The sequence below is a fragment of the Enhydra lutris genome, unplaced genomic scaffold, assembly GCF_002288905.1.
Source record: "Enhydra lutris kenyoni isolate GAN:26980312 unplaced genomic scaffold, ASM228890v2 scaffoldscaffold108, whole genome shotgun sequence".
NCBI lineage: Eukaryota > Metazoa > Chordata > Mammalia > Carnivora > Mustelidae > Enhydra > Enhydra lutris.
This window is the reverse complement of record NW_019154192.1, coordinates 1,027,300-1,097,969: the sequence shown is the minus strand read 5'-3', so window position 1 is coordinate 1,097,969 and position 70,670 is coordinate 1,027,300. Positions and strand designations below refer to the sequence as shown.

The 70,670-nt window shown below is 39.8% G+C and overlaps 2 protein-coding genes across 9 annotated transcripts in view; both read right to left on the bottom strand.

Annotated features, from left to right (window-relative positions):
• Positions 1–25,566: 25,566 nt before the first annotated feature.
• LOC111139453 (ATP-dependent RNA helicase DDX3X-like) lies at positions 25,567–42,724 on the bottom strand. 5 transcript variants are annotated; one of them, XM_022491714.1, is made up of 17 exons: positions 41,900–42,724; positions 38,879–38,939; positions 36,795–36,842; positions 34,173–34,302; positions 32,946–33,104; positions 32,769–32,868; positions 32,274–32,409; positions 31,275–31,360; positions 30,753–30,851; positions 30,507–30,667; positions 29,997–30,141; positions 29,760–29,904; positions 29,395–29,576; positions 29,197–29,314; positions 28,808–28,961; positions 28,162–28,298; positions 25,567–28,012 (listed from the first exon to the last, which is right to left on the bottom strand). In XM_022491714.1, the coding sequence occupies exons 1-17, from the start codon at positions 41,942–41,944 to the stop codon at positions 27,933–27,935; spliced, it is 1,986 nt and encodes a 661-aa protein (XP_022347422.1). In that variant the 5' UTR covers positions 41,945–42,724; the 3' UTR covers positions 25,567–27,932. The 5 variants fall into 5 exon arrangements, with proteins under 5 accessions (XP_022347422.1, XP_022347426.1, XP_022347424.1 ...); XM_022491718.1 differs by having other exon boundaries at positions 28,162–28,295; positions 28,802–28,889; positions 41,900–42,035; XM_022491716.1 differs by having other exon boundaries at positions 28,162–28,295; positions 28,802–28,961; positions 41,900–42,034.
• A 22,485-nt stretch (positions 42,725–65,209) lies between these two features.
• The window catches only part of LOC111139452 (probable ubiquitin carboxyl-terminal hydrolase FAF-X), a 149,302-nt gene continuing 143,841 nt past the window's right edge, over positions 65,210–70,670 (bottom strand). For 3 of the 4 annotated variants that reach the window (XM_022491711.1, XM_022491712.1, XM_022491713.1), the window contains 4 exons: positions 69,032–69,188; positions 68,679–68,891; positions 68,002–68,097; positions 65,210–66,762 (listed from right to left, as the gene is read on the bottom strand). In XM_022491711.1, the coding sequence (XP_022347419.1) occupies positions 66,625–66,762; positions 68,002–68,097; positions 68,679–68,891; positions 69,032–69,188 (604 nt within the window). In that variant the 3' untranslated portion in view covers positions 65,210–66,624. Of the gene's footprint in view, positions 66,763–68,001; positions 68,098–68,630; positions 68,892–69,031; positions 69,189–70,670 lie in introns of all 4 variants that reach the window. The other variant, XM_022491710.1, reaches the window with a different exon arrangement.

The following is a 70,670-nucleotide window of genomic DNA, read 5'->3' as shown; positions in this document are numbered from 1 at the left end:
TCGGGCTCTCTGCTCGGCGGGGAGCCTGCTTCCTCCTCTCTCTCTTTAAAAAATCTCTTTAAAAAAATAAAAATAAAAAAAAATAAAATTCGTTCAGCTGATAATAAGGGGGCTGCAGTTTCCTTTGTTTATATTTTTATTTTTTATTTTTTATTTTTTTAAAGATTTTATTTATTTATTTGACAGAGAGAGATCACAAGCAGGCAGAGAGGCAGGCATAGAGGAGGGGGAAGCAGGCTCCTTGCGGAGCAGAGAGCCCGATGCGGGGCTCGATCCCAGGACCCTGGGAATCATAACCTGAGCCGAAGGCAGAAGCTTTAACCCACTGAGCCACCCAGGCCCCCCCACTCTGTTATATTTTAATGTGGTTCTTTTCCCTTCCCATAAATGGGTTTTCTCAGATATTAACTATCACAATCTCGTATAGATTCTCAGTACAATTCACAAAACTCTGATATCTCCATGTAGTTTTGGTCCTAATGGAGTTTTTAGCTCTCCACACTGAGTCTCCAGCAATTTGCTAATTACAGACCAATTTCCTGATTCACCATTGGTTCCTGCAGAGATTTCAGCTCAATAGTTTCTTCCCCACCATGTTGTGGTTCTTTGTTTTCAGTCCTGGTGCATAATTTAGAAATTTATTTTGTTTACATACCTGGACTTTTTATGTTATCTTTTTTTTTTTTTTTTTTTTTTTTAATAGTTATACTGTGGTCAGATAATATAGCTTAAATTATTTTTTTCATATAGCTTAGAAAATGGCCAATCTTCATAGATATTTTCATGTGAGCTCTAAGTGAATATATTGTCCTAAACTTGTGATAGAATATTTTATACACATCCATTAGAATAAACATTAAACTTAATTTGCCTGTGCAATTTTTTTGTCTCCTTAACCTATCATTAACTGAGAAGAGTGTGTTAAAATCTCCCACTGAGATGTGCCATTTTTTATTCTACAGTTTGAGGTTATACTATTCTGCATAGAAATTTAGAATTATTTAAAATTTAATAAGTTGATCCCTTTATAACTATTTAATAAGCCTTATTTCAATTAATTTGTGGGGTATAGTTAAAGTTTGTCCCATATTAATATATCAATTTAATTTTAGTTAGAATTTTCTTGTTAAAATTTTTATTTTTGGGGGGGCGCCAACCAAAATTTTTATTTTTGGGGGGTTGGCAGTCGTCCAACCAAGTGAGCCACCCAGGCGTCCCTATCCTTTTTTCATCCTAAACTATTTTCCGTCATTTTCCTTCTGCTTAAAATACATCATTTCTGAGAACCTGGGTGGCTCGGTGGGTTAGGCCTCTGCCTTCAGCTCAGGTCATGATTCCAGGGTCCTGGGATCGAGTCCCACGACGGGCTCTCTGCTCAGCGGGGAGCCTGCTTCCCCCTCTCTCTCTGCCTGCCTCTCTTGCCCACTTGTGATCTGTCTGTCAAATAAATAAAGAAAATCTTTAAAAACAAAACAAAACAAAACTATCATATCTTGCTTCCTGGACTTCCCGAATAAATACGTCATACATGGTGGCTCAGTTGGTTAGGCATGTAACTCTTCATTTCGACTCAGGTCATGATCTCAGGGTTGTGACAGTGAGCTCTGCTGGCTCCCTGTTTGGCTAGTCTGCTCGAGATTTCCTCCCCTTCTCCCTTTGCTTCTGTCCCTCCTCCCACTCATGTCTCTCTCTCTCACTCTAAAATAAATAAATAAATCAGTTGTTTTTAAGTTATTTCACACAGATTTCTAGTTTCTTTATCTCTGTTAGTTCTAGTTCTAGTTTCTTTATCTCTGCTTCCTTTATTTATTTACTTTTTAAAAAGATCACTTATTTATTTATATACTTATTTATTTATTTATTTGATAGAGAGAGAGAGAGAGCAATGCACAAGTAGGGGAAGAGGCGGGCAGAGGGAGAGGGAGAAGCAGGCTCTCTGCTGAGCAAAAAGCTGGATGCTGGAGTCTATCCCAGGACTCCGGAATCATGACCTGAGCCGAAGGCAGACATTCAACCGGCTGAGCCACCCAGATGAACCTCTCTGCTTCCTTTGGAGATATTATTCTTCTATTTTCTGGTGTCAATTTTTGCTGTTAAAGAGTAATGCATTTAGTCTTTCTTTTTTTTTTTGGTAGGTTTTGCTTTTTTTTCCTCTCTCTCTAAAGATTTTATTTATTTGAGGGATGCCTGGTGACTCAGTCAGTTAAGCATCGCCTTCAGGTCAGGTCATGATCCCAAGTCCGGGAATGGAGTCCCATATGGGGCTCCTTGCTCAGCAGGACGTTCTGCTTCTCCCTCTCTCTTTGCCTCTTCCCTACTTGTGCTCTCTCTGACAAATAAATAAATAAATAAAATCTTAAAAAAAAAAAAGATTTTTTTTTTTTCTTTGAGATAGAGTGAGAGCGAGAGCAAGAGAGAAAGAGAGAGCACAAGCAGGGGGAGCAGCAGGCAGAGTGAGAGGGAGAAGCAGACCCCCGCTGAGCAGGGAGCCCGATGTGGGACTCAATCCCAACACCCCAGGATCATAACCTGAGTTGAAGGCAGATGTCCAGCCACCCAGGCACCACTGCTTTGTTTCTTTTTCTTTTTTTGTTGTTTTTGTTTATTTTAGAATAACTATCAAGATCTTTTCTGTCCTTTGGTTTACTGTAGTTTCAGTATATAGTAATTTAGTAATTTGTTTGGAATTTGTTGGGCTTGAATTTCAATTATGGAGACTTTTTTTTTTTAAAGATTTTATTTATTTATTTGACAGACAGAGATCACAAGTAGGCAGAGAGATAGGCAGAGAGAGAGAGGGGGAACCAGGCTCCCTGCTGAGCAGGAGCGCTGGGCACTCCCCAAAGGAATTTTTAAATATTGAAGGAGATATACAGGATTCTGGGGATTGGACTAATGCCAAACTAAGCCTTTAGGAAAGACTTATCTGCCTATCCCAAGTACTTGTCAATGGGCTGTAAGTTATAAGGAAGTTCAGTTTTTTTTTTTTCTTTTACCTTTGCTCTCTGTATCATAGAGGAAAGTGTTATGATGGTCTAAGAAACAATGGATAAGAGTTTCCATAATTGGGGCGCCTGGGTGGCTCAGTGGGTTAAAGCCTCTGCCTTTGGCTCAGGTCATGATCCCAGGGTCCTGGGATTGAGCCCTGAATGAATCGGGCTCCCTGCTCAGCGGGGAGTCGGCGTCCCCCTCCCCCACTACCCCTGTTTGTGTGCCCTGTCTCGCTCTCTCTCTCTGTCAAATAAATAAAAATCTTAAAAAAGAAAAGAAAAGAAAAGAAAAAAATTGTGAGTGGGTACAAGGATTTTTTGGTTTTCTCCTTCTACTCAATGGTTTCTTTCTCTTTTATCTTTATGTTCATTTATGTTCAGGGTGTAGTTGTTAGCTTCCTAGTTTTAGAGCATTTTCCTTTGAGATATCATTGTCCACATAGTCACCTAAGTAGAATTAAAATTCTTCCTTATTCAGTAAACATTTTCATAGTAGAATTTAGCATTTAAGCTAACTTTCATTCACTTTTGCCTTTGGGATTAATTTGTTCATCCGTGCATTTTTCTTGAGAGGCACCTAGGTATCTCACTAGTTAAGCATCTGCCTTCAGCTTCGGTCATGATTCCAGAGTCCTGGGATTGAGCCTGTGTTGGGCTCCCTGCACAGTGGGGAACCTGCTTCTCCATCTGCCTGCTGCTCCCTCTGCTTGTGCCCTCTCTCTGTGTCAAGTAAGTAAATAAAAAAATCTTAAATAAATAAATAAATAAAATATTTCTTGAACTAATACTTTGTGCCAGGACCTGTGAAAAGTTCTCTTAGTATATCAAGGAACAAAAGGGTATCCTGGCACTAGAGGATCTTACAAATGAAAAAATAATCATGTATAATATACATGTAAGAAATTGATAAATTCTATAACAAAGAAAAAAATGGAGGCCCTTGGCTGACTCAATCCATAGACGATGCAACTTTTGATTTCAGGGCTAGGAATTTGAGCCCTATGTTGGGTGTAGAGCTTACGTTAAAAAATAAACAAAATTAAGAAAGAAAACTGGAAAAAAAAAAAAAGAAAGAAAACTGGACTAGTATATGAGAGAATTTGAAATATGGGGGAAATGAGCAGATTACAATTTCAATGAAGTGGGAACATAAGCCTATTTGAATAGATAGAAACTTAGCACAGATTTGGAGGTGATATGATGTCTGTATAGAAATTGGGGAAAAGGAAGAATTGTAAGGCAGGGATGTGCTTGGTGTGTTTAAGAAATAGTAACTAGGTGGGATGCCTGGGTGGCTCAGTCTTTTAAGCATCTGCCTTCAAGTTAGGTCATGGATCCCAAGGTCCTGGGTTAGAGAGTCATATCCATTCCTTTGCTCCACAGGGAGCCTGCTTCTCCCTCTTCCTCTGCCTCTTGCCTCTGCTTGTGCTCATGCTCATGCTCTGTCTCTCTCAAATGAATAAATAAAATCTTGAAAAAAAAAAAAAAAAAGACGGGTGTTGTGCCTGGGTGGCTGTCATTAAGCTCTACCTTCAGCTCAGGTGACGATCCCAGGATCCTAGGATTACACCCTGCATCTGGTTCCCTGCTCAGCAGGGAGACTGCTTCTCTCAAGCCCTCTGCCACTCTGTCTGCTTATGCTCTCTCTCTGTCAAATAAATAAATAGAATTAAAAAAAAGAAAGAAAGAGAGAAAGAAAGAAAGAAAAAAAGAAAGAACGAAAGAAAGAAAAAAGGAAAAGGAACCAAGACCCAAAACATCTGGCTGGCTCAGCAAACATGTGGCTCATGATTTTGGGTTGGAATTTTGAGCCCCATTTTGGGTGTAGAGATTACTTCAAAAAATTTTTAAAAAACCCCAGAACTCTTTAAGAAGCACCAATAAATCAAGATCCAGGCACTTCATGTGCTTGTTACTACTAGGATATTCTTTTTTTTTGTTCCCTCTCAGTTAATAGAAATGTATATACATATGAAAATTTAATTGTTACACATATATCTGTTATTATTCTTTATATGTTATCTCTATTAAGATAGCTTATTTATTTATTTTTAAAGATTTTATTTATGTATTTGACAGAGATCACAAGTAGGCAGAGAAGCAGGCAGAGAGAGAGGGGGAAGCAGGCTCCCTCTTGAGCAGAGAGTCCGATGCGGGGCTCGATCCCAGGACCCTGAGACCATAACCTGAGCTGAAGGCAGAGGCTTTAACCCATTGAGCCACCCAGGTGCCCCTATTAAGATAGTTTTTTTTTTTTTTAAGATTTTATTTATTTATTTGACAGAGATCACAAGTAGGCAGAGAGGCAGGCAGAGAGAGAAGAGGAAGCAGGCTCCCCGCCAAGCAGAGATCCCGATGTGGGGTTCGATCCCAGAACCCTGAGATCACAACCGAGCCAAAGGCAGAGGCTTAACCCACAGAGCCACCCAGGCGCCCCAAGATAGTTTTAAATTAAGCAAAACTTGGATTCATAATGATATTTGCAACGCTAGTCCATTATCATGTAAATCATTAAAACATCCTCCCTTTGCTTATCAGTGATCTCTCACTTGATTAGTGAGGACCTGAATATTCACCACCTATTTGTTTAATTGTTCAATTTTAACATACAAATATAGTGATTTTAAACTTGATAATCCTTATCCCCAGGAAATAACTTTATCAACTACAGTGTAGTGTTTCTAAGCTTTTTCTTTTCCCTTTGCTTTTATAAACCACATTCATTTCCAAAGTTACTTAAGTTAGCCTTCCCTCATCCCACCTCACTGAGGTTGTTTCATACTTTTCCAATATAGTTTGATTCTTTTGTGGTATTCTGAGTTTCTCGCAAGGCTCTTCTTTATGCTAATTGTGCTGCTTGCATTGGTATGTATATGTGTGAATGCATACAAGGTTCATGTTTTTTTTTTAATTTATATTATTTTATTTATTTTTTTAGTTTCAATTTTTTAGTTTTAGGGTTTTAAAATTTTTATTTCTTTCTTTATTTTCTTTTTTAACATGTTATGTATTATTTGCCCCAGGGGTACAGGTCTGTGAATCATCAGGCTTACACACAATCACAGCATTCTTCATAGCACATGCCCTCCCCAGTGTCCATCACCTAGCTACCCCATAAGGTTAATTTAAAAATTTTTTATTTATTTATTGCTTTGAGACAGAAAAAGGGACACACAAAACATGGGCAGGGAATGGGAGCAAAGGGGGAGGGAGAGAGACAATTTCAAGAAGGCTTGTCACTAAGAAGAGAGCCTGCCACGCGGTTTCATCTTATGAACCTGAGATAATGACCTGAGTCCAAACCAAGAGCTGGACACTTAACCAAGTAAGCCACCCAGGCGCCCCTCACTTTTGTGCTGTTAGAGTACGGAGTCGACCACCCCTCAATTAGACAGAGAACACTCTCGATAATGCAAGTCACACAGCGAGGTTTATTTCCAGCCAGCTGGGGCACAGAGGGTTTCAACAAGGTCCTTGTTTCAACAAGGACCCCGAGCACTCAAAGCCAAGGATTTATATAGCATTTTCAAGGCACTTCTTCATCTTCATAACTACATACATATCTTGCACCCCACTTTGACAGTTTAACTTTAACTCTTTTTGCCCCTTCCCCGCTCCTGTCTTGCAGGATTATGATCTCTGCAAGTTAACTATATTTTTTTTCTTTTAGGGCAGTCAGGAGTGGCTGAGGAATGTCACACATATGACCGAGGGGATCGGGTGGAGAGGGGTGCAAGGTGCCAGCTTTTGCTTTGTCCTCAGCCAGGCTTCTCCCCCTCATCAGTAAGGAAGTTTAATTTTTTCTATTGCCTTTGTTTTCCACATAACTTCCTATGAAATCATCTTGCTAATAGCGCCTCATGTCACTGACTTGCTATAATAGTCTCAATCCTGATCCCCATCTTCCTTTTTCCATAGAGGAAATTTCCCATGACTGAGTTTGATGGATTACCTGTTAACCTCTCCTGATGACTTGGAATAAATGCTCTTAATACAGATTATTACTGATTTACTGATGGCTCTTACTTTAGAAATAGAAATAGAAAATTCTGTGTTTGAGACAATTACAGCATGGCAAATGCATTTGACCTGTGCTTCCTTTAACCCACAACTGATAAAAGGGGATGTAGTTCAGTTTTGCAAAGATCTGATTAAATCCATTGGAAATAGTCAGGCTGTTATAGTGATGCTGGAAACAAAGGCAAAAAAATTAAATTTCCCTACTGCCCATTACCAATTGTTTGAAACAGGTACAATGACTTTAATCTGGGAGCTCAGCTGTTCCAATGTTGACACATTCCTTTTACCTTTCTTTTAAAGATTTTATTTATTTATTTATTTAACAGAGAGAGAGAAACAGCAAGAGATGGAACACAAGTGATGTGGGAAACAAAGGCAGAAGAAAAATTATTAAATTTCTTTATCCACTGATAACCCCTTAAAACAGAGTGACATTCCTCTAGGGACTCAACTACCCCCACCTTAAGGCTTTGCTAAGAGCAAAGGACAATCCTAGCTGGACCGACCCACTACCCCCAACCAGGATCCTCTGAGTCTACTTTAACAATTCTTTTGGAAACTTTATCTTTAAATCTCCAAGATAGTGTTGACAATCATTCCCAAGCATATGGCCTACTGATAGACATCTAACAGGTCTCATGGAAACGTTTTATTACTGGTAATGAATAATTGTTTTCCCAACAATAGTTGGCCCTCAAGGTCCTGGAAACTTTTCTTCCAAAATTCCTTAGAGAGTTATTTTATTCCCTAAGCCCCTCCCAACTTGCAAGCATATAATGAACCACTCCTCACAGCCCCGCGGCAGCAGCTCTTTCTGCCCACGGGTCCTATCCCTGTGCTTTAATAATCGACTATTTTGCACAAAAGACATCTCAAATTATCTTTCTTGTCTGTTGGCTCCAAACTCTGCATCATTGAATCTTATTTATATTCTAAGACTTCATCATTTGGCAACAACAAGGGGACTTTGAGTCTTTACATTTGGACTCTGAGTTCGGTGCAAAATTGGTGAGTACTTTCTCTCTTGTTTTAGTCTCATTTCAGGGGCTTTTCAAGGCATATGGTCTTATTGGAACACTTGTATGTCGATTGCTCAGGGTGTAATCCTCTAGCCTGTGGCTACTCTACGGGAAGGAGAATGTCTGCTTTTCTGGCCAGAATGGTAGTAAGACCCAGAAACTTGTTGCCCTCTATTTTTGTTCTTATATAAAGTTGTGTTGGGCATGGGACAGCCACCTAAGTCATCTGGACGGCTTCCGATCTTAAGACTCCCATGTGAGGTTTCCTCCTGATTGATCTAATGTGATCCCCTCCACATCCCTGGTCTAGCCACTTCTGGCCACAGGACCTCCTCTAGGAGCAGGCCAAAACCAGTACCCGATTGAATTAAAATGCAACCAGGGACCATTTCCTAGGGAAGTTGGCTGCAAGGACCACATGTGTTGGAATGTCGCATAGACCATGATGGATTTCAGTCTTTACTGTTTCTTGTCAGTGTCCTCTACTATTAGAGCTACAAAACTGGGTGATTTCCCCTTGGCAAACTTTTCTAGTATTTTTCATGGGTTAAAATGGCAAAATAGTATGCATCCTTCAGGACAAATGATGACATGGCGCGGCACGGTATTTTAGTCCATTCACCAGGCACCCATTGGCAGCCTCTGATTTGATGGGGAAGGGTAGGGGCACCAGCACCCCTCCAGGGCCTTTTATGGCAGGAATGTCTTCCAAGGGAAGGCAGGATCATGATCAATAGTGATGTCTTGTTGAGGGATGCCTCCTGTCGCTTTTGGCACAGGAGAACCTCTTTACATATCCTGCGTGGGATGCTACCCAGGCATCAGGGGGATTTGTAATGGACTTTCTTTACTTTTCTGGGAACATGCCTCAGTAGGCTTCTTCAGTTCCTAAGGACTCTGCCTTGGGATGCCTTTTAACCCACTGGAAATAATTTGGATTGCAAAACTTAGGAAAGGACTGAGCTCCTGTAACACTGCATGGCCTCAGTAGGATCTAACTATCTCCTCTGCAGGAAATAGGGCAAATGGACCTAGGATACCTTCATTGCTCATTCCTTGGCCTTCATTGCTCTACACCAGGACCTCAGCCTAAGGGCCTTTTGCAGAATGTATTTGCCTGAATGAGTCAGCTAGTAAACCTCCTCCTGACATTGGATGATAAATATGTAAATAAGCCTCTTAGTAAACCCAGGTTGCTGGAGGATACACAGGCCATCCCTAGCAAAGGGGACTCTGACTTTATCTCTCTGTGTTCCTCTTGTGTTCCTTCTCCCTCCCTCATTTCCCTTGTTAATCGCTGTAACTGGAGCCAACTGGGGTTAGTCTAGACTAACTTGAGATGGAGACTTTAAGGAATATTCACAAGCAGTTACCAAAACACCCTTTGTTTTGGAGAAATTCCCTGTCTTCTCTAGCCTGAGCTGGACTGCTTAACCCCTCCCCCATTGTTGGAGGGAAAACATCATGTATGCTCCTCTGTTGGGGCTGATGAGCTCTAAAACCGGGAATCCTTTCTCTGCCTTCTGGCAGTACTTGTTTCTTCTGTCTCCCCCTTCTCCTGTTTCTGCACCAAGGTGCGTGTGGCCTGCGTAACTGGCTTCTAGACTGTCCTCGTGCCTCCTGCGCAACGGCTCCTTCCCTGTTCACTGTCAAGGAGCAAGAAGAGCAGCCCCCCCGCCGCTTCCAGATTTCCCCACCCGTGTCTCAGGTAAACATTCAAACTTGAGTGGGTCCAGGTGAAACGTAAATCAGTATTTAAACCAAGTTAAGCTTGTTGGTTTAATTAAGATAAACGTGAAATTTCTATCCAAGTTCATTGAAGGTCAAATAAGCTCACGTTATCTCTTAAAATTTGTTAGCAAAGAGATGACTAAACTTATGGTTCATTGTCTGTCTCAAAGTTTTCATGGGTAATTGCTGAGATAACTTTCAAAGTCTCTGGTATCCTGAAAGTTTAAAGTTTTGCTTGGACGACAACTGGAATTTATTTGTTGGACATCTAGGGGCACCTGGGTGGCTCAGTGGGTTAAGCCTCTGCCTTTGGCTCAGATCATGATCTCAGGGTCCTGGGATCAAACCCCGCATTGTGCTCTCTGCTCAGTGGGGAGCCTGCTTCCCTTCCTCTCTCTCTGCCTGACTCTCTGCCTACTTGTGCCTACTTGTGATCTCTCTCTCTGTCAAATAAACAAATAAAATCTTAAAAAAAAATTTTTGTTAGACACCTAGGTCTTTTCCAAATAGGATAAAGTGCTAAAGCATTGATTACTGGACATAGGTTTGTGCTTTCGACTTACTGCAAAGACATGAAGGATATGTAAAACTGTTGGTAAACATGTTTTGTACCTAAGTGATTCATAAATTTGCCATCTAAAGAATTCTGTTACAACAGTTCACAAATGGTTAATATTTAGCCATCACTACAGATTAAGGTGCTTCGAAGAGTGCAAAATTCCTCTATATGAAGAGTGCAAAATTCCTAACTATAACTAAAATTGATGGAAATAAGGGAAACAACTCTATGTGGAAAAGTAGAAGACATGTAAAAAAGACATAATAAATGGGAATGCACTTTGTTGAAGGTAAAAGAAGGTAATTGTGTCCTAAATGAAGTGGTTGTTTGGAGGGAAATGGCTTGGGACAAAAAAATGAATGCAAAGGAAAGTTGTAGGTTTGTGAAGGGAAAACTTTGGAATGGAATTTTAGGTTAGGTCAGGATGGACTAAGATTGAAATGAATTTTAAAAAAGACACTAGTATAGAAAGTCTGCTTTCTTTGTTCAAAAAGACAAAGTTTTCTTAGATTAATTGATCTGCTGTTAAGAAGTTCTAAACAGGGGCGCCTGGGTGGCTCAGTGGGTTAAAGCCTCTGCCTTTGGCTCAGGTCATGATCCCAGGGTCCTGGGATCGAGCCCCACATCGGGCTCTCTGCTCGGCAGGGAACCTGCTTCCTTCTCTCTCTCTGCCTGCCTCGCTGCCTACCTGTGATCTCTGTCAAATAAATAAATAAAAAATCTTAAAAAAAAAAAAAAAGTTCTAAACAGTTTTCACTTTGCCTGCCCAGAAAAAAACAAAACAAAACCAGTTTCTATGTTTTGTTTTATTGGATCTTTAACATCCCTAATCCTATTTAGGCATGTGTTTTAAAAGGTTTTAACAAACTTCCCCAAGATTTAAATCTTGAACAACATCTTGACTAATTAGGCTTCTTTGTTTGGCATGGTACATTCTGTTTCTGGCTGTTAAAGTGTTAAGTGTCACAGGCGCCTGGGTGACTAGTGGGTTAATCCTCTGCTCAGGTCATGATCCCAGGGTCCTCACTGGGGTCTCTGCCCAGTGGGAGTGGGGAGCCTGCTTCCTCCTCTCTCTCTGCCTGCCTCTCTGCCTACTTGTGATCTCTCTGTCAAATATATAAAATCTTTAACAAAGAAAGTGTAATGTGGCAATGTGTCACGGGATAACTGAGTTTCCTTATCTATAGTATCATAGTGAGCTCTCAGATCATTAACAATATCCATTTCTGAGTTTTTTGTCATCTATAATTGTTCTAATTCTCTTGTAATATGAGTTTTATCTTCAAGGAGACTCATATAAAGGACTTTCAGGACAAATATAGGTATTCAATATATTGAAAATCCTAAAGCTGAAATGGGTAAGAATTTCCAATCCTGACTAAAGCTGCATTCAAACTAAACCAGAATTAGTAACGTGGGACTATATGAGCTAAAAGATTATAGTGTTGTTTCTCTTATTTTAAACATTGCTCATTCTCTTATGTTTGCTCTTCCAGACTAAGGACACTTTTTCTTTCTTTCTTTCTTTCTTTTTTTTTTTTTAAAGATTTTATTATTATTATTTTTTTTATTTGACAGAGAGAGATCACAAGTAGAGAGGCAGGCAGAGAGAGAGGGGAGAGCAGGCTCCCTGCTGAGCAGAGAGAACCCAATGCGGGGCTCGATCCCAGGACCCTGAGACCATGACCTGAGCAGAGGCGTTATCTCAGCGTCTGGGAGTGTCCTGGGATCAAGACTCACATTGGGCTCTCTGCTTGGCAGGGAGCCTACCTCCCCCTCTCTCTGTGCCAACCTCTCTGCCTACTTGTGATTAAAAAAAAGATATCTGTGACTTACAGAAATGTTAAAATACTCATTTGTAAACAAATCAAAGCATTCAACTTTTCTCTATACTTGAACCCTCTGAAACTCAAAAGGTCTCAGTAAGTATTCCTCCATGGCAATCAGTCATTTGCATGAGTTCAGTAAGAATCTGTTTTCCTTGCAACAGGACACTATTGGAAACACTGGTTATTTTACCAATGCTTTGACTGGAATGTCATATTTGAGAAAGACATATATGACCAGACAGCTTAAAAGAATGAAGGTTGACTTTATAAAACCTGGAGCTATTGAGTCCCCTGAAACTGTTGAGTTCCCAGCAGCCTTACCAGGTGAGTAAAGAATGTCACTTCCTGGCAAATGCAGGAACCTCAGGATACTTTGGGAACCTTGTGAAACAGAATATGCCCAAATCTACAGGTATTGCAGGCATGTCTGATGGCAAATATGTGGCTTGGCTTCTGGCCTGGAGAGGCTACTAAAAGTTCAATCTAGAGATTCCTTATATGAAGTTCCAGCAAAGCAGATTCTCAAAGATCTATATGATCACTTACTGTTCTTGCTGAGCTTATGTAAATAATTAAGTCAAGTTTGTTAAAACTGGAGTTGTTTTTCAAATAAATTAGTCCTGATTTGACTATCTCTGGAAATGAGGATTATTTTCAAGAAACAGTTCTGTTTTAATAACACACCATGTGGACATTAAATTCTAGATTTGATTGTCTTTAAATGTTGTTTACCTAAACTAGACAATTTGAGGTAAACTTCAGAGATGTTACACAGTAGCTCATTTAGACAATCTTCTTACTTTTATTCTGTGGGAATAATAACCCCATGGTGCATGATTAAACAACAGGAATATGGGATTGATTCCCCAACAATTGCATAACTTGTCACCCTGACCATTGTACTTCTATAGAACATAACTGTTCAGAAATCATTGATCTTGTCTATTCTAGCAGGCCAGATTTAAAAGACTCCCCTATTGAAAATGCAGATGATAATTGGTTTACTGATGGCAGTAGCTTCGTGGATAAGGGAGAAAAAATGCTGGATATGCTGCAGTTAGTCTAATTAAAACTATTGAGGCAAAACCCCTACCAATAAATACTTCTGCCCAAAAGGCTGAAATAGTAGCACTTACCTGTGCTCTTCAATTGTCAAAAGGTTTAAAAATCAATACTTTTACTGACTCCAAATATGCCTTCCTGGTACTACATGCCCGTGGAGCTATTTGGTTGGAAAGGGGATTATTACCAAGCCATAATTCCCCAATCAAATATGGGCCTAAAATCATGACCCTTCTTGAGGCTGTACACCTACATAAGGAGATAGCTGTAATTCACTTCAAAGGACGTCAAAGGATATGAACTTAGGAAGCAATGAAAGTAATATAGGGTTTACACCAGACCTCTGGTTTGAACCAAAAAGGCCATGGAGATGACAAAAACTTCGTGAAGAAAAATTGTCTGTAGGTTTGGACTCCCTTGGTCCCTACAAAATGAGAATGGACTGCCTTTTGTTACAAATTAAAGAGACGGCCCTCCAAAACTGAATAGCCCTTGATATCTTGACTGCAGTTGCAGAAACCCAAAATTTGAAGGATGGTCTCCTCTAACAGGACCCAATGTTATATGACTCTGACTCATGTTCATAGCTTCCCCCAGGCTGGATATGCCACTGTACTCTGGGTTTTGCCTGGAACCATGGATGCATTATTAAAACCATTACCAACTTGGCCAGCCTTCCAAAACTTAAAACAATGGTGAGCTTATTCTGTGTCTCATTGGTGAACAATTAACATCCATTTTTGTTCCCCCTTTATGAATGGAGGGTGTTTGACACATGAAAGGTCCTAACGAGTACGTGGCTAAAAACTTTGCTCAAAATAGCATTTCTCTATTAAATAACTGAAACACAAATGTGTAAAGCACTTTTACAAAATATAATGGACTTAGTTGTCCTAACAGAATCAGAGGGTGGTACATGTACAATCATCAAAAGAAAATGTTGTGGGCGCCTGGGTGGCTCAGCGGGTTAAAGCCTCTGCCTTCAGCTCAGGTCATGATCCCAGGGTCCTGGGATCGAGCCCCACATCGGGCTCTCTGCTCAGCAGGGAGCCTGCTTCCCTTCCTCTCTCTGCCTGCCTCTCTGCCTGCCTGTGATCTCTGTCTGTCAAATAAATGAATAAAATCTTTAAAAAAAAAAAAAAAGAAAGAAAATGTTGTGTGTAGATGCCAGATTATGACAAAAATGTCACTAGACTATAATACAAGATATGAATATCCAAATTGGAACTCTGCAAAATCCTTTTCACTCCCAGTGATTGGTTAAGTTACTGGTTTAAAGGAAGATTGTGGTCAACAATTAAAGATCTTTCTTGGACTTCTTGTTGTCTAGCCTTCCTAATCTTATTGTGTTACCTTGTTCAATATTTCTCTGCTTGGTGCGAGACTCCATTGCTGCAATGACTTCACCATGACAGATGATCCTTACGACACACAGAGACACTTCTTTACTGTCAGTGCTGGATTCAGCTGCCTCTGTCTTTCGTAACTCCCCTGCACATTCCTCAACTGACCAATATTGACCCTATCTATGGGTCATATCACATAGATATGACCCTATCTATGTCCCTCTATTCAGCAGGAAGAAGTTACAGAAGATGAGACCTTCCACCCTCAGCAATCTTAAAGATTTAAGGGTCAAAATTGTTCAGGGGGGAATGATGTGGGAAACAGAGGTAGAAGAAAATTTATTAAATTTCCTTACCCACTGACAAGCCCTTAAAACAGGCAGAGTGACATTCCTTTAGAGACTCAACTACTTGCACCTTAAGGCTTTGCTAAGTAAGTAAGCAAATGGCGATCCTAGCCTGATCAATCGCTATCCCCAACCAGGATCCTGTAAGTCTACTTTAACAATTCTTTGGAAACTTTATCTCTTTGGAAACTTATTTCCAAAGTTTCTTTGGAAACTTTATCCAAGATCGTACTGACAATCATTACCAAGCATCCCATTTCATACCAAAGACAGCTCAAGAGTTCTGTCTTGCCCGTGGGCTCCAAACTCTACATCATTGAACTTTATCTATATTTTAAGACTTCATCACAAGCAGGGGGAGTGGAAAAGGGAGAAGCAGACTCCCCACTAAGCAGGGAGCTGGACGGGGGACTCCATCCTAGTATCCTGGGATCAAGATCTGAGCTGAAGGCAGATGCTTAACAACTGAGCACCCCAGATGTCCCAATGTAGACACTTTCCTAAAGTCTTAGCCCAACCCTCAGGAACCGATAAGTCTTCTATAACATATAAAAATTGCTTTGGAAACTTCCTTTATCTCTTCCCGTGCCACCCCGGCCCCAGCCTATATGCTGGCAATCATCCCCCAAACATATGGCCCACTCATATACATCTGAGAGGCTCATGAATAAGGTTTTATTAGGCAGTAATAAATGACTGTTTCCCAACAGCTATCTCCCTCAAGCTCCTGGAAGGCTTGATTCCAAAATTCCTTAAAGAGTTATACTATCATTAACCCCCTGTTAACTAGAAAGGATATAAAGGGCCAGTCCTCATGACCCTGGTGCAGCTCTTTCTGCCCATGGGTCCTGTCCAGGCAGCTTAATAGAATCATCTTTTGCACCAAAGACATCTCAAGAATTCTTTCTAGGCTCCTGGCTCTGAACCTCAACATTTCTGTATCAGTAGGATTCTTCCTTTTGCATCCCAGTGCACTGGATTCCCAGTTCCTCCTTGTCTTTGAGTGGCAGGATCCCTCTACCTGGGTTACTCAACAGCTAACTTGGACAGTGTCTAAAGTCCTGAGTGCTCAGAGACAGTTTACATTTAAAGGAGAAGCTTAGGGTGCCTGGGTGGCTCAGAGAGTTAAAGCCTCTGCCTTCAGCTCAGGTCATGATCCTGGGGTCCTGGGATTGAGACACACATCTGGTTCTCTCCTTGGCGGGGAGCCTGCTTCCTCTTCTCTCTCTGCCTGCCTCTCTGCCTACTTGTGATCTCTGTCTGTCGAACAAATAAATAAAATCTTAAAAAAAAAAAATAAAAAATAAAGGAGAAGCTTACTTCAGTATGTTGATTTACTTATTTGCAGGCCCAAAGAGAACATTTCTTTTTTAAAAATATATATATTTGATTTATTTAATTGACAGAGAGACAGCAAGAGCAAATCAGCAGGAGAGCAGCAGAGGCAGAGGAGGAAATAGGCTCCCGACTGAGCAGAGAGCCTGATGTGGGCCTCGATCCCAGGACCCTAAGATCACAACTTGAAGCGAAGGCAGAGGCTTAACCCACTGAGCCACCCAGGAGCCCCTCAATGGAAATTTCTTAATAACTTACATCAAGCAACCCACCTCTGGGCTAAGGCCCTTGATGACCTAATTAGACCTCTTTTCATAAACAAGGACATTTCCCAAACATTATAAACTCTCTCCCAAGCACATTCCACCTGTAGCCACTATCAACCTGGAGAGGCCCCAGAAACCTACACCACTTCTTCAACTTTTCCATACATAAGGGACTCTTCCAGGGGAGAATTGGCACACACATTTTATGCATATGCCTACCTTCAAGGGGCTCAGGTATCTATTGGTTTTTGCAGACACTTCTTTGAGATGAACTGAAGCCTTTCCCACTAAAACAGGTGAGGTCTCATCTCAGGGTTGTGAGTTCAAGCCCCGCATTGTGCTCCACTTAAAAAAAAAAAAGATAAATATATAATACATACATTATATATTTATATATCAGAGAGGGCATCAGAGAGGGCTTCAGAAAGGGCTTCAGAGGTCACTATTATGCCTTAATCACAATCTTCCCCATTTTGGTTTTCCATCCTTCTTGCAGTCACAGAATGGCCCCCTTTCTCTGAAACAATACAAGGAGTTAAGGAAATCCTCCAGATAGAATACCATCAGCATGCAGCATGCCAATCACAGTCTGCAGAGATGGTAGAGAGGGCTAACCAAACTATAAAAATGCTTCTCACAAAACTTACACATGAAACTCAAAATGTTGGCTGACGCTCCCTTCCCCTTTTATTATTAAGGTCATGAATCACTCCAAAATCTACAACACATCTTACTTCATTCAAGCTTCTTCTTCTTTTTTTTTTTTTTTTAAAGATTTTATTTATTTATTTGACAGACAGAGATCACAAGTAGGCAGAGAGGCAGGCAGAGAGAGAGAGAGGAAGGGAAGCAGGCTCCCTGCTGAGCAGAGAGCCCAATGCAGGACTCGATCCCAGGACCCAGGGATCATGACCTGAGCCGAAGGCAGCGGCTTTAACCCACTGAGCCACCCAGGTGCCCCTTCATTCAAGCTTCTTAATGGGAGACCCGTTTTCCAGGCAGTTCTTTGTTAGGCGTCAAAAGCCACTGTCTCACACAGTATGTTATATCCCCAGGGCAAACTGTCTCTGTTGTTAATGACCATCAAAACCAGTACCATCAAAAAAAAAACCAGTACCATCCGGAGCACTTGGGTGGCTCAGTGGGTTAAGCCGTTGCCTTCGGCTGGGGTCATGATCTCAGGGTCCTGGGATCGAGTCCCACATCGGGCTCTCTGCTCAGCAGGGAGCCTGCTTCCCTCTCTCTCTCTGCCTGCCTCTCTGCCTGCTTGTGATCTCTGTCAAGTAAATAAATAAAATCTAAAAAAAACAAAAAAACAAAAAAACCCCCCAAAACCAGTACCATCCAAAACCTGACATAACATACATCCTAAAGGTACATCCCTAACACTCTTTCAGAGAACAAAAGCCACTCCAACTTGTCTGGACCAGTCCCCTGTCATTTCTCTTGACCACTCCAACAGCAGTAAAACTTCATAGCTTCTCCCCATGGATCCGTTACCAGAATCAAGAGTACTCCAACCCCAGATGAGGAGTCCTTTGACATGTTACAATGGAACTAAATCTATAAAGCTGTAAGCTGGTCGGAGATTTATTCCTGTTATTCAAACAAGAGTTAGGTAATACAAATCCAAAGGCTTAGTGGCCCATGAACTTGGCCAATCCCTCTCTTGCATTTGATAGTTCTATGATATTATCTCAGAAAAACTCCAAGAATAGTTTCTTCCCCAAACTCTCATAATTTCTTCTTCCCAATTTGAAGACTTTATTCTTCACCTTTTCCTTCAGGGTGACCTCTCTGAATTTACTATGTCAAAAATCATTACTTTCCTGGGGTGCCTGGGTAGCTTAGACAGTTAAACATCTGCTTTTGCTCAGGTCATGATCCCATAGTCCTGGGATCAAGTCCTGCATCGGACTCCCTGCTCAGTGGGAAATCTGTTTCTCCCTCTACCTCTCCCCCTGCTCATGCTCTCTCTGTCTCTCTCTGTCTCAAATGAATAAATTAAAAAAAAAAATCTTAAAAAAAAAAGAAAAGAAATCATAACTTTCCCGGAGCTGTTCCCCCACTGATGTCGGGCTCTCATAACATGATCATTGTGCCTTTGGGACTAATTTATGTCTTTCTCATCCTAATTTTCTTTTGCTTTCCTCTTTCTTGGACCATGCAACACAAGCACGGTTTTTATGGAATGAAACCAGTTCATGGATATCCTGGCTTCTTCCCTTCTTAGACCCCCTGGCCTCAATAGTCATACTTGTAATTATTGACCCCCTCTCTGTAATCTGTTAAATTTGTCTCTTCTAGAATCCAACAATTCTCTATAGTAATAATGGTTCAATGGGGATTCTAACCTATACCATCAGAAATTCCCTTCCCCCCTAGTTCTATGGGCCAGTCCATCAAGGAATTTTACTCAAATCACCTATCAGCGTATTAATATAAAATTAGGCTGTGGTATATAATTGCACAGAAGTCCTAATGGACTGACAAGTTTAGGTGGGGTTATCTCTACATCCCTCATTCAGCATAAGCAATTACATAAGATATGACCTTCTACCCTCAACAACCTTAAAGATTTACAGGTCAAATTGTTTAGGGAGTATGTAGAGGGCACTTTTAGCCAACAGGCTTGAGCAATGAAACTTGATTGAGGTAAGAGGGCCCATGCCCACACAGAACTGAATGAGGACAGACCACACAACACAGACAGACTCATTAAGGAACCCACCTCAGAATAGCCATAGGGCCTAACTAATCAGTGGGCTACTACTTACAACCAGGCACATTACCAAAAAAGGAAAAATTCCACATGTTCCCATACATCCTCACTCTGCCCTATAACTGTTCCCTCACACTGCCTTGCTGTAGTCTCCCCCTTGTCCTGCCTGCTGCTTCCTTTTTTTTTTTTTTTTAAAGACTTTATTTGACACACAGAAAGAGAGATTACAAGGAGGCAGAGAGGCAGGCAGGGAGAGAGGGAAGCAGGCTCTCTGCTAAGCAGGGAGCCCGATGCAGGACTCGATTCCAGGACCCTGAGGTCATGACCTGAGCCGAAGGCAGAGGCTTAACACACTGAGCCACCCTGCCTGCTGCTTCCTTAAGCTATATTCAGTAAATTTCTATCTTGTTTGTTCTGCCACAGGTGAATGCTTTCATAGCCCATGCCGCCGGCATCTACCTGATTGCCCCACATTGTGGGCCCTCATTTGATCCTGAGAGACACCACAATTGGTGGCCCATACAGAGAGACTTTGTAGTCTCCACATTGTTGGCTACCTGAAACCTTATACTTAGATAAGTTTAATAATGGGTATTCATTAACACAATGACAAATAACAAATAAACAGTGTCTATTTTGGCCTCCTATTACAAAAGAATTAAAGACTTGTGTTGCTGGCGCCTGGGTGGCTCAGTGGGTTAAGCCTCTGCCTTCGGCTCAGGTCATGATCTCAGCGTCCTGGGATTGAGCCCCACGTTGGGCTCTCTGCTCAGCAGGGAGCCTGCTTCCCTCTTTCTCTGCCCGCCTCTCTGCCTACTTGTGATCTCTGTCTGTCAAATAAATAAAATCTTTAAAAAAAATAGTTAAAAAAAAAAAAAAGACTTGTGTGGTGTTAGCAGACATGTCCAACATTTCTAGAACTGTATGCTTCCATGAATTATGAAATTGTATTCGTAAATTTGCCAAATAGTTCACAATTGCTTATTTCTTAATTTTCACCAGAAATTAAGGTTTTTGAGGCTAAAACTTCTAATATATGCAATTAAAGCTAATAGAAATAATGTGGGAAACATCTCTGTATGCAAGGGAAATAAGATATCTGTTTTTGCTAAGGAAAAGGTCTGAGAAATTGAGGTGCATTTGAAATAATAAGGAGTCTAAGTGAAATGAAAGTAATTTTCCTAAATAAGGATGGTTATTTTAGAACGGGGAAGAAGACAACAAAGAACTAAATGGATATAAAAAAGAAAGTTGTAGGGGCACTGGGTGGCTCAGTCAGTTGGGTGTGTCTGCCTTTGGCTTGGGACCAGAGGGAACCCATGTTGAGCTTCTTGCTCAGTGGAGAGCATGATTCTCCCTCTCCTTTGTCCCTTTTGTCCCTCCCTGCATGTGCTCTCTCTCCCCCTCTCTTTCTCAAATAAATAAAATCTTTAAAAAATAATAAAAGGATACAATTTTCTTAAGACTATTTGGTCTATTCTTGTTAATTTTCTGAAAAGTTTTTTTTTGTTTTTTTTTTTTGGTCTTATTTTTGTTTCTAATTTAGAAAGCAAAGTAACCTGCCTGGACACTAAAAATTTTGCATTTTACCAAAATAACTTACTGTACTTTATATTGTCCTTATCAGGAGTTTGATTAAGAAGATCCAGTCTTCTCTTTTAAGATTTTATTGGGGCGCCTGGGTGGCTCAGTTGTTAAACATCTGTCTTCAGCTCAGGTCATGAATTCAGGGTCCTGGGATTGAGCCCCATGTTAGGCTTCCTGCTTAGAGAGTCTGCTTCTCCCTCTCCCAACTCCTCCTGCTTGTGTTCCCTCTCTCTGTGTCATTCTCTGTAAAATAAATAAAATCTTAAAAAAAAATTGAGGTTTTGAGGAAAAGATTTTTAACAAATAAGATTTCATTTATTTATTTGAGAGAGAGAAAAAGATAGCAACAGACAGCCTGAACGAGACAAGTGAGCATAAGCTGAGAGGAGAGGGAGAAGCAGAATCCCTGCTGGGCATGGAGTCTGATGTGGAGCTCCATCTTGATCCCAGGACCCTGGGATCATGACCTGAACTGAGGGCAGTTGCTTAACTGAGCTACACAGGCATTCTTTGTTGGGTAACGTATAAAGTATGTATCTAATCAGAATGCTATGGGTAACAGGCCAGGGAGAATAAAGGAAGAACATAGCAAATATTTCCTAAGTACTTTTTTTTTTTTTTTTAAAGATTTTATTTATTTTATTTGACAGATAGAGATCACAAGTAGGCAGAGACAGGAAGAGAGAGAGAGAGAGAGAGGATGCAGCAGGCTCCCTGCCGAGCAGAGGCCTGTTGAGGGGCTCAATCCCAGGACTCTGGGATCATGACCTGAGCTGAAGGCAGAGGCTTTAACCCACTGAGCCACCCAGGCACCCCCCTAAATACTTTTTTTCTGAGTAATGTACTTCTCAAAGGTAGCAGGATAGCTTACTTGAGGTCAACCTGAAGCAGTCTGGGTATGGAGTGGTTTGCATTCTGAAGATGAAATTCCCAACTACTATGAAAGCAGAAAGACCCTAATGGTGGGTCATTTTAGGATCATGGCTGCAAAACTGTCAGTGCACAACAGGTTAGAACCAGGATAAAACAGGCAAAATAGAAGGGTATGAGATGTGCAGGAAAGGAAGGGTTTGTGGATGGAAATTGTGGCTTTATTAAGTGATCTTTTAGGCTGTACTGATTTATTAAGATGGAAAGAAGGTTTCTTCAATGTTTACCCATCTTCCCATAGCATGTATTAGATAAAACAAGCTATAGAGTCTGCAGTAATATAGTACCTCCTTTGCAATGTTTTCCATCTTTCTATTTCCAATGTTTAAGGCTACTGTGGGAAATAAGGATATAGGGTAGACTTTAAATAAGCCAAAGTAGGGATTGTTAAAAGTTGGTGATCAGTGGAGGCATGCCATTGGATTTACACTAATGATTTTGAGAAGGGCTAAGGAGTGGACTTCAGTTTTCAAGAGGGGTCAAAAATTGTATGGCAAGAAGATTCTTAGTCTGTTTTCTTAGATTACCTGTCTTGGAGCCAACATCTGTACTCATATAACAGTCTTTCCTACATTGTAGCATATTTATATCTGTCTTAAGCTTCTGATGATTGGTGTCCAACTGGACACAGGGGACAGTGTTGATAAATAAAAAAAAATCTTTTTACCCATTTTCTAATTTTTTTAAGTAGGCTCCATATGGGCCCACACTGGAACCTAACATAGGTTAGGTTCTCTCCACCCTGAGAGATTAAGACCAGAGCTGAGATCAAGAGTCCAACCCTTATCCAACTGAGCTACCTGGGTGCCCCTTTTTCAGACTTTTTTTTTTTTTTTTTTAAATAAGCTTTGTACCCCACATGGGGCTTGAATTCAAAACCCCAAGATCAAGAGTTGTACACTCATCCATGTGTGCCAGTCAGGGACCCCCAGTGTTCTAATTACTCTCAAGCAATTAGCATTAAGGTGGCACTTGGCAGAAATCAGCATGGAAGCCCATAGTAATAATTGGAATGTGCTGAATAAGAGAGATATAAATTGGGGGCACCTGGGTGGCTCAGTGGATTAAGCCTCTTTGGCTCAGGTCATGATCTCAGGGTCCTGGGATCGAGCCCCACATCGGGCTCTCTGCTCAATGATCGGGCTCTCTGCCTGCCTCTCCTCATACTTGTGACCTGTCAAATAAATAAAATCTTAAAAAAAAAAAAAAGATAAAATTTGCAAATTACCTATTACCTGGAAAATGATTTACAGCAAGACCAGATGAGTCATTTAGACGGTTTGTGTTCTATCAGTTGAGAAGTTCTGGTAACTGCTGTCCAGAGTGTGATTAAAACTCAAGCATCAGGGCGCCTGGGTGGCTCAGTGGGTTAAAGCCTCTGCCTTCAGCTCAGGTCATGGTCCCAGGGTCCTGGGATCGAGGCCCGCATCGGGCTCTCTGCTCAGCAGGGAGCCTGCTTCCTCCCCTTTCTCTCTCTGCCTGCCTCTCTGCCTACTTGTGATCTCTGTCAAATAAATAAATAAAATCTTAAAAAAAAAAAAAACCCTCAAGCATCAGTTTTCTCACTGTTACAAGGTTTTGCCCTCCTATCAAGGTAAGTTAGTCTGGTTCAAGTGGTTGCACATAAAAACCAGTGTTGATTTGCATCAGTAAACAGAAAACCCTGATGATAGAGAACCTAAATCTTTTATAATGGGTAGTAGGTAAACTCCAATTTTTGCCTAGAAATATGCATTATCTTTACATATGAACAGGAAAAGAAATATGCTCATCCCAGAGGGATGCTCTAGAAAAAGTATCACACACACAAAAATGTGCAAAAAATGTTAGAAATGGCCTTACTACCCAATATCCAGGGTTTCACTGAATATCAAGACCAGTTACAGGCTAACAATTAGTACTCTGGAGCTCAGTATGAAGCAACTGAACTGTTTTTGTTGCTTTTTCCAAACACGCTATTATCTCGTCTCTTTAGCTCTATCAACTTATGTTATGGATATGTCTCCTTCCTAGGCTTATCCTGAAGTTTCCCTAAGGTGTGGGTTAGAGATTTAGCTTTTCCTTTTAAGCTTGTTACTAAGCCCAAAGATTGAGAGCCAACATGGGTGTGTATATACTGAGAACAGCTAAAATTCGCAGAAAATTTTACTTTTGGGTAAGATCTATATAGATTCATTGAAAGTAACCATTCACATAGAAGAACTTAATTCTCAAATATCACAGGCCTTTTTTTCTTTTCAGAATTTTATTTCTTGGTCTCTGATGTGCATTCATTTTTGCATATTGAATGAAAACCTGGGTATGCATTTTTGCTTAACATTTTTTTTTTTTAAGATTTGAGACAGTGTGTGTGCTCAAGGTGGGAGAGGGGCAGATGGTGAGGAAGAAGCAGGCTCTCTGCCAAGCCCCCAACGTGGGGCTCCTTACCAAGACCTTAGGATCATGTCCTGAACCAAAGGCAGACATTTAACCAACTGCGTCACCCAATGACCCCTGAGACATGTCTTGTCATTGTTTCCAGATTTAAGTAATAAAAACCCATCCTAAAAGTCACACCCCTTTTTAAAAACTTTAATTCCAGCTAGTGACTGAAAGTGACTGGAAGCTTCAGTCTAGATGGAGGCTCTTATTGATGATAGGAAGAATTCCTGAAGTTGTCTAAAACTTCTCAGGGGTCTAAAACCATTAATAAAGGTATCCTGAGACACCATGCTAGGCCAGTCTAGGGCAGCCAGAGATATACATATTAGGCAAGGGAAAAAAAAAACAAACCCCTGAAACCCCAAGATACACCATGAATTTCCCGTTGAACTAAACACTATGAAATGAAAGGTCAGGGAGTCTCAGGTGTGTATACCTACAACATAGGCATTAGACTCATTTCTTTGCAACCTCAGTTAGAGGGTTCCATGTCAGAATAAGCAAACATGAACCATTTAACTGGGTAGTTGCTGGGAAAGCAAAGTTGGGAGCAGTTTCTAGCCTACATTTACATCCCTGAAACTGCTATTGAAAGCCTTAGGACTCTAGGACACCTTGCAAGGTTCCCCCCCCCCCCCTGCTAAAGATTTTATTTGACAGATCACAAACAGGCAGAGAGATAGGCAGAGAGGGGGAAGCAGGCTCCCTGCTGAGTAGAGAGCCTGATGTGAAACTTGTGCCGAAGACAGAGACTTTAACCCACTGAGCCACCCAGGTGCCCCTTGGAAAGTGTTTATAATGGGGAAGAGGTCTCCCTAAGATTGTTTCCCTTATTCCATTTGTTTCCTGCCTAGTCACATGGAAAGGGAATATCATCATGTCAGGAAACATAACAACTAAGTGCAAGAACAAGGCACTGAGGCAGTTTTCTTGGTCATCTTTCCATCCCTCTGCCACAACAAAGTAAAAAACCAACCAATGAAGTACCATAATTGATGGCAAATCTGCTTCTCCCTCTCCTGCTGTACACTCTTCTATTATCTCACTTCAAATACTTAAAATCTTCAGAAAAATAATATAGCCTATGATTTCATTTACAGAAATTTTAAGGACAAAAGCCAATCTCTGATGTTAGAAATCAGGATAGTATCTACCCTTCAGTGATGGGAAATTAGTTCTACAGAACACAAAAAATTTGAGACTGATTCCCTTAAAAAAGCCAATTTCATAATATCTATTGTATTAACATGTTAAGCTGGTTTGGTTACATCAGCTAACTGGTAGGGGCTGCTTGCCTTGATGTGTGACCAAAGTTGGAGACTGGGAAGCTATTATTCTCCAGGTTGACAGTACAATTTCATTTCTACATCTCATGATTAAGGCACAACTGACAGCAACAAGATTACGTTCAACTTTTTATTTTAGTAAAATCAGAATAAACACAGCACATGCAGTGCCAGCATCTAAAACTAATACAATAAGCAATTACTAACTTAGTGACTTGAGGTTCAAGATCTACATTCAGCAGCTTTAAATCCATACTTACTGATAAAACTGAATGTAAAAGTCACTAGTTATGACAATACACAAAGATAACCACATGTTTGAGAATTGCAAATATGCCAGACAGCCACTGTAAACCAAGCCAAACAAAAACATTAACTAAAATAAAACTCACAGAACCTTTGAGAATGTGGACACTTCATTATCAGTGTTCAGAAGTGTTTCATTAGTATTTTAAGACAAGTGTATCAAAACCTTGGCATGTTTTAATTTCAAGTTGCCAATTTTGTCTTTAACTTTTGTCAGAAAGTTACAACTAGCTGTTTCCCCAGTGCCGGGTCTGCTTAATTTGACTCAATTGTTTAATAGAACTTAACATTTAAAGCTCACACTACCCCGAAATATATTATTTCACATATGGTGACATTCAACATTCAAGTGCCAGTGTTTTTGTACTGTCTTTTGGTCAAGTTTCTTTAAACTTTCAAAGAATTCACTTTTTAGGCTTACAAAAATAAATATCTGTCAAAATGTTCAATAAATATTACACAAACTAGCAGCAAAAAGTATCTAAAATCTGTCGTGTGCAAATAGTTTTCTTCAACTACCATTCCGTGGTCCCAAATAAAATTTTAGAATCTATTTAACAAGCTGCGTTCAACAATCTCCAAGAGACAAAATAAGATTGGAAGTTTAAAGACACGCACACAACACATATATATAAAATTCTCTGAATGTGCAATAAAATAAGTACTTTGTAAAAAGTCATGGGCAAAATGTACAGGAGTCTAAACCCATACTAAGTGAAATAGCACCGTTAACAAATGACCTCAATACTGTCAAGTGCACCTACTTAATGGTTTTTAGAACAAGGCACAATATTCTTGAAAATCTATTGCACTTTTTTAAGAAAAATTTTTGCCTCCTTATGCCATCACAAAGATAGTTTTTGAGGATTACTGCATTCTGGCCACAAAATCACCACAGAATTCAAGCAGAAGAGGCATTTTTAATGGTGGATAATCATCTTTGGCCAAATTTATCATAGACTATAACTATAATGGAAACCTATGCAACTAAAATAGACTAAGACTGCAGCATATAGAAATAACATCTTATGCAGTTTACTATGTATTTCCAACCTGTGTGATCTCAAGGATTTTAGTGTTTTTGTTATCCCGAACTACAAAGTCTACAAGTGTAAGCCATTTTAACATTTCAACGCAGCTTAAAGAGTTAATGTGAATCTATATTAAAGTAAAGCCTGCTGCATAATCCCTCCTGCTCATATCCTCTTGACCAAAAAACATCAACACTAGCATGCGTTAAAGACCCAAACCGAAGCAGGCCCATAAAGACTGGTCACTACTATGGTCAACTATCCTACCATTTCAAGTTTATTTATGGCAGGCATTAAAAAATCTAATTAGATGAAATCCCCCTCAAACACTTTTGTTATCAAACCTTTAAAACTCTTCCTGTAATAGTATGCCCACATCTGCTTAGCTTAAAATTACTAACTTAAACATTAAAAGAGGAATTGCTGTATTTATTTGCATTAACTTTGAAGGATGCTTTGAAAAATGTGAATGTATTCATACATGCCACCTTATCTTGACTAGAATGGCTTATTTAAAAACTAAAAGATTCTGAGTGCCTATCCAGGATAGAGTGAGCAAGTCAGAACTGTAACTTAGTACAGACTGCCTCCTTTGAAACTAATACTGCCTTAAGATGTTCTTCCAGTCTGCAAGTACCAAGAAGTGCTAATGCAGGCTACTGCCTAAGGTTTTTTCGCCATATTATTATCTACAGATGAATTGATGATTCCTGTTAAGTTATATCACACCTGTGTGCCAAGGTTTGATTTTAGCCCAAGTTCAGGAAATTTATTTTTTCAAAACAATTGATATCTTGAGCATTACTGAGCCAACAGGACATCAAAATAATAAGTTGTCTAAAGTTAAAGTCACAGTACATTAACAAACAAATGATCCTCAGTCACAAAATTATAAATGCAGTTTGGGGTGATAATAAGCAGGAGGGGAGTTAATCCAAACTACAGCAATTATGTCTTCAACTTCTGAATAAGGCTGTTCATTGTTTCTTTCTTCTTGTGACTTTGAAGCTCCCTTAAATTTTCAGGAGAATCACAGCTGATAATGTACTGCAAGGTCTTGAAGCTATAAAATATAGTCTGGCTAAGTTACATGTGGTTTCCATATTAGCTTGTTTGAAAAGGGTTGACTTCGTTGCAAAGCAGATTCAATTGCCCCACCAGTCAACCCCCTGGGAGTTGTAATTTCCTCCATATCCATCACTATTGTAGAAGCCTCCATAGCCACCTATCAAGAAATGTTTGAAAACAGAAATTAGTTCAGCCACTTAAGTTTCTACTGGATTTTGTATTCTTGGAAATTTCTCCAATAAATTATGCTTTAAGAAAAAATAAAAAGCAGTTACTTAAGACATAAACAGGAAAAATTAACATTACCTCCACCAAATCCTCTGCTGCTATTGTGACCACCTCCACCACTACGGCTGCTGCTTGCACGACCACTACTAAAGCTAGAACTGCTGGAACCACTACTTTGTCGATAGTCTCTGGCACCAAATCCTCCACTGAATCTACTAATAAAAGGAAAATCATAGTTTATGTTTTCAACTCAATTAAACCAACAATTCCCGTGTACTTTCCAATCCTCAACTCAACTGCCATGATACTCTTGCAATAGTGTTATCTAAAATCCTGAGCCCTTAACCAGGCTGACATTTAACTCCTTAATATTTATTTTTTTAATTTATATATATATATTTTTAAAGATTTTATTTATTTGACAGAGAGAGATCACAAGTAGGCAGAGAGGCAAGCAGAGAAAGAGAGAGGAGGAAGCAGGTACCCTGCCGAGCAGATGCGGGACTTGATCCCAGAACCCTGAGATCGTGACCCGAGATGAAGGCAGAGGCTTAACCCACTGAGACACCCAGGCACCCCATTAATATCTATTTTTAATTTTTTGTCACATCTACTATCCCTTGTCAAAAATATATTAAGTAATGGCAGTGTTTTAGCTAACCCTGGACACAACTTTCTACCCAAAGCTGGTAACAATAATGAAGCTCAAAACAACAACCTGTACCTCTTAGAGCGTCCACGACTGCTACCCTTATAGTGGTGTTCATAAGCCATATTTTCTAACCAAGATGGCACTTCTTGTTTAGCTTCAACGAGCAGATCCAACAAATCCTTTGTGATATTTACGTTTCTTTCATTAAAGAATGAGGTGGCAAGGCCTACAAAAATCCAAAGTAATACATAAAACTGAGGTTTCCATAAAATAGTCTGGGCTCTTCCTTCATATATTTAACAGTAAGCAGGAATAAAAAATGTTATAATATGTGATGTAATCAAACTAGAGATTTAAACAGTAATTTTAGTTATCTGATGTCACACATCAGCTTTCCCTTGAAAGATAATTTTTAGTATTAAGGATTCTATGACAAACCATTAAATAAATCAACACTTTACCAAGGTTTCCCACACGTCCTGTACGGCCAATCCGATGTACATATTCCTCAATATCACTTGGCAAATCAAAATTGATAACATGTTTCACATTTGAAATGTCTAGTCCTCTTGCTGCCACCTGAAAAATAACTTTTGTTTAAAAAAAAAAAAAAAAGCAACATTCAAACATGCCTAACTCAAAAATAAAAATATACACACAGCTGTAGCCACTAAAATAGGGCTTTTTCCTGAGCGGAACTGGTGAAGGGCCTCCTCTCTATCTCTCTGTGATCGGTCACCATGGATACTGGTACAAGCATATCCTTCATGGTATAAGAAGTCCTCCAGAGAATCAGCACCCTTTTTGGTCTCCACAAACACTAAAGTCAGTGAATCCTTCCCTGTAAAATTAGATATAAGGTTTTGTTTACTAATAAGAACTCAGCACTTTGGTTCTTTTTGCACTCCATAAAGCAAGCACACAGAGATAATTAAAATAAGCTTTCATCATTTAGACAGGTTGGCAAAAGGGTAGGAGCTAAAGAGATCCAAGTAGATTCTCACTACACTATTATTAACTTCACCTGTTGCATTTAAGAGATCAAGAAGAAATGATCGTTTGTCTGATTCTTCCACCCAAACTACTTTTTGTGTGATGTTCTCAGAGGTGGAGCCAACTCTGCCTACAGCCAGAAAAATGTATTCATCCAAGAAATCACGAGCAAGCATCTAAAAAGGGGAAAACACTCTTAGTCTCCAACTTCTTAAAATTATCTGAAAATACTTATTTACAAATGTTCTAAAAGAACAGTAAATCATACCTGTATTTCCTTAGGGAAAGTAGCACTGAACATCATAGTGTGGCGAATACCCTTTGGTGGCATAGTATCTTGTTCAACTATACGTCGTATCTGAGGTTCAAATCCCATATCCAGCATCCTATCTGCTTCATCCAACACTAAGTATCTTTTATGAAAAATACTCACTTTAGAATTTGATGAGAAACTGACCACTGAATATAACTGTGTAATATTCATCCTAACGTGCTAGCCTTGCAAAGTAACATATGTGAAACACGTAAATCACATAACCATTATCTGACACTGTTCCAATGAATCATACAGGTTAACTGTGACTTTCAAAAATTATGCAGTTAAATTACTGTAGTAAATCTGAAGACAATCTTACTACAATCACTACAAAATGACCAGTAATATGAAAGTTCTACTCCTGTAACCAACGATGCACGGTATGCTAGAATTTAAATAAAAAAACTGAAAATTAAAAAATAAAAGAAATTACATCTTTTAAACATAAAAATTAACACTTACTTGCAAAAGTCTAATCCAATCTTTCCTCTTTCCATCATATCCACTAGACGTCCTGGAGTGGCCACTAACAAGTGACAACCACGCTCTAAGTCTCGAATCTGCTGACCAATATCAGCACCACCATAAACCACACAAGGACGAACTCTAGACCGGTATGAAAACTATAAGCAAAGAGTTTATTAGATATTCATAAAAACAACATTAGAATCAATGAAAATGGCAATAATCAGTAAAATGCATACTTACTTTTCTGGCTTCCTCATAAATTTGTACAGCCAATTCTCTTGTTGGGGCTAAAATTAAGGAGATAGGATATTGTTTACGGCGCCCGTATCTTCCATTTTCCTAAGAAATGAGAACAATTTAGAAAGTAAACTCAAAGAGCCAAAACTTTGTTGTTGTTTTTTGAAACAACTCATCACAGCAAAATTCGCTTTATAATTAAGAATTACATCCACGGTGCCTGAATGGCTCAGTCAGTTAAGCATCTGCCTTCAGCTCAGGTCATAATCCAGGTCCTGGGATCGGGTCCCATATCAGGCTCCCTGCTCGGCAGGGTGTCTGCTTCTCCCTTTCCCTCTCCTCCTGCCTGCTCATGCTCTCTTAAATAAATATCTTTTTTTAAAAATTAAGAAGTAAATAAATATAGTAAGAAAGAGGAACTAAAATAAAACACAGTTAGTATTGTTTAGAAAGAAAGGTCCCAACTAATATTTATCAAGTTTTCACTATGCTAACAACTTATTTTATAAGGAAATCAATCTTTACCTTCACAGCCTTCAAAGCCTCGCCTGGACCATCTGTGTAAATCTGACTTAAGATGGGCAACAGAAATGCTGCAGTTTTTCCAGACCCTGTTAAAAAAATAATTGTGTTCCACATTCCCTTTTAGTGAAAAAAAATTTTACCTTATGCCAAGTTTTGGGAAAAATATGGTATATTCATACAGTGAAAGCGAGAATGCCAAGTGATTCCTGTTATCTATTTTAAACAATACAATCCTCTACTCTTCAGATTTTAATTTACATGAAATCGGCATCAACTTCCCATTCTTTACTTTTTTATATCCTGTAATACTGATGGAATGCAGAACAGTTTCTGAGGTTTAACAGTAAAGGGCTTTACACAGTAGTCGGTTTCCTTTGCAGAATAAAAGGCTTGGCTGTAACTGTTTAAATGAAACTTACTTTAAAAAAACAAATCCCTCTCTGACAAATAAATAAATAAAATCTTTAAAAAAAAAAAACACAAAAAAACAAATCCCAGATTTAGCCTGAACTTCACAGTTAAACATAAAATGAAGAAATCCTTAAAGAAGAAACTTTATTACAAATGACTTAAGTTTCTTTTCTTTCTATAGACAGGAATGTTTTACATGGAGAAGTAGTTCTGCTGTCTTTTTATCACTAATTATGCCCAATTGCCAAAATATTAGGGAGAGGAGGCACAGTTACCCCCCCCATTTTTATGAATCACAAATTCTTCTCTAAGTTGAGTATTTCCTATTCCAGTTATGTAGCTAATGTTCTCCTGCATTGCATTCACAACTTTCCCTGCTGCAATAATAGCAGGCTGACAATTCACTGCACAATTCCCCAAGATGTCCTCATATATCCAAAGAATAAAAAGATACAAAAAACACTTCAACTAATGTTTACCTAACTCAGAATCAGGCTACCCACAGCTCAATTCTCCTGGTAAAAAGTACTATTTCTAGAGAAAGACCAGCTGAAATATTAACTTTAATTCTTTATCTAATTAGCTTACCTGTTTGGGCACAAGCCATCAAGTCTCTTTTTTCTTTGATAATAGGAATGGCATGTTTCTGCACTGGAGTTGGACGAGTGTAACGAGTCAGCTCAATGTTCCCCATGATAATTTCTCCCATCTCAACATCGCTGAACTATCAAGGAAACAAAAGCAAGTCAAACACAACTAGAAATGTCTAACCTGTTACAATTTCTGTGTTGTGCTACTTATGACCAAAACACCCAACCCCGAATATGCACTTTTGGTTGTGATTTTATCTGCTATAATTTTAGGTTGAAAGTACCTGAAAAAGTTCTAGGTTTTTTAAAGAAATAGACTTCAGTGTCTAAAATACAATAGAGTAACTTTTGGATTCTTTGTTATGTTTGACATTTTCTATTTCAGCATTCTTCATAACGGTGACATAAAATCTTAGTCTCTCTTTTTATAACCCAATCAAGTCCTTAAATAGTTAACAAAGAACTGTTAAGGAGTCATACAAAAACAACTTACACTTTCAATATGTGGAGGACAGTTATTGCCAGTTGCCTCTACTGGTATATCATCATATTTCTCAAAGTTTATTCCGGTGTTTCCTCCAGAGAAGAGTTCCCTAATATCAAATAATTATTACATAGTTATACTAAGTAACAAGTTTCATATCAATCAACATATATTTCAAAAACTTACTGCTCCAATCGTTCACTTGGTGGAAGTGGTTTTGACCAGTCATCGTCATCTGATTTGTCACACCAACGACTGTGTCCACTGCGTTCAAACTTGCCAAAGCTAGTCCTGTCACCACGACTGCCAATACCATCATAGTCACTCCGTCCACGATCATCAAACCTAAACAGCATAAACAATTGATACATGTCATTTAGCTTATATCACAGTATCTCTATATATCTCTAGATACATACTTGTATACTAGTTGAATTGTATCAGGAATACCTTTCAAAGATTTCAATAATTCAATAATGGCTGTCTCATTTATGAAATAATGCCCTTTAATTTTTTTTTAAAGACTTTATTTATTTATTTGACAGAGAGAAATCACAAGTAGGCAGAGAAGCAGGCAGAGAGAGAGGAGGAAGCAGGCTCCCCGTTGAGCAGAAAGCCCGATGCGAGGCTCGAACCCAGGACCTGGGATCATGACCTGAGCTGAAGGCAGCGGCTCAACCCACTGAGCCACCCAGGCGCCCTGCCCTTTAATTTTTTTAAAGATTTTATTTGACAGAGAGAGAGAGAGATCACAAATAGGCAGAAAGGCAGGCAGAGAGGGGGGGAAGTAGGCACCCTGCGAAGTAGAGCATCCAGGTGCCCCAGGCCCTTTAATTAATGGTTATGTATAATTTACACATCAATGTTTAAGAAATCCACATCCATTTTCACCTTATATAAAGTTATAGAACATCAGGTCTCTTAATCTTAAGAATTAAGTTTTGTAATGCTTATACCCAGTATGTACTTCATATTTTCATAAAACCGATAACCCAGCCATCTGGGTGGCTTAATCAAGTGGCAGATCCTTAATTTTAATCTCAGGGAGCCTGCTTCTCCCTCTCCTTCTGCTACTCCATCTGCTTGTGCGCACTCTCTCAAATAAAATCTTTTTTTTTTTTTTTTTAAAGATTTTATTTATTTATTTGACAGACAGAGATCACAAGTAGGCAGTGAGGGCAGGCAGAGAGCCTGATGTGGGGTCAATCCCAGGATCCTGAGATCATGACCTGAGTCGAAGGCAGAGGCTTTAACCCACTGAGACTCCCAGGTGCCCCTCAAATAAAATCTTAAAAAAAAAAAAAAAAAAAAAAATCACGACCAAGGAAAATACAAAGAATGAGATCACATCAAACTAAGAGTTTATTCCTAAACTGCTAGTATAAAGACATTTGCAAGCTGAGAGTAATTTACCTTCCCCTTGGTCCACTTCCACGATCACTGAAGTAATTGGGCTTTCCTCTTGAATCTCGAGACCCAAAACTGCTGTAGACGTCCTTATCTTTACTACAACTCCACCCTGAACTGTCTTTATCATAGAATCCTTCAAAAAAAAAAGTTTAAAAAAAAGAAAAAAGAAAAAAAGAAGAGTTGACAATACTTTTACATGATTCCTGTCTTAAAAGCTCTCTAACACAGCCTCCCTTTTATTTTATTCTTTTGGAACCAAGTATCAGTGGAATTACTTTTATCAAATACTGGAGAAGAGAACCAAGATTCAGAGAACTGGGTTTCACCAGCAAATAGTATCACACTAACAATTTAAGTTCCATTCTTTACAAATTGTCATATCACACTAACATTTTAAATTGCATTCTTTAAAGTGTCAATGTTTGCTATATATTAAATGGAGTAAAACACGAGCCTATTTCAATAAAACTATTTTAACAAGATTGTGGCAAATTGCTTTTTTAAAGGTGTAACTGCTATCAGAGGGATCCCAAATGCCTCCTCCAAAGTTTTAACCTCAAAGGCAGTAGGAAGGGAAGCTCTAAGTTTAGTTTTATAGTTATGCCCCATTCCTAAAAATACATCTCATGAATGTAGTTACTGCTAAAAAGTTGATAAATATTAGGTATGTACCATATAGCATATATAACATAGATTTTTAAATTCAAAAGGTTTACCTCAGGTAGAATCAGTTACCTAAGAGCTTAAATTAAGAGATCCACTACAAAGTTACCAATAAGGAGAAATCTGTGAGATGCATGAGGACAGAGACTATGAAAACTCATGAAGGATGAAGCTCCAAACTGTTGTCACAGAATTATGCTCAGATGGGCTCTATGCAGTAAGGGGCATGATTAACAAGAGTCTTATTCAAAAGAATTTAGAGAAGGCAACTTGGTAGCTACTTAACCAACAGCTGTAAGTATAACAAATCAGCTGAATTATCTTCAATATACTATCAATATTTAAAAGAAATTCAATAAATGGAAATACTCAATACAAAGTTTCTTTGTTCTCTTACACCTAACACTTTAAAGATACCCTCAAAGGAACCTGAATTCAAAAACGAGCAGGGATCTTTTGCAAGCAGTAGAAACATCAGGCAATTAGGTTTTCCCGAAGAACTCTAAATTTAGAAATTAACAACCCACTTAGAAGTAATTTAAACACTATTATTTAACATAAAAACTTCTCAAACCGTTTTCTTGAAAGTCTCTAAAGTTCCCCCCCCCAAATGTCTCCAAAATTTTAGTTATTTCACACTGCCAAAGCTCCTTTGTTTCAGTACTAACAACATAAACAGTTGGTGTAACTACAATTCTTTGTATTTACCTATATTACTGACTAAAATATTATATATTGTATACTACTGTCACATCCTAAGAGTTCAACAATATGTTGTCGAACTCAACCAAATACAACAGGGGGAAAAAACTGTCATCCTTTCCTATATTCCACATGGACATACCTTGAGGGCACAGCTACAGATAGGTAAAAGAAGGTGACCAGAGTAAATCTACCAGAGGGAACTAAACCACTTAGGGACACTTAATTTAATTCTTTGCAGTTCCTCAAGTAATGACAGTACCTCCCCCTCTGCTGTACAGCTGTTAGCCAGTTACCTATATGGCCTTTACTTTTCCATTTCTTAATTTCCATACTGTTACTCCCTCTGCAGCAGTTTGTATACCTTCCCTGTAACTCTAGTCACACACATTCTGAGGATTACCCATTACAAAAAGAATTCTGGGGGGTCAGTAAGAGCATGCAGCTCTTGATCTCAAATGTTTTAAGTCCGAGCCCCATATTGGGTTTCGATTACTTAAACAGAAAATTCTTAAGAAGAAATTCCAGTTTGAGAAAATAATTCTAATATCAGCCAGAAGTGATCTTTTGGTATTACACAAACTTACATAAACGACAGACTACGTATGAAGGTACATACCCAGTCCACAAGCTATAGTTCATTTCCCCCATCCCCAAATACCTACCTCATTTCCCACCATCTTCTTTCCTCTTGGCTTTTCCTGACTTTTTATTTCTCTTGAAAATTCAGATCACCACGATGATGAATATATAACACTTGTATAATCATCCCAACACTATCTTAATCATCTATTTACTCTACATTAAAAACTTAATACTAAACATCACAGGTTTTTTAGTAACATTTCACACAAAGCCCTCAACATGAAACAGTTCTTGCGAAAACTAAAATCAGCAATCTCTCCAACCCACTGAGCATGCCCTTGTTTGCAATCCTTCAATTGTTAAATATTCTGCAATAACTAATTTTCACTGTTGCTGCATTTAAGGATTTCAGTGCCCTCTAGTTAGTTTACAAAACAGTGACCCCCACCCCAGTGACTTTCAAACTGAAATCATGTTGTATTTATAAATAAAAGCACTAGAGTAGTGAAACTTTAGGCTCAAAAGAAATAAATATCCTTTATATAATACCAGATGAACTTTTCCAGAGTTATGAAGAAAACAGAAATGTAATACACTTCCTCAGTTACCTCATTTTCCCTAAGTTTTACTATCTTAAAACCAAAGTTGGATACAAGAATTTGCCAGTAAACTTACCTTTAGAGGCTTCTCTGTTCCTTAAGTGAGGAGGTATATAGCGTCCTTCTAAAAGAGAAATAGAAAATTAAAGACCCATCCCCATTCACCAAGACACAGCGGTTTACAAAAATATGTATTAAAACATTGATCCTAGGGGCACAAAGGTGGCTCAGTTGGTTCAATGTCTGCCTTTGGCTTAGGTCATGATCTCAGGGTCCTGGGACCCATCACACCCAGCTACCTGCTTGGCGGGGGGGGGGGGGGGGGGGGGGTCTGTTTCTGTCCCTTGCTCTCCCTCTGTGCTCTCTCTCATAGTATCTTGAAAAACGAAAACCCCAAAGAAACACTGATCCTAGAAAACAAACTTTTAAACTATTACTTAAATTATTTTACAGCTATAAAAATAAAATCTAAAAATGGGAAAGCGCTTAAATAATACACATTTTTATGCTACATCTAAAAAAGAGAAAGAAAAAGCAGGGGCAGACAACGTAAGTCTGGCAAATCTGGGAACACAGACTGTAATAAAACCCTCAATCCAAACACATTTCAGTGATGCCTAGCGTGTTTAGTCAGAAGAACACATGACTTCTCATCTCTGGGCATGGAATTCATTAAAAAAAAAAAAAAAAAAAAAAAAGACTATGCTATTTCAAAATGTATTAATTACAAGTCTTAACAAATACAACTATTGCTATAACAAAACTGCCAACTAAAAGAAAAGAATATGCACTAAATCAACTGACCAATTTTAATTAGCTTTGTTTCTACTGTGCCAATATAAAGACCATACAGATGAAATACATATGAAAGCTTTTCATACAGATGAAAGCTAAGGATTCCAAGAAAGAATTAATTTCTTTCTTGTTAAGTGTTAAGATTTCCTAAATTAACAGCCAGCCTATGATAATCAAATAAAAGCATTTAATCTACAAAGTAGAAGGAAGTCAGTGTTAGTATCTAAATTTTAACTAAATCTCTAACTTTTACATTAAGTGTCCCAAACCATTACTATAATTAGATTCTTTGTAAATAAAATAATTATATCCTTATAATATGCACAGAGTAGCAAATAAGATTTAATATGGATTAACCATACTTAAAGCTCTTCAGAGTGTACCCATTGTTTTCCTGAAACAGGGATCCAAGCAGAGATCAGCTACTAAATAATAAAGGGTCAACTGTTTCATTCAAATATTAATCTCTAACAAGCACCAAATGAAACAAAACACTTCTTTCAAAAACCAATCTATTTGGGGCACCTGGGTGGCTCAGTGGGTTAAGCCTGTGCCTTCGGCTCAGGTCATGGTCTCAGGGTCCTGGGATAGAGCCCCGCATCCTGCTCTCTGCTCAGCAGGGAGCCTGCTTCCCTTCCGCTCTCTCTCTGCCTGCCTCTCTGCCTACTTGTGATCTGTCTGTGAAATAAATAAATAAAATCTTAAAAAAACAAAACAAAAAAAAACAAAACAAAAAAAACACAATCTATTCAATTTAATATGGCAGACATTTTAAATTCTAACTATAACCCAAGAAGCAGTAGAGGCTAGTTCTATTCTGAAGTGTCAGGTTCATCTTGAGACAGTTGTAGTAGTAGCTGTAACTGTTCCCTAATATTATTAACACTGTTCAGGTCAGATCAGCAGAGGGATGAATATCCCCATCTCCTTCATGCTTAAGCAGAATTCACAGTGGACATATCTAAAAATGTTGACTATGGGTGCTGGGTGTCTCAGATGATGATCTCAGGGTTCTGGGATGGAGCCCTGAGAGGGGCCCCCTTAGCGGGGAGTCAGCTTCTCCCTCTGTCCCTCCCATCTGCCCCGTGCTCACAAGTTCTCTCTCACAAATAAGTAAAAATCTGAAAAACAAGCAATAAATAAATATGTGACTACGACATTGCATTTCCTTCAAATGATCACAGCTTCCACTCAAAAAGAACCAGTCTCTTATTATACAGATATATTAAAATACTAGAATATTTATACATACATATTTGGCAATAAGAAAATTTTCATTTTAAAATTGCTCAATACAATGAATAACAAGCTGATATTAATTCTTATAAAAAAACAAAAAAAATATACATATATTTTTTTACTTACTGCTCGCTGTACTTCCTCCTCCACTCTGATTATCAGAGGAGTTCAGGTCTAGACCAGCAAACTAGAAGAAAGATATTAACACCTCACATGGTGACACACAATAAATTAAAAAAATCAATTTGCCAAAAAAAAAAAAAAAATCAATCTGCAAAAGACAAATCAGTTCTAAAATCCTGTCCTACCCTGTAGCATTACTGCCCAGTCTGTCTCACATGGTTTTAAGAATGCCTTTTAAGGGGGGCCTGGGTGGCTCAGTGGGTTAAAGCCTCTGCCTTCCATTTGGGTCATGGTCTCAGGGTCCTGGGATTGAGCCCTTGCACTGGGCTCCCTGCTTGGCGGGGAGCTTGCCCCCCCCCCCACTCCGCCTCTCTGACTACTTATATCTCTGTCGAATAAATAAATAAAATCTTAAAAAAAAAAAAAAAAAGAAAAAAAAAATGCCTTTAAAGTCTATGGGGGGGGGAATCTATAAGGCAATACAGATGCCAACAGTGTAACTAGTTACAGATGTTTCCAATACATTCATCTCTCAAACAGGTTCTTTGTAACAATTTTCCAGAGCAAAATGCTCTTCAATCACAAAACTAATTTGTTAGTAACCCCCCCCACCAGTGGTTTCCCACTTATTATTTGCATAACTTTAAAATTCTACCTGGTAAAAATTCTACCTGGAGAATATTAGGTCAATTTGGAAATTCATTAGAGTCTTTATCTCTAAAGACTGTGCCAACTATTTTTACTTTGGATAAATAACAAGGTAGCAATACCACCACCATCAACTACCACCTTTGAGTACTGTGCAACTTACATTCCATTAATACTGGCCACACTGAAGGCCAGTGAATGAAGTAATACTGAAGGCAGTATTTACTTCATTTTAGAAAGAAGACAAATTCAAAGAGATTGTTCCTTATAAAGGTACTAAGTAATAAAATAATATCCAAAGCTTTTTGAAGACTTTCTTTAATCTCAATTACTACTTATCCGCTCAATAACACATTTCAACACAATAGAAAAAAAAGGTTATTTAGGGTCACCTGAGTGGCTCAGTGGGTTAAAGCCTCTGCCTTCCATCCGCTCCGGTCCTGATCCCAGGGTAACTGGGATCCAGGCCCGCATCTGGCTCTCTGCTCAACAGGGAGCCTGCTTCCCTTCCTCTCTCTCTGCCTGCCTTTCTGCCTACTTATGATCTGCCTACTATCCAAAAAAAAAAAAAAAAAAAGGTTATTTTGCTTTATCAGGTTTTGTTAATTAATCCAAAACTTTCAAGCAGAAAATTTAAAAGCACAAAACAAGACAGCAAAGTGGGTCCCTGCATGTTTGAAAAAACGAAAAACAAGAAAATAAAAAAGTTATACAATAACATTTGCAAACACTAGAAATCCAAGATATTACCAATTACATGCACCACTAAGATATTAAATAAATTATCACAACTTTTCCGGCCGTAATTTGCTTACTAGTAAATTCTAATGACCCAGACAGCAGTTTATCAAAAGTTTTAAATCGATTCTAGCAACACAGGAAATGTTACAAATGAGATTTCTTATTCTTTTGATTTCAAATTTTCAATTTTAGAGGTTTTTACATGATCAAGCTTCAGCAGAATGCAGGCTTTAATATAACTATAGTTAGTGGAAAATACCAAGAAGAAGTAAACCAAATCTTTCAAATGTACTACATGAAACATTAAAATGTAGAATCAGTTTTTAGTAAGGATTCAGTATTCAGGAATTCGTCAAATATTTTTTGCGGAAGGTTTATACCCTAATTTATTTCCCTCAGTTAAACGAGCAAGCTGTTCACTTTAGAGTCCGAACGATTCAATTAAGTTTCTCTAGGAAGTATACCGCAGTAAAACGAAAATTTCTCCTTCTACGGAGAATGAACCTGTTATCTCTCGAAGATCACGACTCCTTTTTCGCACTAACACCTCGAAGTAAAAGGCAGTGTCTTTCAAGAGGAAAAGCCTTTTGACCCATTTCAATGTCTTTACTCAGGCGCGACAAAATTAGTAACAACTTTACTTCCTCCACCAAACCACTTTTCGAGTATTTTTGCCGAGATGCACTCCAAAGTCCAACTACTAATCTATGCGTATGTAAAACACATAGTACCATAAAGAAAAAAATCCACAATGCTGGACTAAATGGCCTTTCAGTGACGCTCTGAATTAAGTAAAGGGCAATTCTAGATCTCTAACCTTCCAAGCGGTTACCCGCCAGCGTCCAATTTCCATTATTTCCAACACGGGTTAAGGGAAGCCCGGTGCTGCCATTCTTCCCTCCCTTCCCCAGTATGCCTTTCCGGCTCTTCTGCGTCACAAAACTTTCCACTCCGGAAACACGAGTTCACCATCCGCAGCAGTAGGCTGCGATAGTCTGGCGACAGAAACCCCCAAAGTAAACAAGACAAATGATTCGTCGACTTTTGTGAAGTCAGTCGTTAGAACCAGGTCTGTTCTCTAAGCGTGGTGCAACGGTGCGCTACCCTGCAGTCGGAACAAAGGAGACCGCCGCCATTACCCTGAAAGCCCCTCCTTCCCTCCTGTTCCCACCATCTCTCCCCGCCCCAGTCCGTGGCTACAAACTACTCTTCCCTTAGATATCAACGGCACCTCTCAGCCAGAATCAGTGTCATCCAGTGAAAAATCAAACCCCTCAGATAAATACATGAATCCCTTACGCGGACTTCCCTCTGATCGCTAGTCAGCCAATGCTCGCACATGCGCATATCTAAGAAAGCACCAACCGCCACAAAAGCCGCCATTGTGCGTGGCCAGAATACAATACCTCCGCCCAAGTATCAGCTATTACTGACATGACTGTTAACGCCTCATTTTGTTCGCCACCGCACCTCTACCTAGTTTCTTTTTCCGTCCGCCCACAATCCCATCCGTAACAAGTCATACATAACAAAATAGGGAAATAAAGGTGACTAGATACTACTGCGCCATATAAGCCACGTTAAACCAAGAAAAAGGTCCACACAGACAGCCTCGGGACGCATATTTCCACTTACCTGCTGGTCCAGCCCGAGCGCATTTTCCACCGCCACATGACTCATGCCTGAAGGAAAACTCGGGAGTTTCCCAACCGCAAGTGTACCGTTTCAGAACACTCCCGCCCTCAGAGGAGAACTAAAAGCTCTCTGAAGTGCACTGCTTGGCCACGGCCGTAATATATCAACACGACTTTACGTCAGTACGCAGGCCTTGCGTCTTCCTCCTCAACCCCCCCCCCCCCCCCAACCAACCCTTTTATCCCTACCGTTACTTCTGCCTGGCTAAATCACGTTCGTTTAGTCATAACATCGCGGGAACTTCTAGTCCGACTGTCCCGTAAAGGCTCTCAGACTTCGCGAGAGCTTTATTTTTTCCTCCCTCCCCCAATGTCTTGGAATTCCTGGAAGCAAGCGGGAACTCGCCTTTTCCTTCTTTCCACGACTTGGGAGATACTAAACATACCGCCTTTGTATCTCTTATCTCACCCTCCCACCCTCCACCCTCCTAGTTTCCCTCCTTCTACGGCTTTTCCCTTTTCTTTCAGTTACTGGGATCGGAAGTTTCGTAAAAAGTCTGTTCTAACTAGTCCCCACCCGCTTTTGGGCAGTTTCCCAAAGTCGTAATTAGTAAAAAAAACTCCGGAAGCAGAGAAGGTTGAGGGCCACGTGACCCAAGGTGTGAGGAGTTTTGGCCATTTTGTAGATGGGTCGACGTTGGCTTTAGTAGAATCCGTTGGCTGTACGAGCTAAAGAAGAGGATGTGGGCAGAAGGAGTCTGCAGAAGGTGGATGTGTCGGGGTAAGCGGAGGGGAATCGGCAGCACTTGCGGGCGCCCGAACTCCGCCCGGCTTGAGCTTAGGCTGCGGGGGTCTTAGCCAGGAACCCAAGGCCCCTCCAGTTTCCTAGCTGCGACTGTGCGTTTCAGGCCGGTACTGCCTCTACGTCACGTAGTGAGGCAACAGTGAAACAATTAGACCATCAATGACGCTGATGAAAAAGCACCTTTCTGGGGACCTCCCATACACACCCCTCCTTACCCCCCACCCTGCCGTGATTCAGGCCTGTTGGGGCTTTTTGTTTTCCCCAGGGCTCTAGATCTTGCACGCAGTGGTGGTGCACTGTTTACCCAAAGACAGGTGTCTTGGAGATTGTGAACGACCCACTGGGGGTCCAAAAGATAAGGACTGGTTCTGGCTGGGGGGAATCGGCCTGTTGAAGGAGCTGCGAGGTCTCTTGATCTATGATTAAAGTGACCCTCAGATTGCCCTGGGGTGGGGTGGGAGTGAGAAGTGTTAAGAATGTGATCTACAGTCCTCGGAGGAATCACTTCCTTTGTCCCTCCTATCAGGCCCTCAATCCAGATTCAGTTCCATGGCCCTTGAAATGGGAAAAACAAAAAGAAAAAACCATTAAAACCCGTTCATTGCGTAGTTTTTTACTGTAGCAGCTCGGTATCCGTGATCCTAAAAATCGCTCTTCCTTGCCTCCTAGGGAAAGAGTATCATAAACAATTTTAACCCCATTTTTGTAGGATCACCTACTGTTAGGATTCAAATGGCTCCATTATCGTTTACCACATAAAAGACCTTTTTGTTTTTCCTTTTCAAAATTTGAACGTTCAGGGGTGATTGGATTAAGTTGCTTTACTGCTTTTTCACCTAGCTAAATTAGATAACTTTTTTTTTTAGAAGATTTTTTTTTTGAAGATTTTATTTATTTCTTTGACAGAGACAGATCAGAAGTAGGCAGAGAGGAAGGCAGAGAGAGGAGGAAGCAGGCTCCCTGCTGAGCAGAGAGCCCGGTGCGGGACTCGATCCCAGGACCCTGAGATCATGACCTGAGCTGAAGGCAGAGGCTTCAACCCACTGAGCCACCCAGGCGCCCCTAGATAACTTTTTTTATACCAAATATTTGATAATGACACTATATCATTCTGAAATTAAACTCATCCATAGTGTAAGTCAAACCCATTCATGTAATGTTTCCGCTTCAAAACAACCTAATTGTGGGGCGCCTGGGTGGCTCAGTGGGTTAAGCCTCTGCCTTTGGCTCAGGTCATGGTCTGGGAGGGGGTTGTCCAGCCAGGCATGGGGCTCTCTGCTTAGTGGGGGGCCTGCTTTCCCCAACCCCTTCTCTGCCTGCCTCTCTGCCTTGTGATCTCTGTCTTGTGATCTCTGTCAAATAAATAAATAAAATCTTCTTTTAAAAATGACCTAATTGTGGGGCGTCTGGGTGGCTCAGTGGGGTAAAGCCTCTGCCTTCAGCTCGGGTCACGATCCCAGGGTCCTGGGATTGAGCCCCAAATTGGGCTCTCCGCTCAGCGGGGAGCCTGTTCCTCCTCTCTCTCCCTGCCTGCCTCTCTGCCTACTTGTGATCTCTATCTGTCAAATAAATAAAAAAAAATCTTTAAGAAAAATGACCTAATTGGGGCACCTGGGTGGCTCAGTGGTTGGGCCTCTGCCTTCGGCTCGGGTCATGATCTCGGGGTCCTCGGATCGAGTCCCGCATCGGGCTCTCTGCTCTGCGGGGAGCCTGCTTCCTCCTCTCTCTCTGCCTGCCTCTCTGCCCACTTGTGATCTCTCTCTGTCAAATAAATAAAATCTTAAAAAAAAAAATGACCTAATTGTAATACAAAGAAATAAGAGGAAAATTATACTTGATAAAATACTTTAGAATATGAAATAACCTGTACTAGGACACTAGTAATAGTCAAGCGCATCAATATTTAGCCATTGATACAATGTGGTCACAACTCGGGGAGGTAAACAGTTCTGGTAATTTTTTCCAGTACAAACAATAAAATACAAAAATGCAAACTTAACAATACAATTTACCTTGAATAATACAGTCTCATTTCTGAAAAAAATCTACTATGTGGAGTCTAGTAAGAAATGTTGTGTTTGGGGGCGCCTGGGTGGCTCAGTGGGTTAAAGCCTCTGCCTTTGGTTCAGGTCATGGTCCCAGGGTCCTGGGATTGAGCCCCACATCAGGCTCTCCGCTCCTTGGGGAGATTTGCTTTCTCCTCTCTCTCTCTGCCTGCCTCTCTGCCTATTTGTGATCTCTGTCAAATAAATAAATCAATCTTAAAAAAAAAAAAAAGATGTTGTGTGTGCATGGAAAGCGCAGTCTGACAAATAGTATTTTCATGTATGGCAATAATCTTTTGTGAAGAACTTTCCACTGCATTGTGGAACATGTAACTACTAAAATGCTAGTGGCCCTTGCCAGTCACTGTGATAATCAAATTGCTTACACTAATTTGGAAAATGCTCTCTAGAGAAGCAGAAACATTGGTGGTCTTTAGGGTCTTTTCCAACTCTTAAACTGGTGATCTCAAATGACAGAGCCGTTAGTGAAGTGTATTCTTGTTCTCATTGATGCAGTGTTCTTTGGGAGTCAAAGAATGAATCTCACAGACAGGTGGAAGTGAAGTAAAGCTTATTAAGTGAAGGTAAGAACAGAAAGGAAAGAAAAGGAACTCTCTAGAGTGAGAGGAGTCCAGAGTGGGTTGCTACTTAGGGGTTTTATGATCAGTCTTTTATAGAAAAGTGATGAAGGACCTTCCTAAAGATCTTTTAAGACAAACAGGGTGGATTTGTAAATATCATGAGACTATCTTGTCTATATTTATTTATTTTTTTATTTTTTAATTTTTTAAAAATATTTTATTTATTTGACAGAAAGAGAGATCACAAGTAGGCAGAGAAAGAGGGGGAAGCAGGCTCCCCACTGAGTAGAGAGCCCGACATGGGGCTCGATCCCAGGACCCTGGGATCCTGACCTAAGCTGAAGGCAGAGGCTTTAACCCACTGAGCCACCCAGGCACCCCATCTTGTCCATATTTAGAACAAACAATGTCATTGGGACTCCTGGGTGGCTCAGTCAGTTAAGCATCTGCCTTTGGCTCAGGTCATGATGCCAGGTCTTGGGATCGACTGTTCTTTGGGCTCCATGCTCACCAGGGAGACTGCCTCCCCCTCTCCCTCTGCCTGCTGCTCCCCCTGCTTGTGTGTTCTGACAAACTAAAATATTTCAAAAAAAGAAAGAAAGAGCAAGCAAGTTGGATTCGGTTTCTTCCCTTCACTCTGGTTAATATTATAAGGTTTTATAGGCAAGATGAACATGACATCAGGTGAGGTAGGCACAAGGCAAGTTTTATTAAAGTCACTCTCCGGCGAAGTTTCAGGGCTCAGGAGAAGGGGAGCCAGGAAAGTCATGCCAGGAGGAGGTGGGCACCCTCGGAGACTCTGCAGAGTCGGGGAAGTTGCGCTGGGAGGGAGTCGGTGGGAGTCGGAGGTAGAGCATGGGCTCACATCCATATATGGTAGGGTATTTGGTGATGGGAGGGTTTGGGGTGGGGGGTCCTGATACTTCTGTTTCCTGCACAGCTATAGGGTTACCTATGGAGACGTGACCTGGGCGTACATCCTTTTGGCGGGAGAGTCAAGGGTTAAGGAAAGGGGTAGGGGAGGAGGCTGGAAGATGGTGCTCCTCCTGCACTCCCAGAGGCGCCGACCCAACAAATATCTCACTGATAACATTTCTCCACAACTGGTATTTCTCTGTGTCTGGTAAGGAGCCCTCCTGGTGAGCCTAGCAGCGCTCTACATGTCTCTCCCTCCATAGCCTCATCTGTCTCTCACTCATCATTTCTTTTTCATGTAGACCAAAGAAAACGTGAGTCTAAGATTCAGAGGCTACCATTGCTCTTTTAGCTGTATGTGCTTTACAATAATAGGACATAATGACTATCCTGTCTCTAGGCCTTATTTTACTTTTGGATAGTGTTAGACTGCAGGTAGTGGCGATGGAGTACCTAAAAAAGGTAAAAAAAAAAAAAAAAACTGAGTAAGTTTGTAGATCTAATTGGCTTCACTGAGTAATTCAAGAGTCGGGCGCATACCGTCTAACAAATATAAAGAAACTGCCAGGAACTGTACAAAGTAAATGCCTTTTATATGCTGAAGCAAGCAGAAAAACTGAGTGGTTTATTTCAGGAAAAGTAAACTTCCTTTGGGCAAGGCAGGAGATTTTCATGCAGATTTCATCAATTATACTGATCAGGACATTCCTGATTGACTGGTTTAAGATCACTCCTGGAAGAGGCTGAAACTTGTAATTAGGGTAGATATTAAGTATTGTTTTACTGAATAGGGGGTTAGCACAAATGACTCCTATTGAGTCTGTTGGGTTTTTTTCACAGAGAGAGAGAGAGACGGCAAGAGAGGGAACACAGAAGGGGTAGTGGAGGGAAAGCAGGCTTCACGATGAGAAGGGAGCTCGATGTGGGGCTCAATCCCAGGACCCTGAGATCATAACCTGAGCCAAAGGCAGACGCTTAAGGACTGAGCAACCCAAGTGCCCCATTTTCTTTTTTTAAAATTTTATTTTACTTATTTATTTCAGAGAAAGGGAAGATAAGCAGGAACAGAGGAAGAGAGAGAAGGAGGCTTCCCACTGAGCACAGAGACCAATGTGGGACTTGATCCCAGGACACTGAGATCATGACCTGAGCCGAAGGCAGACATTTAACCACTTCAACTACCCAGGCGCTCTGGGAAGGATTTTTTAAGCATAGAGTTTTGATCAGTGATCTGTATCAGTTTCAGTTTCCCAGAAGTGTTAATCCAGGCACAACATATTGGTTAATAGCACAGATACCTCCATTCTATAATTTAGATTAAAATTAGTGTAAGAATTTTTGTTGAGTAGCTATTGCCTCAGCAACAGATTCTGCACATTCTCAAAAGTTAGGAAGTTATCGATCCCTAACCAGAGAATTAAAGACCTGCCCAAAGGAATGAAATCCTGAGTCATGAAAGCCTCCTGGAAGGTCCTTTCTAATTTGATGCTGTAAATTCAGAGAACTCAAACAATGAGGATTCTTAGCCTGTTTGTGAAGAGTTATGGGCATAGTTAGATAATCCTAAGTGACTATGTGCAGTTATGGGCCATCCACTCAGCATTCATTCATAGGATCAAGGAAAATAACAAGAACTACAGATGAGATAAATCCTGTCCTGGCACAAATCACTCCCGCTAGCTGGCACTGTTAATGGATAAATCACCTTTTTTTTTTTTTTTAATTTTTAATATTTTTATAAACATATTTTTTTCCCCAGTGATAAATCACCTTTTGATGACAAATTCATTAGTCTGAGTGTACACCTCCTCCCATAAGCTCCAGCAATGGCCTAGATGATAGAGATGACAGCCTGAAAAATCCAAGCCAATGCCAGAGTACAGGAAAGAGAGAAGCAGGTGTTTAATGTTTAGTTAAAATTAGAAGTCTTGATCTGATGTCGTGGAAGGAGGCAATCTACATTGATGTCAGCTATTTCTCTTCCTTGTCAGTTTGATTTGGAGATGTCCAGTGTATGCATAGCACCAAATGTCAAGTAGAGCCTTCTTCACCTGTGAGATATGTACCCAAGGTTCAGGTCCCTGAAACCTAGTTTCCATTTAAATAGTGAAGGGGACTTGGTATCATCCATTCCAAGGAGACTCAACCTTTGGTTTAAGTAATTCTAAATCAGAAGGGTCAGAAAAAATTGGAAATGCTAGCTTAGAGAGTTGTAGTCAGATGTTTTGGGAAACTTCCAAGAATTTGGGGCCTAGTCCATTTTTTATATAAAAGAAATCCTCAGAAACAGTTAACAGCCCTAGAATATATTGTCTACAAAGATTATCTACATAATTTTCCCCTCTATAATTACGTGCATTTTATTTATTTATTTTTTAACGATTTTATGGATTTATTTGATGGAGAGAGACTATAGCAGAGGGAGAAGCAGACTCCCTGCTGGGCAGAGAGCCCAATATGGAGTTCAATCTCAGGACCCTGGGATCATGACATGAGCTAAAGGCAGAGGCTTAACCCTCTGAGCCACCCCAATTACCCATATTTAAAAAAATAATAATTATTTTCGGGACACCTGGGTGGCTTTAGTCAGTTAAGCAACTGACTCTTTGTGTGGGTTCAGGTCATGATCTAAGGGTCTGGCTTGTGCTCAGTGCTATTGTGCTCCAGATTCTTTCTCCTTCCTCTACCTCCCTGTCTGTTGCTCTTCCTGCTCATGCTCATGTGTTCTCTTTCCCTGTCTCTAATGAAATAAATATATAAGTAAATAAATAAATAAATAATCTTTAAAAATATTTTAATATTTTATTTTTAATATTTTAATCTCTATACCCAACATGGGGCTTGAACCCTGAGATCAAGAGTTACATGAATTATATCATGCTTGTACAAGGGCCATGCTAATCTCTTTTTAGTATATGTCCTGCTGAAGTGAGCATAGCTCACTTTATTTATTCATGAGAGGAAGAGAGAGAGGAAGAGACAGAGGGATAAGCAGGCTTCCTGTGGAGCAGGGAGCCTGACAGAGGCCTTCATACCAGAACCCTGGCATCATGACCTGAGCTGTGGCAGATGCTTAACTAACTGAGCTGCCCAAGTCCCCAGGGTAACAAGTTCTTCTGAATTTATGCAAATAGTTATATTGTCATGAGAAGATTCCTTAAGAATTTGTGAATTCCGGGGTGGGGGGAGCAGATAAGTATTTCATCTTTGTTTATAGAGGTATTCTTTATAAAACTGCTGAAAACCATAGTTAAAAAAAAAAAAAAAAAAAGAGAGAGAGAGATGAAAAAAAGTTTCCTTGAAAAACAAAACATTGGGGGCACCTGGATGTCTCAGTCGGTTTCTGCCCATAGCTTAGGTCATGATCCCAGAGTCCTGGATCCAGTCCTGGATATTGCACTCCCTACTCAGCAGGAAGTCTGCTTTTCCTTCTCCCTCTGTCCCTCCCTTTGCTTGTATTGTCTTGCTCTCTCTCAAATAAATAAATAAATAAATAGTCACTTTTTAGAGAGGAGAGTACATGTGTCTGAGAGGGCAGAGGGCCAGAGGGAGAGAGAATTCTAAAGCAGACTCCCCATTGACTAAGGAGCCCAACCAGGGCCTGATCCCTGAGACCACAACTTCAGTCAAAACTGAGAGTTGGATGGCTGCCCAACTGACTGAGTCACCCAGGAGTTCTTCTCTTTTGCTTTCATGATTTATGATAAGAAGTCTGATGTGTTATTATCCTTATTTCTCTCTTAATATAAGGTATTTTTCCCTCTGGCATCTTTCAAGATATTTTCTTTTGTCTTTGGCTTCCTACAGTTTGGATATGGATGTGCTGACATGTAGTTTTTTGGTATTTATCTTGTCTACTGTTTATTGAGATTTGGTGGTTTAGTATCATTAATTTGTTGAAGTTCTTCCTTAACTGTACCTGACTGATGCAGTTGGTTGAATATGTAACTCCCAATCATGAGGTCAGTCCCCACACTGGATATAGAGATTGCTGAAAAAAACTTAAAAAATTTTTTTTTATTTATTTGACGGACAGAGATCACAAGTAGGCAGAGAGGCAGGCAGAGAGAAAGGGGGAAGCAGGTTCCCTGCTGAGCAGAGAGCCCAATGCGGGGCTCAATCCCAGGACCCTGAGATCATGATCTGAGCTAAAGGCAGAGGCTTAACCCTCTGAGTCACCCAGGTGCCCCTCCACTAGAACTCTTAACATACTAATTCTATGCACTTTAAATTCTCTGCAAGATAATTCCAAAAGTTGTATTACATCAGAGTCTGGTTTTGATGCTTATTTTGTCTCTTTTTCTTTTCTTGTCTTTCATCTGCCTTATAATTTTGTTGAAAGACAGGCATGATATCTGGGGTAATAGAACTCAAGTAAATAAATGTTTAAGTGTGAGTTTTTGTGAAAAACTAGGTAGAGTTGGTTTATGTTTAATGTTTGTTGGAGTTCTTGATGTCAGGGGCCTAAAATTCCCATAGTGTTGGGTGGCTGGGTAGTTTAGTTGGTAAGCATATGCCTTTGCCTCAGGTTGTGATCCTGGGGTCCTGGTATCGAGTCCCAAAAAGGAGCTCCTTGCTAAGGAGGGAGTCTGCTTCTTCCCCTCTCTCTGCGGCTTCCTCAGCTGTACTGTCTCTCTGTGAAATAAATAAACTAAATCTTAAAAAAAAAATTCCCCTGGTGCCTTGACTTTAAATCTTCCCCTCACTCCCTACAGTTTTGTCTTTGGGTTTCTTTCTTTCTTTCTTTTTTTTTTTTTAAGATTTTGTTTATTTGACAGAGAGAGATTTTTTTATTTATTTGACGGACAGAGATCACAAGTAGGCAGAGAGGCAGACAGAGAGGGAGAAGCAGGCTCCCTGCAGAGCAGAGAGCCCGATGTGGGGCTCAATCCCAGGACCCTGAGATCATGACCTGAGCCGAAGGCAGAGGCTTTAACCCATTGAGCCATCCAGGCGCCCCTATTTTTTAAAATTTTTTATTTAAGGGACGCCTGGGTGGCTCAGTTGGTTAAGGAGCTGCCTTCGGCTCAGGTCATGATCCCAGCGTCCTGGGATCGAGTCCCGCATCAGGCTCCTTGCTCATCGGGGAACCCGCTTCTCCCTCTGCCTCTGCCTGCCGTTCTGTCTGTGTGTGCTTGCTCTCTCTCCCTCTCTCTCTCTCTGACAAATAAATAAATAAAATCTTTAAAAAAAATAAAATAAAATTTTTTATTTAACAGACAGAAATCACAAGTAGGCAGAGATGTAGGCAGAGAGAGAAGGAGGAAGCATGGTCCTCACTGAGCAGAGACCCCGATTCGGGGCTTGATCCCAGGACTCTGAGATCATGACCTGAGCTGAAGGAGAGGCTTTAAACCACTGAGCCACTCAGGCACCGCTCTAATTCAGTACTAGTAACTGTACCCATGTTTAATGGAGTGGTAAGGATTTCGGAGCTAAAGCAGTCTCAGGTGTTATGATTAAATTGATCTTTGTGTGCCTGTGTGCCTGGGCTTTGACTTTCACTGTTAACTTTTCTTTCTGCTTTTTTTCCCTCCATCTTAGGTTTGATAGGACAGCTTGAAGAGGGTAAATTTGGGTAATTGTATTCCATGTATGAGATAAGGTCCCAATAGTCTTTTCTTTGGAGAGTAGGTGTTTGTGATGGAGTATGTAAGTGATGTATTTTATAATGGTTATTTTTCCACACCTCTGCCAAAAATAGGAGGTGTTTTTTCCTCACTCCTAACTTAGAAAACTTGGTGTGAAGTGTAGCACCCACTTCCCCTACCACTGTGGTTCTGCTCGTTTCTGACTTTTATTAAGATAGCCCACATTCAGCCTCCAGCATTTCAGCAGAATTACTATTTAAGTGATCTCACAAATTCATGGTTCTAGCAGCTTCTGTGTCAGATAAACTGATCTTAGTTTTTTCCTCTATATTTGACATTTGCTTCAAATTTTAGGGGACAATTTGTCTTCCTCTCCCACTTTTTTATTGCATAGGCTAATATCTGGCTTCTTTTTAAATTACATGTAATGGTGTATGACTCTAGGGGCAACTGGATGGCTCCGTGGGTTAAAGCCTCTGCCTTGGCTCCGGTCATGATTCCAGGGTTCTGGGATTGAGCCCCGCATCGGGCTCTCTGTTCAGCGGGGAGCCTGCTTCCTCCCCTCTCTCTGCCTGCCTCTCTGCCTACTTGTGATCTCTGTCTGTCAAATAAATAAATAAAATCTTAAAAAAAAAATAGTGTACAACTCTACTTCTGCTGAATTGCATATTAACTGAAAGCTGAGACTATTTTTACTTTTTGATTTCTATGGTAATACTTTACTTTTAAAGTAGGTTAGTGACTGCCTTAGTATTTGTATTTTTCTGTTATTAATGCTTTACATTCATATTAATTTTTTGAATATTCAAAATTTAAAAATCAGAAATCTTTTAATCCATGTGTCAGTTTAATTTTGTTAGTAAACCTTCAGTTTGCATCCTCTTCTGTATGTTAGGTTGCAGTTTGTTTTTTGAGTTTTTTTGTTGTTGTTGCAATACTTGCAGCTAAAATGCTTAGTGACTATAATCCTTAATTTGAGTAATAAGTTTACTTAAGTATAATTTTAAGATTCTAACAGAAAAAGTCATAACTGTTCTGTTCTTAATATTTGGACTAGAAAAAGGAAAATGGAGTTCACAGACTGCCACACCATTCTTGAAGTTTTGTTTGTTTTTAAGATTTTATTTATTTATTTTTTTGATGGAAACGGAAGCAGGGGTAGTGGTAGAGAGGGTAGCAGGATTCCCGCTGAGCAGGGAGCGCAATGTGGGACTTGATCCCAGGACCCTGGATCATGACCTGAGCTGAAGGCAGACATGTAACATTTAACAACTGAGGCACCCAAGGACCCCACAATGGTCCTTATTAAAGTAGGATGCAGGAGTACCTCGGTGCACTGTCAGTTGAGTGTCCAACTCTTGTTTTCAGCTTGGGTCAAACCTTGGGGTCATGGGATCAGGCCCACATCAGGCTGAGGGCTCAGTGTGGAGTCTGCTAAAGTTTTTCTCTCTCTCTCCTTCTGCCCCTCCTCCCTGCATTCTCACTCTAAAATAAATAAAATAAATCTTAAAAAAAAAAAAAAAAAAAAGAAAGGATTAGGGGCGCCTGGGTGGCTCAGTGGGTTAAGGCCTCAGCCTTCGGCTCAGGTCATGATTTCAGGGTCCTGGGATCGAGCCCCATATCGGGCTCTCTGCTCAGCAGGGAGCCTGCTTCCCCCCCTCTCTCTGCCTACTTGTGATCTCTTGCTCTCTTAAATAAATAAATAAAATCTTAAAAAAAAAGAAAAGAAAAGAAAAGAAAGGATTCTGGGAATCCTGGGTGACTCAGTCAGTAAGCATCTGCCTTGGCCTCAGTTCATGATCTCAGGGTCTTGAGATGGAGTCCTCAGCAGGGAGTCTGCTTTTCCCTCTACCTGCCGCTCCCCGTGATTGTGTGCTCTCTCCCTCTCTGGAAAATAAATAAAATCTTAACCCCCCGCAAAAAGAACAAACAACAACAACAACAAAATAGGATTCCCTTTTTGTTTTTCCCAAAAAGTGGGACCTCCATGATGCATATAATTTCCATTTAATGGCCAGACCTTACTTATTTGTTGAGTCACTACTGTAATGAAAGAGAGTCCAGTATCACTTTGGATAGAAGTAGAGAGTCCGTATCTTATAATGCTCCTTAAGGAGGGCCATGGCAACTTCACTGCCTTCTTGGTTAGTGTGGGGAAGTCTCTACCCAGTCCAAGAAGGTGTCTACAAAAACTAGTAAGTATTTAAAGTTTCCAATAGTTTGTGGCAGTTGGGTAAAATCAGTTTGCCAGTCATCACAAGGGCATTTTCTTATATGTTGTAATCCCATTAGTAAATTCCTCTTATTAACTTTTAGATTATTCTTTGTGCAAATAGGACAAGTCTGAACAATTCTCTGCATAGTTTGTTATAATTCAGGTCCCCTAAGATATGGTCTCAAAAAGTCCATTAGGGACTAGGGACACAAGACTATGAAAATTGATTTACATTGATGAATAGGGTTCCCATTCCTCTGCCCTTCTCCAGTCCTCATTTTTTTCTTTTTAAAGACTTTATTTATATATTTGACAGAGAAAGAGATCACAAGTAGGAAGAGTGGTAGGCCCAGGGAGAGGGAGAAGCAGGCTCTTTGCTGAGCAGAGAGCCCGATTCAGGGCTTGATCCCAGGACTCTGGGATCATGACCTGAGCCAAAGGCAGAGGCTTAACCAACTGAGCTACCCAGGTACTCCTTTTGTCCTCATCTTGTCCTTATCCCAGTACACAACAGTGAATTGGGTTAAATCTAACTGAGGTAGTTAAGATTGCTTTGAATTGATTGGTCACTGTGCATTTGGCTTTTCTATCTTGCTGCTTGATTACCTTGAGCCATTGCATAGGAATCTAATTTTTGATGCCTCAGACAGTGCATGCCAGTGCACTTTGACTCAGATACAGCTTGTATAGTGGCCAATATCTCTGGGCAATACTTAATATTCTTATTTCCTACTGTCATCAAACCTACTCTTTCCAAATCACCCTGTGGTGACTGCTACACCTTGAAGGCATACATAGAATCTGTATCCATACTAACTTTCTTCCCATGGGAAAGTTCCAAAGCTTCAGTGAAGCCTATTAATTTGGCCTTTTGTGCTGATGTGCCCAGGGAGTGGGGTGGGAGATTGGAGGATGTGAAGTGCTCGTTTCCACAACTCCTTGGCCATTCGCCATCACATATCTGCTGGGCACTGTCTGTGATCAAGAAACCTACTATCAGGGGCACCTGGTTAGCTTAGTTCAGCATCTGACTTTGGCTTAGGTACATGGTCTCAGGGTTGTGGGATTGAGCCACATGTCAAGCTGAGAACTCAGTTGTGGAGTCTTCTTGAGATTCTCCCTTTCCCTCCCCATCGCCCTGCTTATAAGCTCACTCATCCTCTCTCTTTCTGTAAAATAAATTTAAAAAATATTTATTTATTTACTTTTGAAGGCTTTATGTATTTGTCAGAGAGAGAGAATGAAGGAGCACAAGCAGGGATAGCAGCAGATTTCTCACTGAGCAGGGAGCATGATGTGGAGCTCGATCCTAGGACCCTGGGGTCATGATCTAAGTCGAAGACAGATTTTTACTGATTGGGCCACCCAGATGTCCCTAAATAAATCTTAAAAAAAAATAAAAAAAGAAAGGAACCCACTATCATTGAACCAATGGTTGGTCAGATAAATTGAGCCTGCTAGAATACACAATTTTAAGAACTTCCAAACAGTTATGGGAGTGAGACGGATTTGAAAGAGAAAGCAGCAGAGTGGGTGGATATAAAGACCTCATAGTCTTTATTTTTAGTTTATTTTTATTTAGGTTCTAAAGAGTTTATTTATTCACATGAAAGAGTGAAAGACATTACTAACAGGGTGAAGGGCAAAGAAAGAAGCAAGCGTCCCACCAGCAAGGAGCCCGACGTCGGGTTTCATTCTAGGACCCTGGGATCATGACCTGAGCTGAAGGCAGATGCCCAACCAAATGACCCACCCAGCTACTGAAGACCTCAGTCTTTAAAGTGACATTTGGTATTTTCCCATTCAGCCTGCAGTCAATTAATAGATCCTGTTTTATTCTAATAATATCAACACTTGTTGGACACATATATACATGTTATAGAGCCACACACTGGGCTCTAACATGAATTTTTCTGCTTCCTGTAGTAAATCACAGGTGGTAGCCACCGCACATAAGCATGGGGCTACCCTTTGGAACACTGCTATTTAGATAGATAAACAAGACGATATGGTACTTTTCCCCAGCATTTGTTTTAGTACTTCCAAGGCCAGTCCTTGGCTTTCATGAATATATGGTTTAAAATTCTTTCTCAGATCAGGGAGTCACTTGTGATACGGGGGACATTTTATTGGAACCATTATTGTCTCAAAAGCTTTTTTTTTTTTTTTTTTTTTAAAGATTTTTAATTATTTGACAGACAGGTCACAAGTAGGCAGAGAGGCAGGCAGAGAGAGAGGAGGAGGAGGCAGGCTCCCCGCTGAGCAGAGCCCGATGTGAGGCTCGATCCCAGGACCCTGAGATCACGACCTGAGCCGAAGGCAGAGGCTTTAACCACTGAGCCACCCAGGCGCCCCTCAAAGGCTTTTTTAACAATCCCCTGACCATGCTAGGGACTCTGAGTTGGGCCTCTTTACGGCTTCATAAAGAGGCTTAGCCACAGGCTGAAGTCCATATCCAGATTCTGCAAAAGCTGGCATTACACAAAACCCCTTGTATCTATCTCCAATTCCTTGAAATATCCAAATCCTAACAATGTGCTTTCTAGTAATCATTAAACTTCTGTCCTCTGATTTAATTGGAAACCCAGAGAGGAGAGTTGCTGTTTAGGAATTTGGCCTTCCTAAGAGGAAAACTTGTATCCATACCACACCAGATGATTAAGTACAGTGATGGCATTTTCTAGAGAATGTTCATAACCAAGGCTGGCTATATCTACCTACCTACCTACTTATGTATTTTTAAGTACTCTTATGCCCAACATGGGACTTGAACTCATGACCCTGAGATCAGGAGCCACATGTTCAGCTGATTGAGCCAGCCAGGTGCCCCACTGCTTCTTCCTTAAAGGATACTCTTTAATACGAGGAAATTTTGTTCCTTTTAACACTACTACTATCAGAGTGGCTTACTTAACTCACCCAGGGAATCTGACCTGCCCAAACAGTGGTACACACTTACTTGTAAATCTCAGGTGGTTCCAGGCCTCTTCCTATCTTCTCTGTTCAGTAGCAGCAGCTGAAGCCTTATGGCATTTTCAGGTTGAACTTGTAATTGCAACTGGTGTTTTCAGGTGAAAAAAATTTTTAAGTACTTAAATTGCATACAAACTGTTGCACAAGAAGAGGAAATAGACAGTCAGTAATGTGTAAACTATGTCTAACCACAGACACAGAAAGGCTTGATGAAGCCAGTTTACTATTTAAGACAGAATAGGTTTGTCCAGAATCCAAGTAGTCTTATTATCTGGGCCCCCACTGTTAATTATACCTGGGTTTCCTGTGAGGCTGTTCTCATCAAAGGCCATTAATGTGGCTGGAAGCCCTGGGTCCCTTCGTTCACAATTCTCCTCATGCTTCCCCTCAAATGGCCATGTTTTTCCCAGACCTTTCAATGTAGCTTTCCTTTCCTAAGAAAATTTAGGGCAATCTCATTTCCAATGCCCTCCTCCTCTTCTTCCTTTTTTCATTCCCTCCTTTTTCTTCATTTATTTTTGAGTGGGGGAGGGGCACAGGAAGAGGAAGAGAATATCAAGCCGACTCTACACCCAGTGCAGAGCTGCACACGGGTTAAATCTCACAACCCTGAGATCATGATCTGATCTGAAACGAGGAGTGAGACATTTAACTGACTGAGTCAGCCAGGCACCCAATGCCCTTCCTGTCTACCATAGGCACATTTGTCTTTGCTCAACCTAGGACATCCTGACTTGCTCTTTAGTTCGGTGTCCCTTTTACTGCATGTGAAAAGCAAAACTTGTATTGGCCTTACCTTTTTTAACGTAGCAGGTTATTTTCAAAGGGACAGATAAGTTGGGTTGGATAAAATGCACAGTAAAATTATTTATCCCTGGAGGCGAATTGTCTTTCTCCTATAAAACCAAGTCAAACTCCCTGGATAGTGTGGGTAGTATGGTGTGTACAAGATGTAGTAAACTGGCTTCATGGGGATCTGGACTTTGATGTGCAAAATATTCCTTTACCAGGTCATGGAAAATGCTCTAACGGGGTGTGTGCCTGTGTGTCTCCTTTTGCTTAGGTACTCTTTAGTGTTGCAAAATTCACCAGCAATCCAAGAAGCTACATTGTAGTAGTTGCCTCAGCTTTCTCTCAGGGGACTTACACATGCTAAGAAAAATGGTAATTCACTAGAAAAGGGTCCAGGTCATCCCAACAGTATGGATAATTGTAAATTATTATTAAGAAATGAGCTAAGGGGACGCCTGGGTGGCTCAGTTGGTTAAGCAGCTGCCTTCGGCTCAGGTCATGATCCCGGCGTCCTGGGATCGAGTCCCACATCGGGCTCCTTGCTCATCAGGGAGCCTGCTTCTCCCTCTGCCTCTGCCTGCCATTCTGTCTGCCTGTGCTTGCTCTCTCTCCCTCTCTCTCTCTCTCTGACAAATAAATAAATAAAATCTTAAAAAAAAAAAAATGAGCTAGGGGCAGCTGGGTGGTTCAGTCATTAAGCCTCTGCCTTCAGCTCAGTTCATGATCCTAGGGTTGTGGGATGGAGTCCAGCATCAGACTGCCTGCTTGGCAGGAAGCCTGTGTCTGCTTCTCCCACTCTCTGTGGTTCTGTCCCCTCTCTTGCTGTGTCTCTGTCAAATAAATAAAATCTTAAAAAAAAAAAGAGCTAAATAAAGCATATAGTGATAAGGTATAGCACCACTGGAAGTTGGTTGAACTAATGAGACCTCCAGGTGGTTACTCAAAATTAAAGGACCCAGTACAAATCTTTTTTGAACTCCTTGACACAGAGTCCACTGTGATTCCAATAGCTTTGCTAAAATCTAATGTGGGCTAAGGTTGGGAGAGTGGGGATGCAACAGTTACTGGGATTAAGATGTGTTTGAAAGAAAATCAGAATGGGGAACACATTTTTCCTGAGTATTATAAAAGAAAACTTTTAAGTTTACCTCTAGGCCAATCATGATTGGACATGCTAAATAGGAATCACTGAATAAAGGTCATCAGCTTGAAAGATTATGGGAGATAGACCCTGCTATTTAACAGCACACAACAGAAACCAGTTTAAATACAAGCCTGAAGACAGGGTTAAGGTGATATACCTTTGTCTGCAAATGCCTTGGAACCTAGAGATAACTCAAATTGTGGTCAACTTGTGTATGTATGTATGTATGTATGTATGTATTTATTTTTTAAAGACTTTACTTGCCAGAGAGAGAGAGAGAGAGAGAGAGAGAGAGAAAGAGACATGAGCAGGGTGGAGGAGCAGGAGAGTGAAAAGCAGGCCTCTGGCTGAGCAGAGAGCTCAACCTGGGCTCAGGACTTGAGCTGAAGGCAGATGCTTAACTGATTGAGCCACCCAGCATCCCCAACTTGTGCTTTATAACAATGCCTACCCGTAATAATACTGACATTTGTGCAAGACATGGTTCTGTTGGAAAGGCACAGCAAATGTGACTTCATAGTTCTTAGTAGCTTATTCTGTAATCAAATGGAATCATGCTTTTTTTTAAAAAAGATTTTTATTCATTTATTTGATATAGTGACAGAGAACAAGTTGTGGGGTAAGGGTTGGGAAATAGCAGAGGGAGTGGGAGAAGCAGGCTTTCTGCTGAGCAGGGAGCCTGATGTCGGGCTCAATCCTAGGACCCCAGGACCACGACCTGATTGAAGGCAGATGCCTAACGGTTGACTGTGCCACACAGACACCCCAGAATTGTATTTTCATTTTTTTTTTTTTTTAGGATTTTATTTATTTATTTGACAGAGAGAGATCACAAGTAGGCAGAGAGGCAGGCAGAGAGAGAGGGAAGCAGGCTCCTCGCAGAGCAGAGAGCCCGATGCGGGGCTCAATCCCAGGACCCTGAGATCATGACCTGAGCCGAAGGCAGAGGCTTTAACCCACTGAGCCACCCAGGCGCCCCTATTTTCATGTTTATATTTAAAAAATTTCATTTATTTGACAGAGAGGGAACACAAGCAGGGGCAGACAGAGAGGGAGAAGCAGGCTCTGTGCTGAACGGGAGCCCAATGTAGGGATTGATCCCAGAACCCAGGGATCATGACCTGAGCTGAAGGCAGAGGGTTAACCTACTGAACCATCCAAGCATCCCAAGAATTGTATTTTTAAGGAAAGATTTTAAGTAATCTCTGCACCCAAAATGGGCTTAAACTCATAACCCCAGCATTAAGAATCACATGCTCTAGGGGCGCCTGGGTGGCTCAGTGGGTTAAAGCCTCTGCCTGCCCCTCGGGTCATGATCCCAGGTCCTGGGATCGAGCCCCGCATCGGGCTCTCTGCTCAGCAGGGGGCCTGCTTCCTCCTCTCTCTCTCTCTGCCTCTCTGTGATCTCTGTCAAATAAATAAACAAAATCTTAAAAAAAAAAATAATCACATGCTCTATAAAATGAGCCAGGAAGACATTCCTAAATTGGACCTTTGACTATATTGTGCTCCTGGCATTGCTAGTAAGATGAGAATGTTAATTATTAATCAAATGTACTAGCAGACTGAATAAAAGCCTCCTTAGGAAATAATAAGCACAGGAAATGATTGGCTGAGGGAGAACTAGATTTAAGTATTCATCACCCAACTTTCATGGTAAATAGTTCTACATAAGTTCATCGTAAGATATAATTAGAAGTATAACAAAAAAATAAGCAATCAAATTAATACAAAAATATGAAAATGCATGTAAGTTTATAGGATATGTTATCTTCAATCTGTCCCTACCTATACTGGTTCCCCTAAACGTTAGGCTTATCCATACTGTTAAGTTCTATTGTTACTTCATAAAAATGTACCTCTAAATGTAGATGTTCAGTCAAATATCATTTTGATGTGGCCTGTGTAGGTGAGTGTTTACCTCATCTGAAGAAAAGTTTATCTCTAAGATCAGAATGTCCTGCCCCATAACACTGTCTTTTCTTTACTGGTTGCTCTTCAGTTTCAGCAGAGAGTGCAGTATAACAATGTGGTGTCAAGTAATTAAGCATGTCCACAAGACTAAGACTAAGACTAAAAGACTAAGACTAAGACTAAAGACTAATGACTAATGACTAATGACTAAAGACTAAAGACTAAGACTAAGACTAAAAACTCTGGCATCAAACTTGTGTGAGCTTTCCTGATTGTTAATACTCTATGCATACTGTCATACATGATTATTGGTAGAAGTCAGCACTGTCCATGATTGTAGTGGGAGAAAACAATTGGAATCTTGAAATTTTAACTTCTACCAATCCTGCCGCATGTACCTCTTTCCTCTGAAGCCCTCCCTGACTTTATTCTATATCCTTTCACTATAATAAACTGTAACCATGAGCCATGAGAAGTTTAAGAGCTTTGAGTTCTGTAAGTTTTTTAATTGAACTATCAAAATAAAGTACAAGTAACTCCTGAGCAAACAGAAGTAGGGAAAATCCTTATAATAAAACTTTTAAGAAAACTTGGGCACCTGAGTCGCTCAGTATGTTAGGTATCCAACTCTTAGTTTCAGCTCAGGGTCCTGGGATTGAGCCTTATGTCAGGCTCTGTGTGGGGCTAAATCAGATCCAGGGCTCTCTCTCTCCCTCTGTCCCACTTATGTGCTCTTTCTCTCTTAAAGAAAGAAATATACTTTTAGGGGCACCTGGGTGGCTCAGTGGGTTAAGCGTCTGCCTTCGGCTCAGGTCATGATGTCAGGGTGCTGGGATCAAGCCCCACATCAGGCTCTCTGCTCAGTGGGGATCCTGCCTCCCTTCCTCTCTCTCTGCCTGCCTTTCTGCCTACTGTGATCTCTGTCAAATAAATAAATAAAAATCTTAAAAAAAAAAAAGTACACCTTTAAACAAAACAAAAAGAAACCCAATTAAATTTCACTAAATTTCTCTCATGGAGATGTTCTTCAAATTGAGAGAATAACCCTGGCTTTATCTAGTATAAATTCAAAGTAACCCAGATTCAGACATTTCTTTCCAGTGGAAATCTAGCAAGAAAAACAAAATAAGGAAGTCATTAAACTTTTCATAAACTACAATAAATACCAAAATCATTTTCCAGCAGGTGTTTTAATAATAATAATGGTTAAAGTAATAGATGATGATTCAAATAAATGGTTCAAATACTATAGCCTACTTAGAGCTTATTATTGTGGAGTAACGTAAAAAACCCCCACCAATTTGAATCTCAAATGCTATAGAACATTTTTTCTCAGCAAATGCAGATGTAGTATAATTATATAATATAAATATAATAAGCTAGAAATAGGGGCCCCTGAGTGGCTGAGTGGGTTAAGCATCTGCCTTCAGCTCAGGTTATGATCCCAGGGTCCTGGGATCGAGTCCCATATCAGATTGCTTGCTCGGCAGAGAGCCTGCTTCTCCTTCTCCCTCTGCTGCTCCTCCTGCTTGTGCGCGGTCACATAAAGAAAGAAAATCTTGGGGCGCCTGGGTGGCTCAGTGGGTTAAGCCGCTGCCTTCGGCTCAGGTCATGATCTCAGGGTCCTGGGATCGAGTCCCGCATCGGGCTCTCTGCTCAGCGGAGAACCTGCTTCCTCCTCTCTCTCTCTCTCTCTCTCTCTCTGCCTGCCTCTCTGCCTACTTGTGATCTCTCTGTGAAATAAATAAAAACTTAAAAAAAAAAAAAAAAAGAAATCTTAAAAAAAAAAGCTAAAAATATGTCTGTTTTAAATTTCCCAGTATTACAGAAAACCTGAAATTATATATAGTAATGAATATATATAGTGAAATTAAGTACCTTCCTTTTCAATCACAAGTCTTTTTTTTTCTTTTTTTTTTTTTTAAAAGATTTTATTTCTTTATTTGACAGAGATTACAAGTAGGCAGAGAGGCAGGCAGAGAGAGAGGAGGAAGCAGGTTCCCTGCCGAGTGGAGAGCCCTATGTGGGATTTGATCCCAGGACCCTGGGATCATGACCTGAGCCAAAGGAAGAGGCTTTAACCCACTGAGCCACCCAGACACCCCACAAGTCTATTTCTTAGTTCAGTTAAAAATAAGACTTTTGTGAAAAAAATTATTAATCCAATAAAAATACCATCCAACTCAATTTTTTATTTATATAAATGAATGTACATTTTTAATTTACGAATTTGCCTGTTCAGGAAAACTTTTTTTTTAAATAAAGATTTTTATTTATTTATTTATTTACTTGACAGAGAGAGAGGGATCACAAGTAGGCAGAGAGGCAGGCAGAGAGAGAGACGGGGAAGCAGGCTCCCTGCTCAGTAGGGATGTGGGGCTCAATCCAAGGACTCTGAGATCATGACCTGAGCCAAAGGCAGAGGCTTAACCACTGAGCCACCCAGGTGCCCCAAAACTTTTTTTTTAAAAGACATTATTTATTTATTTGACATATAGAGATCACAAGTAGGCAGAGAGGCAGGCAAAGAGAGAGGGGGGAAGCAGGCTCCCTGCTGAGCAGAGAGCCCAGTGCAGGGCAAGATCCCAGGACCCTGAGACCATGACCTGAGCCAAAGGCAGAGGCTTAACCCACTGAGCCACCCATATTCCCCAAACTTTTTTGTGTTTTAAAGAGTTATTTTAGAGAGAGTGCTCATGCAAGCAGTAGGAGGGGCAGAGGGAGAGGGATTGAGAATTCCTACCAAGTGTGGACCCCAATGCAGCACTTGATCCCACAACTGTGAGATTGTAAACTGGACCCTTAACTGACTGAGCCACCCAGGCACCCCAGTAAAATTTCTTTATAACCTCAAAATCAGTACTTTTGTGTGGCCATTCACAGAGAGTTGCAGAACAGCAGAAATTTTTAGGTGCCTGATATGAATGCTCTCAGACTGAATAAGGTTGAGAATTTGCCTTTGTATTTCAGCTTTCACAGATTTTGGATCTACTGAGTGTCACACACTATTCTTTTTTTTCTTTTTAGTGGTAATTTTACTGTTTAAAAAATGGCCCCCAAGAAAAGTGCTTAAGCCATGCTCATACCCAGTGTTTTTAAGCACAAGTAGTCTATGTGCCATGCCTTCAAGAGAAATTATATTATAGATAGGGATTGCTTAAGAATGAGTTACAGGCGCTAGGGCACCTGGGTGGCTCACTCAGTTAGGCATCTGACTCTTGATTTCAGCACATATCTTGATCTCTTGATCTGAATCATGAGTTTAAGCCCTGCAATGGGACTTTAAAAAAAAAAAGTGGACTTGGCACTGAGTTCAATGTTAATCAGTAACATTTGACAAGTGAAGAGCTTTAAATAGAAGCACAAATAAAGTTATGTACTGATTGGTACATGAAAATGTGAGTAGACGCTTACAGGATCCTAACCCAGCATTTCCTAAGGAATAAAGGCTCAATGTTCCTTAACTGTTCCCTGTGACTCTATATACTGTTGTACATAGTAAGAACTGACTACAAAAATGTGACAAAAGTATAAGACTGATTAATTTAGGATTTTAAAAAAAATTTTTATTTATTTATTTATTTGACAGACAGAGATCACAAATAGGCAGAGAGGCAGGCAGAGAGAGAGAGGGGAAAGCAGGCTCCCTGCTGAGCAGAGAGCCCAACGTGGGGCTTGATCCCAGGACCCCGGGACCCGAGCCAAAGGCAGAGGCTTAACCCACTGAGCCACCCAGGCGCCCCTAATTTAGGATTTTTTTTTTTAAAGATTTTATTTATTTATTTGACAGACAGAGATCACAAGTAGGCAGAGAGGCAGGCAGAGAGAGAGGAGGAAGCAGGCTCCCTGCTGAGCATAGAGCCCGATGTAGGGCTTGATCCCAGGACCCTGAGATCACAACCTGAGCCCAAGGCAGAGGCTTTAACCCACTGAGCCACCCAGGCGCCCCTAATTTAGGATTTTTAAAAGTACCAACACTTTATTTTCTTTTTTCTAAATTCATAAAGGGTAAACAGTAAATTATTAAAAAAAAAAAAAAGATTTCATTTATTTATTTGAGAGACAAAGCATGAGCAGGGAGGCAGGGAGAGGGAAAAGCAGATTCCCTCCTGAGCTGGGAACCAGAAACAGGTTGATCCCAGTACCCTGAGATCATGGCCTAAGCTGAAGGCAGATGCTTAACCTGAGCCACCCAGGCTCCCCAAAGATAAATTTTAAGCACTAAGATGTGATGTCTGAAATGCTGGATTCAGTATCATGCCAATATATGTTATACAAATAAGTTTTAATGTATAACGTTTAAGAACAAAAGAGTAACAAACCCACAAAAGACAAATTCTTCTTAAATCAAATTCTATTTGTGAATTCAGCAAAATAATTTCTATAAAACAAAACAGCAAAATATTTAAATAGTATAGGACAGGCTGTATCTGTTTGCAGGATATTTGGTTTTTAGACAGGTTTCAAAATATTACACACATTCAAAAGTTACCAATTCTTTTTTAAATATAGTATTAACTCATGAGTTATAGAATCCCGAAACAAATGTTTATTCTAAAATAGTAATTCAGAATTATATTAACTAACCAGAAGTTTATGTTTTTTAATTAAATACCACAACATAAGAGTTTTGGAATGGAAAAGGAAATGGGACAATTCTTGCTTTCAAGTAAAATTGTGACTGACTAGAAAACCAGCCAGATATCTAGGTGCAATGGTACTTCAAAATATTGTAGGATTCTGATGATGTCCACTTTAGTGAGCTTCTGTAAAAGTATCACCTAATAAATTCTATTGTAAAACAAAACAAGCACACAAAATACAGTCATCTATTATGCTCCACACATTCTGGGGTAGCAAAAGCTTGCATATTCTTTTTAATTTTTTTTTTAATTCCTATAACCAATACTTTCACATTCTTTTTCCCATCAAGAGACTGAACTGTCAAACTTTAAAGAATATATGAGTAACTGAAAACTGCCTCTCTGTCACATTTTTCCTCTTGTTTTATATGTATGCTACGTGTAAGAAATAAAAACCTCTAGGTAACAAAACTGTCACTTTAGGGGAAACTGCGATCATTCAGGTGATTTTGTCTTCACTGGCTACACAAACTTAGTTTGATGCCATGCTAAATGTTACAGCATCATTATAGCTTTGAACTGATTAACCAGAATAAAAAGGTAATGAAAAATATCCAGACACAATGTTACATCAGCAGTTTTTCCACACCATCCATACAATTCAAGGTTACCAACCAGCCTTACATGGCTCTAGTAACTAAGAATTAACAAGAAACCAATGGTGTATTGTTATGGATGGGCTGTTTTATATTACTTTTTTTGGTTTTATTTTTGGTAAAGGATTTGATCCAATTGCCATGAAGCAGACAATACTGGATGCAGAATGCATAAACAAAACAAGAAAATTATTTTTTTGTAGAACTGTGACTCTTCATCAAAAAAAAAAAAATTCTCTTGGTTAAGAATTAATAGTCAAACATTAATATACTATATACATCTTTGCCATTTACATATTAGTATCAGCCATTTAATACAAAACATTATACACTTTCCCCTGTGAGTGGCTTATATATATTGACAACAAATTTCTGCAAATGAGACAGTGAATAGACTTTCTACTCCATGCTGAACAGTTTCTCTTGTTTTGAATATCAGCCAGACACAGAAAAAGTTTGGACAGTAAGGCCTGAGTGCATGGTCTTAAAGGAAGCAGTTAATGATAGGTATTTCACTGATCCTTCATTTGAGATAAGGATACTTCTTCATTGCTTTCAAAATTTTCTTGCGTGTGTTGGCCAGTTTTTTGGTGGTTGTTCAAGTGTTGTGCTGCTGGCCCTGTATATGGCTGTCCATGCATATGATTATTCTGAGGGTGAAAAAGAACAGCATGTCAAACTTTTCATATATTAAAATTAAAATGAAAAATTATAGGATAAAGTTTTGTAAAAGTAGACATGTCTGTTCTAGGGATTTATCTAAAAACAATAATGTAGTAGTTATAAATTAACCTATATTTCAATTCTTTTTTTTTTTTTTTTTAAAGATTTTATTTATTTGTCAGAGAGAGAGAGGGAGAGAGCGAGCACAGGCAGACAGAATGGTAGGCAGAGGCAGAGGGAGAAGCAGGTTCCCCCACGAGCAAGGAGCCCGATGTGGGACTCGATCCCAGGACGCTGGGATCATGACCTGAGCCGAAGGCAGCTGCTCAACCAACTGAGCCACTCAGGCGTCCCCCTATATTTCAATTCTAATATTCTAAGGAATTTAAGTATGATATAATAAACTGTTTCAAGAAAATATGTCTTTATGATAAAACTGGATTCTACTTTCACAAGGGAAGTATTTTAAAGTGTTTATCACCAAATATTCTGCTAATAGAATTGGTGCTCTCACTGTGGTCCACAGACCAGCAGCATCAGCATCACCTGGAAACTTGTCAGAATACAGTCTTATACTTCACCTCTGATGGTCAGAAATCCTGGAGTTGGAACTTACCTGTTTTTAACAAGTGCCTTTACATGATCCTGAGGCATATTAAATTTAAAGACCTCAATTAATCATGTTTGTGGTTTAAACTTAGGACAATCTTTCTTGAAACATTTCTCCAAATTCTTGTTTTTCAATGAAAGTTGAACTGTTCATGTATATTTCTTACTAGTTACCATTTTTCCCCAATGACTCATCATCTATTGAAATCACTCAAATTGATTTTTAAAACATTTTTACTGCAAAGGAATATTGAGGCAAAGGTAACCAAGATATGTTTGTCTTAACGTTTCTTCAACGGTTATTAATTTTATGTTCATATGAAGCATCACATATTTTTATTAACTATAATAGCACAACAGTATTACCTAACTGGCCAGGAAAACTGCCATAAGGGTAGACTGAAACATGCCGCAACATGACCCCAACTATAACCATGCTCTTTCTCTGATCATCCTGGCAAACCTATTATGAATAAGCCCTTTATTACTTCATAGTCAGAGATGAAAATTTACAAAACATGTAAGAAAAATAACTAAATTCTCTTTTTCTGGTAAAGTAGAGAAACTTAATGAATAAAAACAAAAACAAAAAAATAACCCACTGAAGTCTTATTTACCTGTTGACAGTGAGATCCAGATGAATGAAGATACAATGGGGTATCTTCTGGTAGAGATGACTCATGCTCATCTGGAGCATCTTGATCATCTGGCTCCTAATTTTAAATTAAGAGATTAGTAATTTGATTATGAAAGCAACTTTAAATTTATTTTTATTACCTTTTGAGAAAAAAGTTTTTTTTTTTTAATAAAGATTTTATTTATTTGACAGACAGAGATCACAAGTAGGCAGAGAGAGAGGAGGAAGCAGGCTCCCAGCTGAGCAGAGAGCCCGACGCAGGGCTCGATCCCAGGACCCTGGAACCATAACCCGAGCCAAAGGCAGAGGCTTTAACCCACTGATCACTCAGGCGCCCCTGAGAAAAAAGTTTAAAAAATGTACCAGTTGACTGTTTACCGTTTTTTCATTTAAAGCAAATAAAATAACTAACAATTAGAGAAAAAAATTAGATTCTTCCAGATATGTAATTTATAGAAAATTTCACAGGAATTTCTCTAACAAAGGAGTTACTAAGTTCATTTGATTCCTTAAAAACAAAATCAAGCAACAAAGAATATTAAAGCCAACAAAACCGCAACACAATTTTTTTAAATTAATAAACACTGGCCTATAAATATAAAAAATTACTTTTTTTTCTTCCATTTTTATCTGTTGCCCTTTGGTGGCTTTTTTTACCTCCTCTGGGCAGAGTTCACAAGCTTTTGCAAGAGTCATCCTTGCACTATGTGATTTCTCCAAAAAATAGCCATTTGATGTTTCATTGCTTTGCACTGGAGGAGACCAGTTATTGTAAGCATATTGAGGATTGCCAGTATATGGTCTTCTTTCAAGTTCATCTCCAAGCCATTCCACTGCCCAGGTCCACTTTCTTTTAAGATCTCCATTACCCTTCAAAAGAGGGAAAAAAAAAAGAAATAATTTAGAATAATTTTCAATGTTAACTTCTAAGCCCAAATCTTCACAATTCTTTTAAAGTAGTTCTTAATTATGATACAGATTATTACATGATTTGAGAAAAAAATTCTCACCTGTAATATTTGGTAAGCAACAGCACAATTGCTAAAGAGTGCTACCATACATTTTATACACTGGTACGCTCTTTTTTGATAGTGATTCTTAGAGCGCTGAATTGTATCAAACAAACCATCTCGATCATCTGGGATTCCTTTAAGTGCATTATGAATTCTAAAAAAGAATCAAATATAAATATTTGTAGTATTTGGTAGCAACACTGTGCCTTTTATACGTTTTGATGTAATCAGTGAATCCATTTAACCCTAGAGTTAATTACCTAAGGAATAAACCCATTTAAAAGGTGAAAAAACAAGTACAGAATTCAGTTTGCCTACTGTCATAAAGCCAGCAAGGTGGAAAGATGGTTAAAGTCTGACTGAAAAGTCTGAAGTCTTACTCAAATTATTAACCCAGTATTATTTTGCTAACTATAAATTAAATGCATCAGTAATATTGAAATAAGGATTAAAGTTAACTCTATATCTGCAACACTGCTTCAGTTGAATATAATTTCAGTTTGATCAAATTATTGAGTCAGAGCATTCTTTTAAAAAGATTTAATTTATTCTAGAGAAAGAAGGGAGAATGTGAGTGCACATGTGCAGGAGGCAGAGGGGCAAACAGAGAGGTAAAGAGAGACCCTCAAACAGACTTGCCACTGGGCATGGAGCCTCACAGAAGGCTTAATCACACAACCCTGAGACCATAATCTTAGGCAAAACCAAAAGCTGGACGGTTAACTGACTGAGCCACCCAGGAGCCCTCCAGATCTTTTTTCCTTTTTTTTAAAAGACTGCAGAGTCTAGAGACTATGGAAGTGACAAAATTTCACAGTACAAAATGAACTTGATTTCAAATCATTAGAATATACATATGGCATATAAAGCAATTTTTACTGGCAAGAGTAAACTTGGCTGATTTGCTAATAATTAGATTGCATTGCAGTTCTAACCAAGTATCAGCGTAACATTTTATACATCCAGTTACTTCGTTTTTCTCAAAAGCCAATTTAAAATTATTTGTGGGCAAAACGTTCCTTCTTTCTTTTTTAGGAGGATCTAGATAGAAAGTCTCTAGAGAAACTCCTTTTCACCATTTACCTTACTTACTTGGAACATCATTATATTCCAAATAAAAACCAATTTTTTGGTTTTGTGTTATGTTTTTATTTATTTTGGTAATCTTTACCAAAATGTGGGCCTCGAACTCCCAACCCCAAGATCAAGAGTTGCATGCTCTTCTGATTGAGCCAGGCAGGCACCTGTTTTGTGCTTTTGTTTTGCAGTATACACACTTCATAATCTAAGTCTTGTTTATCTTGGAAACAATGGTATTGTAGTATATACTCTACTTTATTCTTTAGTTTTAGGTGATAATGAAGTCAGTCGGTATTTTTGCCACCTTATCATTACTACAACTACTTTTTATATACCATTGTAAACCGTATTGTCTTTACCTGTTCTGTTGCCTATTACTGGTGTGGCACATAGCAGATACTTTGTAATGTAAACTGAATAAACTAAATGTTCATGATAATCTCACTCTTATGTAGAATTTAAGAAACAAACAGATGAACATGTGGGAAAGGAGGAAAAAAAAGGAAAAGAAAGAGAAAAAAACAAACCAAGAGACTTAACCACAGAGAACACCTGA

Excerpts from the sequence above, each read along its gene's own strand:
- LOC111139453 (XM_022491716.1), bottom strand. The coding sequence starts at position 41,944 with ATGAGTCATGTGGCGGTGGAAAATGCGCTCGGGCTGGACCAGCAG. Across the intron at positions 34,303-36,794 it reads GAACAGAGAAGCCTCTAAAG|GATTCTATGATAAAGACAGT; the intron begins GTAAGTTTACTG and ends TTTTTTTTGAAG. Across the intron at positions 31,361-32,273 it reads GATGGCTTGTGCCCAAACAG|GGTCTGGAAAAACTGCAGCA; the intron begins GTAAGCTAATTA and ends TTTTTTTAACAG.